We start from the raw sequence: 72,089 nt of genomic DNA on the forward strand, positions 1-72,089 counted from the left end.
ACCACCTCTGATAGTGACTGTAGAAAATTTTTTAGCTCTCTAATTGTGCTCTCTAATCTTTCTATGTCCTCCTCAACAGTTGTCCTGGGCTCATTTAATCCACTATGTCAGAGGGCTATAGCTGACCCTCCAACTGCTGTCCCTGCTGCTCCCAGTCTGATCCCAAGCATTATAGCTAGGGAAATTCCCGAATCTCTTTTTGTTCGTATTAATGGTTCCCCCACAGAGTCCCAGTATCAAAAGGGCTCTTCATACGGGTGGTAAGTGACACAGGGGATTACTTGGACCAGGACACAGTAGTCAGATGAATTAGATAGCACCGGAGTACTGACACAAGTAGTAATTCCTGTCACACAGGTCCACCATCCATTGGTTGGTAGTATGAGATACCCTGACAGGTCTGTAACATTATAGGTTTGGTGGCATAAAAACTGATAATGGGGGTGGAGGGATTCTACCTACACAGAGTCCTTGCCCTGAAACAGCAGACAGGGAAAGTCTAGCCTCCCCTTGTGTCCAACGACAGGCTCTTGCCTCTTGGGTATTATTTATCTCATCTGTAAAGGTAATTCCTTCATAATAGGGAGGATCAATCCCAAAACATAACCAACAAGACTCAGTAGCTTCCGGATTGGTGTTATTTAGGGCCTGGAAGGCTCCCTGTGCTAGGGAAGTAATGTACTGTCCAGGAGGCTTAGGGGAAAAATCTTCTATTTTTGAGTTAGGAGTCAGAGAGGGGAGCGTTGGAGGCGGGACTGTAGTCTGGGGTCCGATTTTCCTGGTGGGAACTAGACAAGGGCCAGGTTTATTTGGTCCCACTTCAGCAGATGGAGTTGTTATTTTTAGTTTGATGGTGAAGAACAACCCATCATCATATTTTTCCTTACACATTCGCAGGCCCCAAGTGAACCCCTTCAACCAATTGGTTGAAATTTGTTTCCCCACATCTGTGAACCAGATTAGCAGGGGGTGACAGCAAGTGTTACATATTGGCTGATAAGTCCACCTATTGTTCGGTCCCCGGTCTGGGGGCTCGGCATGACTATAATTAGCTCTAACAATGATGTAATCTCATCTGGAAGTAAGCTTCCAGAAAGAATCGCCAGTGGTCTCATAACCCCAACTTTTGCAGTAGATGTCATTTCTTCCTCCACATTTGTTTACTAATTTAGGTTGCTGATGGGGTCCTGGACATACATAAAAGGTTAGGACTCACAGCATACTGAGGTGGTTGCTGGTCCCACAGCCCCCCACCACCAGGGATCTAAGCCCCTCTCGCTGTAAGGCCCATGTTTGGAGTGCTCAGGAACCACGTCGGGGTCTAGGTGGCTTTGCAAATCCCATTTTGCAAGTGCCCCTAAAGCCATTTTACAAATGTCAGGGTACAAGTCCAGCCACCATGTGAAGGGTGGGGCTACCTTTGAGACCAAATTATAATATGTCTCTGATTAGTTACTTCCCAAGTCAAAAGTTTGGGCTGGTGAGGACTGGAGCCCAAGCAAGTATTTAGCAGAACCAAAAGCACCAGCAGTTTGTGGATATTACTCACAGTCAACATTTTTAACAAGCTTAAGTTTTAAGGGATTGTCACTGGGCTGGATTTTCCAGTCAGAAGTGGAGTCCTCTGGAGTGGGTTTGACATGCGATGTGTGGATCCAAGCAGCAATGCCTTCTACCTTCACAGCTGTTGTGGTGGTGAGCAGGACACAGTAAGGATCTTTCCACAGGGGTTCCAAATTCTGTCTACGGTGTCGTCGTACATAAAGCAAGTCTCCAACTTGGAATTGATGGGGCACCTCTAAGGATCCTGGCATATATGCATTGCCAACCTTGCTCCAGATTTCTTTTTAAATAAGCTGCAGTCCTTTTAACCCAGACAAGTCAGAGTTATTACTGGTTATGTCAAGGGGGGCCCCAAGGAGAGTTAAGGGAGTGAGAACTCCATACAATAGTTCAAAAGGTGTAAGGTTTAGCAAAGTAGGAGTATTTCTGACCCTAAAGAGGGCCAGCGGGAGGAGTACTACCCAGTCACCGCCAGTCTCCATGGTCAATTTGGTAAGGGTCTCTTTTACAGTTCTATTCATTCTTTCTACCTGTCCTGAACTTTGGGGTCTATAAGCACAATGTAATTTCCAATTAATCCCCCAAAATCTGGCCACCTCCTGACTTACCTGAGCAACAAAGGCCGGCCCATTGTCTGACCCGATTACCTTTGGAATACCAAACTGGGGAAAAATGTCCTCTAAAATTTTCTTGACTACAACCAAAGCAGTCTCTTTCTTGGTGGGAAAAGCTTTCACCCATCCTGAGAAGGTATCCACAAAGACCAAGAGATATTCATTTCCATACCTGGCTGGCTTAATTTTGGTAACGTCTACTTCCCAATGCATTCCAGGTCTAGTTCCTCTCAGCTGCTTTCCTGAGCTCTGGAAATTCTTTCCTACGTTGACTTTCTGACAAGGTGTATATGCCTGAGCCACTTTCTCAGTCAAAGCAGTGAGGTTTAGTATTCGGTATGGAGATTGATGAACAATTTCAGTCAATTTTCTTGCCCCTAAATGAGTCTACTGATGCATTTGTGCTATTAGTCTCTTAGCATCTTCCTGTGGTAAAATGATCTTACCTTTGGAGTCAATTCATGCTCCCACATTAGCATCGAATGTCCCCTGTTCCTTCTGTATTTGCTACAGGTCATTCTCTGAGTATTTTAGTCATTCCTTCCTTGGCAACTCAGCAGTTAATATCATTGGAGCAGGACTTCCTCTAGCAGCTGCATTAGCCTCCTGATCAGCCATGTTATTCCCCTTTGCCTCTTTCGAATTTCCCTATTGATGTCCTAGACAGTGAATTATGCTTACCTTGGTGGACAGTAGTAGGGCATTGAGCAAGGCCAAGATTTCATTTTATTTTTAATTTCTTTACTGGTTGATGTCAACAGGCCTCTCTGCTGGTAGATGGCCCCGTGCACATGGGCCATAGCAAAGGCATACCCGCTGTCAGTGTAGATGTTTGTCTTTTTATCTTTCCCCAAAGTTAATGCTTGAGTTAAGGCAATTAGTTCTGCCAGTGGTGCAGAGGTGCCTTCTGCCAGTGCTTGGGCCCATATTATCGTGTGTCCATCCACCACCACTGCTCTGGCTTTTCTTTTTCCATTTTCCAGAAAGCTACTCCCATCTGTATGATATGTCACCTCTGCATCCAGCAAAGGCTGGTCTTTTAAGTCCTTTTGCCATCCCTGTTCTTCTGCTAACACCTGCAAGCAATCATGCTCTGGGGGCTGAATTTCTGGATCTGGTAACGTGGTAGCGGGGTTTAGCCTCGTCGCTGGGGCAAAAGTAATCCTGTCGTTATTTAAAAGCAAGATCTGGTAATGAGTCATGTGGGCATTTGTGAGCCAGCGATCAGGTGGCTAAGGACAATCTCAAGGGCATGAGGGGCATAGACAGTAAGATCTTGTCCCAAGGTCAGCTTGTCAGTGTCCTTTACCAATGCAGCGACTGCTGCTATTATTCGGAGGCAGGTCGGCCATCCTGCTGCTACTGGATCAAGCTTTTTAGATAGATAAGCTACTGATCTCTTCCAGGGACCTATCTTTTGAGTCAGTACTCCTTTAGCCATTCCCTGATTTTCAGCCAAATAGAATTAAAAGGTTTAGTTACTTAAGGAAGTCCCAAGGCTGGACTTAAAGCCCGTTTAATATTATCAAATGCAGCTTGTTCATCTTTTACCCAGGTAAAAGAGTCATTGCCCTTTGTAAGGGCATACAGAGGGGCTGCCATTTCAGCAAACCCAGGAATCCATAATCGGCAGAACCCTGCTGTACCAAGAAATTCCCTCAATTGTTTAGTAATTTGTTGAGGGGGAATGTAAAACACAGTCTTTTTTCTAGCCTCTGATAACCATTTTTTTCTTCTTTTAATATATATCCCAGGTAACTGACCTGTTTCTGACATATCTGGGCCTTTTTTGCCAACACTTTATAGCCAAATTCGCCCAATTCTTGTAACAGTCGGCCAGTGGCCTCGAGACAGGTTTTCTGACAGTCTGCTGCTAGTAAGATGTCATCCACATACTGGAGAAGAGTTACTTGGGTATTTGTGGCCCAGAAGTGTGACAGGTATCAGTGCAGGGCTTCATCAAATATGGTAGGAGAATTTTTAAACCCTTGGAGAAGTCGAGTCCATGTTAGTTGCTCCGAGACCCCAGAGTCGGGATCCTTCCATTCAAAAGCAAAAATGTCTTGGCTGGCAGGGCTAAGTTGAAGACAAAAGAATGCGTCTTTTTTTTTTTTTTTCATGTCATTCTTTTTTTTTTATTTTTTATTTTTATTTTTTATTTATTTATTTTTTTTATCAGTTACATTTTATTAACTCTGTATCCCAGTCGTGTCCCGATCCCTCATTCCCTCCCAGTCCTTCCCTCCCTCCCTCCCTCATCTCCACTGTGCCCCTTTCCAAGTCCACTGATGGGCGGGACCTCCTCCCCATTCATCTGATCCTGTTTTATCAGGTATCTTCAGGACTGGCTGCAAAGCCCTCCTCTGTGGCCTAACAGGACTGCTCCTCCCTTCGGGGGTGGGGAGACCAAAGACCCAGCTATACCACTGCTAGGTATATACCCAAAGTTTGTTCAAGTACACAAAAAGGACACTTGCTCAACCATGTTTATAGCAGCTCTATTTGTAATAGCCAGAACCTGGAAACAACCCAGATGTCCATCAACGGTGGAATGGGTACAGAAATTGTGGTATTTTTATACAATGGAATACTATTCAGCAATCAAAAAGGAGGAAATCATGAAATTTGCAGGCAAATGGTGGGATCTAGAAAAGATCATTCTGAGTGAAATATCCCAGAAGGAGAAAGACAAACATGGGATATACTCACTTATATAGACCTATAAGATATGATTAACATAATGAAATCTATACACCTAAAAAAGATAATCAATTGAGCGGACATGGGGTAAGATGATCAATCCTCATTTAGAAAGACAGATGGGATGTGCATTGAACGTATGACAGGAGTCTACTGAGCGCATCTGAAAGACTCTAACTAGCAGTGTTTTCAAAGCAAAGACTCATGACCAAACCTTTGGCAGAGTACAGGGAATCATAAGAAAGAAGGGGAGTTAGTCTGATGGGGAAAGGATAGGAGCTCCACAAGGACCAAATATATCTGGGCACAGGGTCTTTTCTGAGACTGACATTCAACCAAGGACCATGTATGGATATAACCTAGAACCTCCACTCAGAAGAATGCGTCTTTAAGGTCTAGAACAGTATACCAGGCTCTGTCAGGGGGAAGGGAATTCAGCAGGTTATACGGGTTGGGGACCGTTGGATGTAAGTCCATGACCTGTTTATTAACTTCCCTCAGGTCCTGCACAGGTCGAAAATCATTGCTCCTAGGCTTTCAGACTGGCAGTAATGGAGTATTCCAAGCTTATTGACATCTTTTTAGAACCCCCAGGTCAAAGATTCGCTGTATATGAGGGCGAATCCAATGACCGGCTTCTTTAGACATTAGATACTGCCGCACTGCAACTGGGGCTGCCTGAGGTTTTAGCTCTATCTGGACTGGCGGTTGTTTTCTTGCCTTTCCCAAGCCTGCTGTCTCAGCCCAGGCCTCAGGGTACTTCTCCAACCACCAGTCAATGTCTTTTCCCCATCCTTTAAATTTTCAAACAGCCGATATTCATCTTCCAAGTGAATTGTGAGCACATGACTGGGATCCCCTTTGTTGTCTATAACCTGTGGGCCATCTGGTTTAAAATAGATGTGGGCCCTATTTTGGTCAGGATATCCCGACCCAGCAATGGGTATGGGCATTCAGTCACGACTAAGAATGAGTGGGATACCCAGCCCACTCCAAGGTCCACTGTTTTTCGGGTAATCCATGAGCATTGTTTACATCCAGTGGCCCCTTGAACCCATGATTTTTTCTCTTTCTTAGCCCCTGAATCTTGTAATAGAACTCAATGGTGAGTGCCAGTGTCCACTAGAAAATGGACTGGCTTCCCCTCCACCTTAAGGGTTACCCTGGGCTCGGAGAGGGAGACCGAACCCTCTCTTCCCTAATTGCCACAGACCAGCCCAGTTGGATTCCCTGCGTCCATGGGGAACAAGGCTCTGGACAGGAAGACACGGTTTCGGTGATGAATTAACAGACAGAGACACCTTGATGGTTTTGTCTCTGCTGCACTTTTCTGAAATCAAGCTAGTACTTTTATAATGATTTAACAAAAAGGCACCTTAAAGTTGGCAAACTTCCCAGAACATTCAGACTTTTACCAAGAATACAAAGTTTACATTTTAACATAGGGGAGTGCCCACAAGAAATCTTGGCCTGCAAACTTTTGATCAAAGCAGACAAAGGGAAAGAAACCTCAAATGCAGTTTCATTATTTCTAACCAATGAAGAGGAAAGTCAGGAGCTAAGTCAGATGCCTGCCAAAATCTTTTTCTGTATCAAAATCTAATTATACCTTTGATAACCATCCTCTCATATGTCCTGCTAAAGATTTACGATCTTCCCTAGGAACAAGGCACTGAAGGGAGGGGAAACTCCCACCAGCTGTACTTCTCATGCTATTTCTTCTTAAGAAGGAGCCTATTATTTTTCACTATTCTTATAATGCTCTTAATACTAAATCTAATCCATTACTTCTTTTAAAACTACTTTCTTCCGCCCTATTCTTGTTAAAGCTTTTGGTAATCTATCAAGAATATATTTCCTTGAATAGTTAATTGTGCTGTTTCAGGAATCATGGAGAAATATAAAAAAACTCATTAATCCAGCCCCACAACCACAACCGAAAAAGCGTAGAGACCCTAGACTGCATCTTTTTTACTTAGGTGGTCAGAAAGACCTGCCAGTGGCCTCCAGGGAGTGAATTTCTGAAGAAAGCGTGTCTCTCGCCCTGTAGCACAATCTATTGATATGCTACATTGGCGATGCAGGAGTGGGTGTGGCACCTAATCACTGTCATCGTTCAAGGTTAGGACTCAGGAACCTTCTTCTGTCTCTCGACTATGGAAAACTTTCTCTGCCCCTTGCATTAAATCCTTCAACAACTTATCTGGCAGACCTTCTAATTTTTAAAGTTTTTTACGAATATCTCTAGCTGACTGATCTATAAAAGATACAGCCACTGTTGCCTTGTGCTCATCTGAAGTAGGGTCATAGGGAGTAAACCAGAGGTATGCTTCCATCAGCCATTCTAAGTAGGCTGCAGGAGATTCCTCTAGCCCCTGGATCACATTTCTTACCTTATTCAAATTAGTGGGTCTTCGAGCAGCCCCACAGAGACCTGCCATCAGAGTCTGGTGACAGACCTTCAAGCACTGCCTACCTTCTGGTGTATTGTAATCCCAGTTAGGACATGAGAGGGGAAACCCATCATGAATCTTGTCAGGGAGAACTGTAGGCCTCCCAACCTCCCCTGGGGCATTCTTTTTTGCTTCTAGAAGGACCCATCCCCGCTCCTCAGTAGTCAGGCTGTAAAAGCTGTTGGCAACCATCCCAAGTGGGCTGGTGAGAGAAGAGGACAGATCCAAATAAATGAGTTAAAGCTTGGGGATTCTCAGAAAAAGGGGGATTGTGGGCCTTACAGTTGTAGAGATCAGCTGAGGAAAAAAGGCCAGTATTGGAGGAGTTGATTCCCATGCTTATCAGGGAACCCATAAGCTCGTATTGGGAGGGCCACCAAGTCTGGCTGAGCTGTTCTTTGTGTGACAGCTGCTGGGCAATCTTCATTCTGAAGATCAGGCATTAGTTGCAGCAGGACTTCTGGCAGTGTCTGCGGCAGTGCTGAGGGACTAGCAGCTCCTGGTGAAGTTCCTATAAGAGGACTGGAAAAACTGCATGCATGCCCTGCCCTAGGCCCTGCAGGAGAACTGACAGCCTTCGAGAAGACTGACAGAGAAAACAGTTGGAGGTCTGGTGGGAAAAATAGCAGAAGAACTGGCAGGGGAGATGGCAGGTGGATAAGGGGGCAGAAGGTCAAAAAGGAGGAGATCTGCCTCTGGAGAAGTGAGCACTTTTCTTCCTTAATGGCACAAACAGTTGTCAAAGGAGTCCCTCTGGAAGGAACAAAGGGGCACAATCAAGGAGGAGGGTGGCGAACAATGTATTCCCAGGTTAGAATATAAGGTGCTTGAACAGGATGACCCCCTCGGGCTTGGAGGGTCTTAGCCTTAACAGCAAGGATCATATCAAGGTGAAAGGTGCTGTCCGGTGGACATCCAACCTGAAAGGTAGGCCACTCCGAGGAACAAAAAGTTGGCCACTTTCCTTTCCTAACTTCCACTGAGGTTATGTGCCCTATATCTCACTTCTGAGAAATGGTCAAGGGTGAGGGATAAGGGTGTAGTCACAGTCTGTCCCATAATGAAATCATCTGTCAAAAAAGTGAGAGAGGCAACAACAACAGAAACAAAAAGAATCAGGCAAGTAATCAAACAAGGACGCCCTTGTGGGTGGTACCACAATACCCTGATAGAATGGCTGCCTGGTGGCTGTCGTTCTCTACAAAAATCAAACTGGAGGAGGACTGTCTCAGAGCCAACCTCCCAAAGGGAATCTGGAGCGTCCTCCAGTTTCCCAGCCAAGCGATATTCTGAAGCATCCGTCTACCACAATGGCTTAAGCAAACAACAAAGAAGGTTGAGACAGGCACCTATGCAGAAACAGAGTAAAACAGAGATCTGACAAATAGAAAAGACTAACCTGTTTCAGGCCTAACCTACAAGCCCAGTCTGGTGAGAGTCAGGGAAGGGACACGTCGGTTTCCCAGCCAACACACCACATGTAAAACCTGCAGTCCCTATGCAGGAACTGCTCCCATCCCAAAGAGACTCAGAGACTGTGGTTCAATGCAAAAGCAAGAGGAATAAATTTATTCTGATTGCGATGGAGTCGCCCCTTCAAGGTGGGAGACAACCCTGAGAATACAAAGCACAGAGTTTTTATACCTAAAAACCAGACCACACATGTTTCTTTACATTGACTGGTCAGCCAAAAGATAACATAAAAAACAGTTTTGCAGCTGGCAGCTTGTGGTTTCTTCCAAGAGCAGTCCACCCTGCCCCAGGTTCCCTAGTTCTCAAAATAAGCTCATTCTGTCCTCTAGGGCGGGTCATCAGGTCTGATCTCTATTCAAGGTTCTGTAGCCCCAGTTGTTTTTCTTTCTAATCTGGACCTCATTCAAGATTTAATTGTTTTGCTTTCTAGTCTAGGATGGTCTCATTTCTCATGCCCAGTTCACTTGACCCCCAAAGACCACCAGGAATCAACTCCACTGTGAACACATTAGGGTTTAATACAAGCTCAAGCTCAGGTGCAAGATCTCTGTGGAAAAAGAGAGATATGTGGCTCTTAGGTCTGGAGGAACAGGGTTTTTAAAGGGCAATACAACAAGCCTGGAACTTTCAAGCCTTTGTTTATTTTAGGCACCAAGGCTATAATGGTCCTGGCCCATCTCTGTTCCTGTTAGGGAGGGGACATGATTAGCACACCTTGGTTGTTTTTTTTCCTAGTAGCAGGAATATGTGACCTTGATCACCAGCTAGGGGCTAGCTGTGTGGGAGACGGCTGGCCATCTGATATGGTTGCCAAGCAATGATGCCTTTCAAGGGCCTCAAGGCTGGGAACAAGGGTCTATCCTAACTTGTCTGCTTCTTTGTCTAAACTTGCACCCAGGACCACAAACATGTTACCCCAGAAATTAAATTTCACATTTTGGACCTCTCAACAGATGTGTCTTCTGCTCACACATTCTTCTGAGCTCATTATTCCCTCACTATACAATGTTTCTCACTACAAATCATCCATGACTTCTCTATAACTAACTGCTATAACCTAACAAATATGCTGAGTGTCATTTTCCTCTTTTTGTATTGAAAAGATATGTCGTACATCACTGCTATGTCAACACTGTCTGACAATGCAAGCTACTCTGAGTAACTGAACAGAAAAACGGTGTCCAGCAGAAACAAATGTTATCAAATAGCTGTTACAAGAGGAAAGGGTGGGCAAGAGACAGAATGTTTTGACTATAAATATACAAGGGAATTTCAAGAACTGATTAACATGAGCCAGTTGTAAATGTAGGGGTATAGGGGGAGAAGAGGGAGGGTTGAGTGAGCCTGGGAGGAGATAATGGAGGGGGCTACAGCTGGGATACAAAGTGAATACAGTGTAATGAATTGATTAATGTTAAAAAATTTATAAATTCAAAACACACAAGAGACAGTTGTAAAAACCTGAAGAGAATCAAAGAACAGAAAGCCACTAGAAATCTATGGTCAAAAGAGAAAGAGGGAGAGAGGACCATATGTAGGGAGGGAGAGAAGAAGGGAAGCAGTGAGGGAGAAAACCATCCTTTACCATCACTTGAAAACACTCCATCTACATCAAGGCTCCTCCAGGACTAGCCCTTCTGCAGCACATCCCACTTTGTCTCATACAGCTCCTCACACATGTCCTCTTGCTTCAGGCTACCTTTCCCAAGGACTCTCCAGCCTGCTGGAGAAAGTTAAATACAGGCTGAGGGGTTCACACTTCCTGATGACTATACTTGTTCACTAACTTATTGATCCTCCCACAAGTCTTTCTAGACTCTAGAAGAATACCTGAGAATCTTGTACCAAAAACCTGTGCTCATATCTAAATTGGGTCCAAAATGAGTTGCATGACTTGCAAAAGGCAAGAATGAAAGGAGACAATCTCTGTAAAGAAAGACTTTTGCCCTCCATGTCCAGTATGCTGCAACAGGGTTGGGCAATGCTATGCAGATGGCTTTGCTACGTGTAGCACACATGGTCTCCAGCTGATTCCACCTGTAAGTGTCCTCTACAGGTGTTTGATGTTTTGGCACCTTCGTTGTACTAAATAAAAAACTAAGTGTTGGGATATGTAATGTTTTCTATTATTATTAGTAGGCCATAATTTTTGTAGCAGTATTATTTAACTTTATTAACAGAAATAATACGATACCTGTTAGATTTCATAATTACCTTATTTACATTGGAGCAGGAAGATATTTCACCTACACAGTCTCAATAACCTCACCACTCACCTCCCAGCTCCCATTCAATGCCATTCTCCTTAATCATCCTCATCTGAAGTATCTTCTACCCGTAATCTTATAAATACTTGCATTTATTCTTCATCTGGGCCCTTTCATTCCTTTATTAGAGTCCTTCCTCCCAACCCATGTGGTTTCTTCTACATGCTAATCCATCACAGTGTCCTCCTTCCTCTTCTTTTCCTGTCCATTTGTTTCCCGTGAATCTCCTGTGCTCCAAAGCATGGGAACCTTAGCCATGCCTACAACCATTCTGTCATGCCGAGGTATAGGCTGTTTAAACAGCCAATCAGGTAGGTTTATACAACAAGGATAGGTGTACCCAGATCTTTAGGGCCAGTAACACACCTCAGACCAACCTGCAACAATTCCCCTTTTTCTGTCTAAATAAAAAGGCATCATTTTTACTAGAAAAAAAATTAGGAAACAATTTTAAAATAGGTAAGACTGTTATGTATAATATCTAAGTTAAATGCATTTGGCAACCTTGAGAAAAATATCTTATCTATGAGGGTCTAAGGTTTGTGCTTCAGTTATTTTTAGAGTTTGTGTCTATCAACCTAAAAACATCTATATAGACCTAAAACATCTTTTTAATTTGTAAGCAACTAAGCTAATTGTAAAACAAAGACCATCTGGTTCTCAACACAATCAGACACTTAAGAAGGAATAAAATTTATACCATAAATACACAGGATATACATGTTAGTAGCCTCTAAAAATAGAAATTGACAGAGACAGTTTGCTACCTGAACAACCACCCAAAACTCTCTATAATGGTGAAGCATCATCTTCAGCCTTCTGGCCCAGTATCTTTGACAAACATATATGTGAAGCAAAACCATTTAGGACTTGCTTACCCTGTCTTGGCAGAGTTCAGCAGTCAACTTGGCCTGTGGGGCAAACTTGGGTGATAACTCCTTAGCTGTGTGTAAGGTTTCTGGGATGTAGTTAAAGCTTCCAGCGTCTATTTCTGTAGAGGAATAGTGCAAAGGTTAACTTGTTTGCACAAATGCCACAGCTAGATTAAACACACTGGGGTGGAGATCGGGAAGACTAGCTGCAGCCGTTATGATCTTCACACCCGGTGGGTGGTGGTGTTTACCGGGGTCTCCTTCTGATCTAGCTCATAAGTTGCACCACCCCACGAGGTTGCTGTGCAATTATCTGTACATAAGGACGACTTAAATCTTACTGCAGCTATGGCTCCACCAAACCACTCACTACAGGCCCTCTCCTAGGACCTCAGGGTCCCAAGAGAGCTCATGGATGAGAGTCTTTCACTACAAGTCTGGATTTCTCCTCTTGTCACAGCCACATCCTTGAAACAGTCCGTCTAGAACAGTGGTTTTTACCCTGTGGGTCACGAGACCACTGAGCTTTAACTAACCTTTTAGAGGGACTTCATATCAGGTATCCTACCTACCAGATACTACAATACAATTCATAACAGTAGCAAAATTACAGTCATGAAGTAGCAACTGAAAATAATTTTTTTTTGTTGGGAGTCACCACAGGTCTAACATCAGTATCAAGGAAGAAAAAGGAAGAAGTGGGGTGATCAGATCATAATAATAGAATTCAACCCTCAGGCAGATAATAACTTCTGAGCAGCCCCAAATTTACATTTTTCTAATTCCAGGCCTTCTGGGAGTTGCATGGTGAGAGCAGGGGCTTCGATAGGGTATGCTGAGTACTGAATTAGGGGAAAGCCATTCTATTTTTGTCCCTTGGAGATGTTTCTTTAGCCTTAGATTTCTCCTGTCTTTCTCACTGTTTGGCTTCAGGGACAATTTCAGGTCACTTGAATGTCCTTAATCTCTCCCTGAAAAATTGATTCCAAGCAATGCCAGAGCATAGGCTAATGGCATAGGTGTAGGCAGAGGGCAAGCAAGGTGTCCTCAGTAGGTATAGGTATAACTGTGTCCTCAGGTTTCTTGGGCATCACTTTGCTCATCTATTAAGCAGGGCACACAGGACCAGTCTCTAGGAAGTGTGGGAAAGGAAGAAGCATAGTCTTGAAGCTGGGTTTCAATTATGAAGCACAGCAAGTGTAGAGTACTGGCAAAGACTGTATGTGGCAAACAGTTCATTTTGCGAATTAAGTGACAAAATATTAGGCAGTGTTATGTGCTGAGTCCAGAAGAACATGAACATGCTAGTGTATTTAGGGCCTTGGAATAGATGGTACAAGGAAGTCCTGAGAAAGCCCGTTAGAGCATTGACATCTGCTCTTGATAATGTCTCACAGGAGATATTCTGATATATCCAACTTGGGCCCATCCTAATCATATTGCCAGAGCTTCTGACCTCCCTGGGTACTGAAGCCAAGCCATTGGCTCTGAGTTAACTTTTCCTTTTTTGCCCAGCAGAGACCCAGAAAATACCAGGCTCTGGCAAGGGGAACACCCAAGATATATATTTGTGAGTCTTCCTTCTGCTGCCACTGCTAGAAATGTGTTCCTCATCAAAACCCTGGGACAGACATTCTGATTGCTAACCCACTTCCCCCACCTCTCTATTACTTCCTGAGTCACTTTGTGAATGGATGAACTTCCCAGCACCCTCTTGAACAAGTTCATGTCCCAGGCACATTTGACAGCTTCCTAAGCTGATTTGCTTTCCTGAAGAAAGAAACAATGCTTTCCCTTCTTTCCAGCCTTCCTCTCTAACGGGTTTCTACCTAGGACAATACACTTTTGAAAATTTCTTTATTCATTTTACACTGGGATCATAGCCCTCTCCCTCCTCTGCTCTCATTCTCAAGCTTCCTCATTATAAACCTATTCTCCCTATCCTGTTCCTCAAATAAGGGGAGCCATACATACCCACACACCCCAACTCATTAAGTCAAATCAAAACTGATGGATTCCTCTTCCCCCATGGACTGGTGAGGCAGCCCTGACAGGAAGCAGTGATCAGAGAGCAGGCAGGCAACAGAGTCCATGTCAGAGACAGCCTCTTCTCCCCTTACCAGGTAACCCACACAAACCCTGAGCTGCCCATCTGCTACACCTGTGTAGGGAGCCTAGGTCCAGTCTATACGTGATCCGTGGTTGGTGTTTCAGTCCCCGAAAGCCCCTCTGGGGCCTTAGTTTGCTCTGGTAGTCTTCTTGTGGAGCTGGCAATTAAAGGTCTTTTTATCCTCCTCCCAATTTTCCACTTTCCCTGCTCTTCACCCAGTATTTCCTGTGAGTCTCAGCATATGTTTTCATCTGATGCTGGGTGGAGCCTCTAAGAGGACAGCTATGGTAGGGTCTTGTCTTGTTCCGTCTCTTCAGACACTTCTCCACTCTATTCTATTTCACACTCTGAGTGAGATTTAAGCATCCTCCTTTGGTCCTCCTTGTAACTTATATTCTTGGGTCTGTAAATTGGATTTTGTCTATCTTGGACTATGTAACTGAAATGTGCTTATACAGATGCATACCATGTGTGTCTTCCTGGACAATTCTTGATGACATAAGTAGTCAACACCTGTGTACAGGGAACATCTTAGCCCAGAGAAAAACTTCTCAATGACCTGCCTTGTGTTCCACAGACCTCAAGACAAACACAAAGGTGTCAGTGCTGGAGGGAGACATTCTGGATGCCCAGTATCTGAAGAGAGCCTGCCAGGGCATCTCTGTGGTCATCCACACCGCTGCTGTCATTGATGTCTCCGGGGTCATTCCCAGACAGACCATGCTAGATGTCAATCTGAAAGGTAGAGTATCTGCAGAGGAGAAGGTGAGATTTTGGAGGTTGAAAATGTTAACACAGATTGGGAAGGAATGCTCTCACCATAGAATACCTGCCATTCTCTGAGTCTAATGCCTTAGCACACCATACCCTGCTGGAAGAGATCACTGCTATTTCATGGCTAAGGCCCAGCAGTTAGAAAGTAGGTAACCCTGGATGTAAGGCCACAGCCATGTCACTCCACCTTCAAGAAAAGCTCTTCTGTTGTCCTCCATGCAGAGGAGACTGAACTCCAACTCCAAGCAGTTGACAAGCACCCACCCATTTTCTGCCTAGACTTTGCAGGAACCTGCTCTGCAGGCTGTTCTGTCTTCAGGACCTCACAATGTCCTGCCTTTACAAGAATGCCCAGCAGGAGGCTCACAAGCCCTTTTAGTTTACTACTAAGAGCAACAGATATCAGTGCTGGGTTCCAGAATGAAACTAGAAGGAATATGTATCACCCCTACTTTATATAACCAGGTAAAATGAAGTCATAGATAGAACCAAAAGGTTTTAAAGATTGTGCATACAATCAGGAATACAGCTGTATCTCTACATCTCCCCAAACCCAATATCCATCTGTTCCCTGAGTCACACTTGTTGTCCTTGGCCCCTGAGTCACACTTGTTGTCCTTGGCCCATTTTGATTCTTATCAAATAACAACAACAAAAAGCTGTACATATGAAATGGTTACGTAACATGCATATCAACTGTACACACTATACTTGAGCCTGAATGATGTTAATTCTTCAATGATTCTTGGTGAAAAGAACTATTCTCGTTCACAATCTAAAAGAATATGATCCGATTCTATAATTTAAAAATCATGGATGAATTGATATGCATAAAATTATACTTATTTCATGGGCACTTTAGGAATAGATTAATGAGAAGCTTTAAAGCATTTTAAAGTAATAATAAAGAAAACTCCACTCAGTCACATACACTCACGCTTGCACATATCCACAAGGCAATGAACACAAAAGCCTAGAGATACGTGCTCTCTGGAGCCCACCTGTTGTCTTCTGGGAACAGCTTGGTAGCTGAGTCCAGGTAGGGAAGATGAACTGTAATCTGTAAACGTTGTATTGTTGGGCAAAAAGGTAAGAATAATCCTGAAGCTGTGCACACACTGGGCCCCTGGCTTATCTCTTGACACTGACAATGCATTGTCTATGATTAGGTACCAAGAACCTACTGGAAGCCTGTGACCAAGCTAGTGTGCCAGTCTTCATCTTCACCAGCTCAGTTGAGGTGGCAGGGCCCAACTCCTACAAGCAGATCATCTTGGATGGCCATGAAGAAGACAGTCTAGAAAGCCAGTTGGAGCCTTCCTCTGCCCCTGCTCTACTGGCTTGCCTTCCTGCTGGAAACTGTGAGATTCCTGCTGCGTCCAGTCTACAACTACAGGCCCCCCTTTAAGCACCGTTTGGTTATACTTTTAAACAGTATGTTCACCTTCTCCTACAAGAAAGCCCAGCATGATCTCGGCTATGAGCCCTGTGTCACCTGGGAGGAAGCCAAGCAGAAAACATCAGAGTGGATCGGGACACTAGTGGAACAGTACAAAGAGACTATGAACTCAAAGACTCGGTGATGTAAAGATGGCAGGGACATGGCCCTGGGTGTTATCAGAAATCATCCTCAGGTCCTCAGAAAGGATACAGTCACAACCCAGGTCCTATTGCCTCCCTTTGATATAGAAGCCACCTTAGTGTCTTCCTAAAGTACCCAGAATCCTTGCCAGGCACTGACCCAGCCACAAGCTTTCTTCCCCAAACACCTGCCCAGTGACACACAGGCCATTGTGCCTCAGCTCCTGGTTGCTAACTACTAAGCACTTCTTGTTGCTCAAGAGTTTTCTCCATGGGCGTCATCTCCCCATTAACAGCATTTCTCATCTTTGGAAAATTCTGCTTTGTTTTATGAAGTTGAGTGAAAGAAACAATAAACATGTGTTAATAGCTCATCTGCAGACATTTTTCTGTCAATAAACGTGGCCATGCTGAATCAGAAATGGATTGTGGATTTGAGGGACTGAGGAAAAGCCATGAACAGAGGGGATGTGAGACAAATCCCAGCACATTGTCCTTTTGCGGTGTAATACATGACTAGAATAGTTTACTGTATTTTGTGTAGGAAGAACCATGACGGAAGGAATGCCAAAGATTCACAGTTTCTGCAGGAGATCCCACACCAGCTGGGTCCTATTGAGGCTCCCTCTAAAAGAACATTCTCAGGTTTACATGTTTTCTCACAACAAAATGGACACCTGGCTGGAGGATTTTGTTGCAGTTCTCCTATAAAATTGTAACACTGGTATAGGAAAGGTAGGGAGAGGTAAGAAAGTTTCCCTCCATAGTCAAGACAGAACTATAAATAAACCCACTCCCCTTCACAAGATACTGATTTTCTGGTTTTTCTTTGTAAAGTACAGTGAGCTGGTCCTCAGATCCCAAACTTTGAAGGACCAGGTTTTGAAAAGACTGCCCAGTAGAGAGAGGTCTTGTCTTGTTGCTGCATGGTTCCAGCATTTTGGGTAGGGAGACCCCCACCACCACCATTCTGCTTTTCAGAGCTTGTTTGTATCAACTGCCTCTAAAGACATATTCATAAATAGATTTAGCATTAGGTTCCAGCCTGGCCATATTTGAAAGAAAGCTGTACTGTCAGGTTTTGTAACTGAAAAGTTCTCAGTAGATTGTCCTTAATAATTCTTAATTCTTCTTATTTACATTCTCCAGTTTCTGAAAACATGAAGCATGCTTTCTTCTCAGAACTCTTTGCTTTAAGAAAGGGTCCCCTGTTTGTTTGAACCCATGGTGTAAAGGGTTGGATAAGAAAAAGGAGCACTTAGGATTCTTGTCATGTAGGAACTTTTTCCTTACCTGAAACTACTACAAACTGATTCCTTGTGGACACTTCTCTTCTATGGTAACATTATACACCTGGGGTTGAACATATCTCTCTTTTTCTCTCTCCCTCCCTATGACTTTCTCTCTCTCTCTCTCTCTCTCTCTCTCTCTCTCTCTCTCTCTCTCTCTTCTCTCCTTCTCTTTCTTTCTCTCTGTCTCTCACTCCCTCCTTCTCTTTCTCCCTCCTTTCTTTTCTTACTCCCTCCCTCTCCCCCTTGACTGTGTAGGAAAACTGACTTGGCTTTGAGGTTTTCTCTTTTAGAAATTGAAACAGGGGGCCAAAAGGAGGAAGGTCCCAATGGACAGTAAAGGGCCAAAATGTGGAAGATTCAAGCTACCAGAGAGCTTAAGTACTTGGGCATAGCAGGCTCAGAAATCTCACTGGAGATCCTTAATACCTGTATCTTTTGTTCCACCAGCCAAGATTCATGAACAGAGAAACAGCATTCCTCCCCCAGTACAACACAAGTCCCTCCCTGCCCAGCTGTCAGCAGGTCAAGAGCTCTCCTGCTTTGTAAGACAACCCAACAAGGTAGGTTATCTGCTGCTGGAGGGACTGGAGGCTGTGCAGTGTGGAAGCCATGACCTGGTCAAGCGAGTCCTGGAAGTTGTCAGCCAGGAGCTGTGTCTGTAGTAGTGCTTTCCCAGAGGCCCCCTTTTCCCCTCCTGATGAGAGGACAGGCCTAATCCTACAAAGAGGAGCATGAAGATTTCTCTCTTTATCTGGTTCCCCCTTAAGTGTTCGGGCAATTTCTTAAATTCCTACATGTAGAATTATAGGGTAATCATAGTGGTGGTGCAACATCCCTGATTTCACACTATACTGCACAGGGATCACTTCTCTCTGGTAGTGCTGCCTTGCCTCTCCTCGGGGATGAGGATATGTTCAGTTCTGATGTGACTTGATGTTCTGGTGTGGGTTGATATGGGGTGAGGGAGGCTCCCCTTTCGTGGGAAGAAGGGAAGAGGGGAAGAGGGAAGAAGGTGAAGGGAACTGGAAGGAGAGGAGGGAGGGACACCTTTGGGATGTAAAGTAAATACACTGAAATACAATAAAAAAGAAAGTACATGGTCTGATCCATACTCACACAGCAAAGGAATGGGCAGGAACACAATGTTAGTCAATGGGTGACCAATGATGGCACTTTTCATACTTGTGCCTTAAGGCCCATGTACATTTATGAGAAGAGAAGAATGTTCCTTTCTGAGACAAGGATTAGGGCTCTCAAAATTACTGTATTCTGAATGTTAGTGTATTCGAATGCACTTACACTTTTATCCAGTGGAGCCTAAATGCAAAAAACCACATTGTCCTAGTGAGATTTCCTTTTCCAGATTAGTTAGCTCACTACTTTTGAGTTGAGCTTTAGTCAAATATTTTAGAGGATGAGTGAAACAATCTCTCTTTTTTTAACTCTTTATTAATTACACTTTATTCACTTTGTATTCCCCCCCCCCGTGGTTCTCTCCCTCCTCCCATTCCAATCCTTCCCTTTCTCCACCCTCTGCATGCATGCCCCTCCTCAAGTCCACTGATAAGGGAGGTCTTCTTTTCCTTCCTTCTGATCCTAATCAATTAGGTCTCATCAGGAGTAGCTGCATTGTCTTCTTCTGTGGCCTGGTAATGCTGCTTCCCCCTCAGGAGGAGGTAATTAAAGAGCCAGCCAATCAGTTCATATCAGAGCCAGTCCCTGTTCCTATTACACTGGAACCCACTTGGATATTGAACTGCCATTGGTTACATCTGTGCAGGGGTCTTAGATTATCTCCATGCATGGTCCTTGATTGGAGTATCAGTCTCAGGAAAGACTCCTGTGCTCAGATTTTTTGGTTCTCTTGCTCTCCTTGTAGAGTTCCTATCCTCACCTGGTCTTACATTTTTCCACTTCTTTCAAAGCATTCCCTGCACTCTGCCCAAAGAAAACACTTGTCCTAGGTTTTGTCAAGAGATTGCACTTACACTTTTTGACAAAGAGATTGTCAAAACCTAAGACAAGTGGTTTCTGGCCCAATAGTCTTCATTTACATTTGAAATAATACAGTTCACATGGAAATAGTGTTTACATATATATTGGCATTCTAGTCTTCTACTCTCTGACCAGTCATGCCTTATGCTATGTTTATGACTATCTAGGAATTCTCTAACCTGTTTACATCATGGTGTACCATGAGGTAGAGAGCAAAGGTAGAACTAGAGCTAGACTACTGCCTTCAAAGAAACCCTAATGCAGCTTCCAAATGCCATGGCTAGCATTCAGGAAAAAAGTAGACAGCAAGAAATACTTAAACTCAAGGCTGAAATATGTGAAATAAGCAAAAACATATGAAAATATCAGTAGAAAGAGCTGATTCTCTGAGAAAATCAATAATATTGTCAAACCCTTATAACCAATGAACAAAAAGCCAGAGAAAAACTAAATTAACAAGTATGAGCTCAAAAGGGAACATAACAGATATTGAAGAAATTGCAATTATAAAGACATAGTGTAAAAACATGTACTCCACCAAATTGAAAAATCAAAAACAAATGGATAATTTTCTCAATACCCATCACCTATCAAAGTTAAGTCAAGATAAGATAAGCAAATTTAAACAGACTTACACAACCTAGTGTAATAGAAACAGTCATTAAAATTCTCCCAGCAACACCACCAACAACAAAAGCCCAGGGCCAGAGGATTTTAAAAGAGAATTCTGCCAGATTTTCCAAGTAGTGTTATTGCCAATACTCCTCAATTTATTCCAAAAAAAAAAAAACAAGAAAGAAACAAAAGAAACAGTGACCAAATTGTTTTATGATGTCACAAGTACACTGATAGCCAAACCAAGTTAGAAACCAAGGAATAAAAAGTTACAGAACAATTTTTTTATGAACATAGATGCAAAAGTACTCAATAAAATACTTTCAAATTAATCTGAGAACACATCAAAAAGTTCATCCACCATGGTCAACTTGGACTAATCCCCGAGATGTAGGGACGGTTCAACAAGTGTATGTTGATAAACATAGGCCATATAAACCAACTGACAGCCAAAATCCTTAGGATCATCTCATTACAAGCAGAAAGGCCTTTGACAAAATCCAAAGTCCTTTCATCAGAAAAGTCCTGTAGAAATAAGGGATACAAGGGACATACTTCAACATAGTGAAGACAGTTTACATCAAACCTATAGCCAACATCAGCCTAACAGAGAGAAACTCAAATCATTTTCATTAGCATCAGGACCAAGACAATCTTGTTCAGTCTCTCCATGCCTATTCAATACAGTACTTGAAGTCTTGGCTAGAGCAATAAGACAACTGATGGAGAACAAAGGGATACATACTGAAAAGGAAGAAGTCAAAACATCTTTATTTGCAGACACTCTGATACTATACTTAAATGGTATGAAAAATTCCACAAGAAAACTCCTACAGCTGCTAAACACTTAGAGCAAAGTATCAGGACAGAAAATTAATTCACAAAACACAATAGCCTCCTATAAACAAATGACAAATAGACATAGAAATAAATCAGAGAAACAAAAGTCGCTACAATAGCGTAAAATAATATAAAATATCTTAGGATAACTTTAATCGAGCAAGTTAAAGATTGAATGATAAAAATTTTTAGACCTTGAAAAAGGTATTAGAAGATGGAAAGAATGTCTGTGCTCATAGGAAGGATTAACATAGTAACGATGGCCATCCTATCAAAGGCAAACATGCAGATTAGTGCAGTTCCTGCCAAAATTCCAAGACAATTCTTCAAAGATCTTCATATGGAAACACACACACACACACCCTGGCCTAGATGAATCATTCGTGAATTATAAAAGAACTTCTAGAGGTATCACTATGTCTGATTCTCATTTGTACAACAGTCCTATAATGTTAAAGACAGAGTGCTATTAGAACAAAACCAGATGCAATCAATGGAATCAAATGGAAGACTGAGACATAAATCCACAAACATATGGACACCTTAATTTTAAATAAAAATTTAAATGTACATTGGAAAAAAGACAGCATTTTTAACAAATGGTACTGGTCAAACTAGATGCCTGAATGTAGAAAAGCACACATAGATCCATACTTACCGCTCTGTAAAAACTCAACACCCAATAAATCAAAGACCTCGAACACTAAACCAAATATACTGACGTTGAAAGAAGAGGAAGTGGGACATAGCCTTGAACCCATAGGCACAGGAAAAGACATTCTGAACAGAACACTGTTAGCACAGGCCCTAAGATCAATAATTAACAAATAGGATCTAATGAAACTGAAAGGCTTCAGCTGGACAAGGGACACCAGAATTCAGACAAAGCAGCAGACTACAGAATGGGAAAAGTGTTTTACCAACTACACATTCAATATAGAGGACTAATATGCAAATTATATAAAGAGCTCAACAAACTAGATAACAAGAAAACAACCCAGTTAAAAGTGGTGTACAAGACTGAAAGAAAAAAAAACCTCAAATGGTTGAGAAAGACTTAAAGATGTTCAACATCCTTAGTCAATGGGGAAATGCAAATTAAAACAACTTTGAGATTTTACCTTACACCAGTCAGGGTAGATAAGGTCAATGAAATGAGTAATAGCTCATGCTGGTGAGGATGTAAAACAAAGGTAGCACTCATCCATTCTTGTTGGGAGTGCTAACTTGTACAAATAATATGGAAGTTATTGTGGGTGCCCCAGGAAGGTGAGAATTGATCTATCTCAAGACTCTTGGGCATATACCCAAAGGACATTTCATCCTGCCATAGAGATACTTCCTCAGCCAAGTGTATCGATGCTCTCTTGATAAGAGCCAGAAATTTAAAACAGCTTAGATGTCCATCAACAAATGAATGAATAGTGAAAATGTGGGAAAACCGTTGAGAGGAACAGTAACAGCATGAGTGAGATAACTCTGACCCAGAAAGATAAATATGGTATGTTTTTGCTTATGTGTGGATATTTATCTATTGAGTCAGTGATAAGAAGCTACAATTAGTAAAACAACCAAATTTAGGCATACAATAAATGATTTGGGGGCAAACAGATCTCCCTAGGGAAAGGAAATAGAATAAATATCTATGAGTGGATGAAGAGAAGTGACAGGAATGAGAGAATTCAATCAATGAGGAAAGAAGGAGCAGATGAAGGTAATACTGGGAGACAGCTAAAGTTAAAGGCCATTTGATGGGTAACATGGACACCTGATATAGTAGAAACTTCCTAAAATATATGCATAAATGAAGGTGGTCTAAATAAAATGAACAAATACTGGGTGAGACAGAGCCCAAACAGAGTATCTCCTGTCAACAAATGAAGCTTCAGGTACCAGGACTGGGTCACATCTGTACTAGAAGTTTGGGTTTCTTTGTGTTTTGTAAATACGTTTTTGTTTTTGTTTTTATGCCAAGTGCAGGATTTTAGTTTGGGCTTTAGTTTGTACACAGCTGGTAATTGCCTCCTTAAAGACATGGTCCTTGCCAGCTGATAACAGCCCGCCTCATGCAGCATACAGATGGGACATGGTCTAGAACTCTGAGAGATATAAATATGAGAGCCCAGAAAGGGCTCAGGAAACCCCATGGTTGAGGAGGCAAAAATAGCAAGAGCCAGAGGGCCTGGAGAACACCAAAAACACAATGCCTTTTTATTCCCTATGATCACTACACATGTGAATTCACGGAGACTGAGGCAGCACGTCAAGGCCTGTGCAGGTCTGCATCGACTGGAGTCCTGGAGATGAAGGAAGACGTGAACAAATGCTCCCATTCCTAGCTAAGAAGCAATCTCCAGTTCATACCACTTGCAAGTGAAAATTTAGTTTCTTCTAAGGAAGTCTCACTGGGGAAACAAACTACTTACTCATAAGAGTAGAATGCATGTCAGGCACTAGTTGGCCAACAGAAGACTAACACAATGGCATCATTGGAGGTGTTTTTTGTTTCATAAGATCATGTCAGACCTCTCTTATTTTTATCTAATTGTTATTATGTTACTTTATTTAGTTTATATATTTTCTCTTTTTATCATTCAGATACCTTGTGTATATGTCTTTCAGTTGATTGTTTTTATAGGATTCCTGGATGTGCAAACCCATGAGTCTGTTTCTGGTGCCTTCTCTGGAATCTTCTGATTCTTTACCTACATAACCTAAGCACGTCTCTTCCCATGTTTATACCACTTTCAGGTATTATGCTAGGTGTGAACCAGCACAACATATGAGCTCTCGTGTACAAAGTAAAGGCTGCTGTGATTGTAGAGAAAGGTTCTGCACAGTAGTCCCATATGGGACCTACACTGGGCTCCATGTGAACCTCAAACACCAAAAGGCAGTGAGCCCCTTCCATGCACCTAGACTTGGTCACCTCCAAAGCTCATGGTCAGAAACCTCATAATAAAGTCACTAAATGGCATGAACTGTTCATCATGTTCTAAGTAAAATCTCAACTTCATGTTGGGCTGCATTCAGAGTGATGCTTGGCTACATGGGCCTTTGGGCTGTAGATTGCATAAGCCTTAGTGTGTTTCTCCCATAAGGCCATTCATTTACTCAGCTACTGTTGTCAATCTGAACAAACAAACACCAAAAGAAGCTTATTCAAGTAAACAGTGTTATTTCTTTCAGATGAGCACATGCATGACTACAGTTGACTGTGAGATGCTCAAAGAGGTTGAGGCCAAGAGAAGATTTTATAAACAATAACAAAAAGCATTACATGTAAGCCCCAAAAAGACTACCCTTTGGCCAGGTATTGAGTAGCCTTGGTTGTAAACTTGATATAACCTAGAGTCATGAGGAAGAGAAAACCTCTATTGGAAAATTGCCTAGATCACATTGACCTATGGGACATTGACCTTATTGTTAACTGATACAGGAAAGCCCAGTCTCCTGATCTGTGGAGAAGTGAAGAGTTAGGCATTCTTGGAATGCTTACTTGTTTGCCCCCCTCCAAAAAAAACAGGTGGATCAATAAATGACCTCAGTAGAAATAATCGTGGTTTGCACAGCACAAAAGATACTGCAAAGTTGGACAAAGTGGTTCTGGCCTGACCCAGAACTAGAAGATGGTGGAAACAGATGGGATCACCTTGGGTTTGCAGGTGATCTCTTTAGACATTGCGGATGAGGGTTCTCTGTTTCTAAATGTTCTTTAATGTCCTAAAGGATCTGAACTTGGAAATATTGTGCAATATTATGCCATACTAAAAAGGTTATTAACTCAGAGACCTTAGCAGTGGCCAATGCCTCTTTTGAATGTTCTCAATCTGCCTATAAACATAGGTATATGTTTATTATGTTTATTAATGACTAGAAAGAGTGTTCAGATCATAGCAGGCAGTGATTATAATGTAAAGGTAAACTTATGAAGGCTGTAGGGAAGGGGAGTGAGGATGGGGCAGCAGGGAGATTGGAAAGTACAGAAACATAGTGAGGGGCACAGGACTACACATATGTCATCAGGAATCCCCCAAAGTCTTTCCCATCATTCCTGCTCTCTGTCTTTCATCCTCAGAGAAAGTGACAACACTTTGCTGGAGAGGTACTTTATTGTTTGTTTCTATTCTCTCTACCTCACCCCAAGGTCAAGTGTAAGCACTGTATACAAGTGTAGTTTCCCAGATTCTACATTCTTACATCCTTCTGTGGAGGTGGCTTGAAGGTCCTCTGCTACTGCTGTGAGGCCATCATAAATGCCATCTCTTCCTTCATATTCCCCAGAGTTCATTTACAATGAGTTTCTTGGATTCCACTCACCCATCCCTGGCTTTATCACATTTAGTCTGGATCAAATCACTTCTCAGAAATCCTAGAGTTTGATTTTGATTGTCCCCACTTCCCAAGGTGAACCTATCCCTGGAGCTGGTCTGATTTGGTCCTATGAAGAAGGAAGGTGACTGCAGCCTCAACCTTAACCCTAACCCTAACCCATCTTAGTTAGCTTTCTGTTGCTTTGATAAGACACCATGACCAAGGCAACTTATAGAAGGAACAGATTAGGGAGTTACAGTTTCAGATGATGTGAACCTATGACCATCATGGCAGAGTGCATGGCAGCATGCAGACAGGCATGGCACTATTGCAGTTGCTGAGAGCTCATATCTTGATCAACAAGCACAAAGCAGAGAACTAACTGGGAATGCTGCAAGTCTTCAGAAGCCTCAAAGGCCACCTCCACTGACACACCTCCTCCAACAAGGCCACACCCCCTCATGTTTCCACCCACCGGGACCAGGTATACAAATACACAAATCACCTGGAACCTGGAACCATTCTCATTCTACCCACCACAAGTCAGTATGTAAACACTCTAAGACACATTTGAGGATTAGAAAGACTGGTTCTCTGGCCACACTTATCTGGACTCCACAGTCAAGTTTAATCTTATCTATTATTGAAGAACGATTAACATCTCAAGGTTCTGAGCCAGTATTCTTCTTTTAAAAGTAATAATCCTCAGAGTTTTGGGAACTGACAGTTGCAAAATTTTAAAAGGAAAATACACACACAAACACAAAGCAAAATACCTACAAAAACAATGCAAATTCTATTCCTATAGTAGTTTTGAGCCAAAAAACACATTTTTGATGTAATTTCATTTTTGCCCTAAGAAAAATAGAAAAAATTGATTTGGTGATTTTTGAAGCATTTAGATATATTATTCTAGAATGACAGTTCATAAAATATATTTAAACATATCAGATTTCTAGAGTGCTTATATAAACTTGGGACATGTGCAAAGGCGTATTTGTAAATACGGATCTCTATATACATATACTTTGGATATGCAGGGCTTTCTGAAATCCCAGAGGCAGTAGTAAAACATAGGATTTCGAGGCTGATTTACAGAGTAGTGGGGATTGAACACAAAGGATTTTTTTTTACTGGGAAAATTCTCCAATGGAAAATGGAGAACCAAACTTTCATTTTTTTCATAGAATTGGTGATTGAATCCAAAGCCTGTTTGTTTGTTTGTTTGTTTGTTTGTTTGTTTGTTTCTTTCTTTCTTTCTTTGTTGAGAAAACTCTCCAATTTGGACATGGAGAATCAAAGGCTACAAGACCAATGTTTCCTATTTCCTGATATTGAAGAGTTTAACTTAGCTTGAATATAGCTCCAGTTTGAAATAAAGATCTTGATTGGGAACTGAATTCAGGTACGAAGAAATATCACAGAATATACAGCTGGCAGAAAACAAAGTTAACTCTCCTAGCAAGAGCCTCCAGTAAATACAGCAGAATAAATGCTTCATAGAAAATAGAGACAAACTCCCTGGCAATAATCAATGGGAATCAGCTGAGAATTGGGTGGGAAAATTCTCCCCAATGTTTCAGATATGGTTTAGAAAAATAGCCATTGTGATTATATGCCTTAGCCATTGTGATTGTGTGCTGTGTCTACATAGAGCAGGTGTTCCTGGGTTATCTGAGTAAGCGAGCTGAGCAGCCCATGGAAGCAAGGTAGTAGGTAGGAGCATCCATGGTTGCTGCCTGTGTTCCTGCGGTGACTTTCCTCAGAAATGAGCTGTGATCTGGACGTGTATGAATCCCTCTCTCCTCTTGTTGTTAGAACAACAAAGGACAGTGGCTCAGTGGGAGGGGCATGTGTAACCTGTGGAAGAGCCTAGGGTTGTTCCCTAGGACTGAAAACAAACAAAACAAATGAAAAAACAAGCACATACAAACTCATACACTCACGGGGGGCGGGTGTAATACATAAACTTAGAAACCTGGAAATCTCTGTTTTCCAGAATGTAAATGTCACCTCTTTACATTTTGGGTCGTTCTGAGGTCACAGGATGTTAGATTGGATTCATGATCAGATAAGAAAGCATTTATATCTGGGGTAACCCTTCCACCGGAGTTGGGATGGAGTTGGCTCTGACTCCATTGCCACAGTGGGCCCTTTGGCTGATTTCCCAACAGTGATGGTGAGCTTCCTGTGAGCAGGTACTCAGCTCCTGTTGGATGCTTGTGTGGCAGTCAGTGTGGCAGTCTTCATCTGTAGCAGCTTAGTAGCTGGACCAAAATACAAGGAACCTGTCCTAAATGGCTGTGAGGAAGACCATCTGGAAAGTTCATGGCCTGATCCTTACCCATACAGCAAAGAAATGGCTGAGAATGTGGGGCTAGAAGCCAGTGAGTGCACACTGAGAAATGATGGCATATTGCACACTTTTGCCTTCTGGCTCATGTACATTTAAGAAGAAAGAAATTCCATTATTTTAAATAAAGATTACTTAACGATTATTCAGGTCCTTGAAAATATGGGTGTTCTGGATGTTACTGGCAAATTCTCCAGAGCCAATCCAGTATATGTTGATAATCTGACCTGGGCAAACATGGCAGCCAGGGGCCTACAAGACCTCAAATATCCAATGACACCCCTCACCAAAGCTATGATGATTTAAATTGCACTCTGAGCAACACTTCTGAGGAACTTTTTAAACAATCATTATTAACACACCTTGTGACTCCTGTGGTGGGTCGTCCTGTGACTCCTAATTACTTAGTAACCCTGCTAAAGGCAATTACATTCCTTTTGCCCTGCCTATATAAAGGATATACTAAAAGTAATAAACGGAGACCTTGATCAGACAGCCTGCTTTGGTCTTCATTCTTTGTGTCTCTTGTCCCACCCAATTCTCAGCCCCTCTCTTTTTTTTTTCTTTTTTTTATTATTATTTATTATTATTAGTTTCATTTTATTAACCCTGTATCCCAGCTGTATCCCACTCCCTTATTCCCTCCCAATCCCACCCTCCCTCCCTCAGCTTCTCCCTGCCCCTTTCCAAGTCCTCAGATTGAAAAGGACTTTCTCCCCTTTCATCTTAAGGTCTTGTTGGAAATGACCTGTGGACCGGGTCATCCCTTTCTCCGCCACTTGATCACACAGTCAAACAGCATGTTTTCCTTCTCCTATAAGAAAGCTCAGAGATATCTGGACTATGAACTGCATGTCAGCTGAGAGGAAGCCGAGCAAAAAACCTCAGCATGGATTTGGACACTAGTGAAGCAGGAGATAATTGAACTCAAGAGATACTGAACTCAATGGATATACTGTTTAGGAGATACTGAACTCAAAGACTCAGTGATGTGAAAATGGCAAAGACACGGCCCTGGGTGTTGTCATAAATCATTGTCATGTCCTCAAAAGAGACAGAAGCATAACCCTGGTCCTCTTGCCACCCTTTGACACAGAGGCCACCTTAGTGTCTTCCTCAAGTTTCCAGAAGCCTTGCCAGGCACTGACCCAGCCACAAGCTTTAGTCCCCAAGCAACTGCCCAGGGACACACAGGCCACTGGGCCTCAGCTCCTGGTTCTTATCTCTCAGCATTTCTTGTTGTTCAGAGCTCTCTCCATTGGTTTCATCTCCCCATTAACATTATTTCTCATTTGGTAATGCATTAGGTAAAGAGATTGCATGATCCGTTCCAGCCTGACCTTGCTTGCAAGGAAGCTGTGCTGTTGGCTTTCATGACTGGAACATTCTCAGGAAACTGTTCTTGATTGTTCTTCATTCCTCTCATTTACTTTCTCCAGTTTCTAAAAATTTAAAGAATGCTTGTCCCTCAGAATTCTTTGCCTAAGAAAGTGGCTCCCGTTTCTTTGAACCCAATTTGTATGGGTTTTTGATAAGAAACATGTGCACTTAGGGTTCCTGTCATGTGGGGACATCTCTCCACACATGAAACTGCAATGCAAACTGATTCCTTGTGGACACTCTCTTCTACTGGGGGTGGTGGTGGTAATATTCCACTCCTTTCGATGTACACAGCATTTTCTCTCTGTCTCCCTCTCTTTCTCTCTCTCTCTCTCTCTCTCTCTCTCTCTCTCTCTCTCTCTCTCTTCCCCTCTCCCTCTTTCTCTCTCTTGCTAGCTCCCTCTCCTGTGCAGGGGAACTGATTTTGGCTCTTTAACATTTATGATTGATATATTTGTTATAAATTCCCTGAGAATGCCTGAGACAAACAGAAACCAGTGGCTTTTGTGGTTGTCTAATAGGAGCTCTGGAGAAAGCTTTGTCTGCTCCTAGAGCTGATGGGAAATAACAACCTGTGTCACTTTTTTAAAAAAGCATATCTTTCTGAACCTAAGGTGGTATTCTAAGTTCACATAATTGTTCTTCTCAGTGTCCTCTGTTCTTTGTTTTTGTCCTAATTGGTGAAGAGTGACACAATGAAGGGAAGAATAATGGAGCTATGACAAAAGTTCTGTTAGAGAGGGAACAAATGTTTTTCTCCAGCCCCTTCTGGTAGTGAGGGGAAGAGAGTGTTACAGCACTGTCAGGCCACATCTGGCAGGGATTTAGGTTAGTGAATCGCACTCTCCTGCCTGTCCTCCATTAGGACCTCTGCACTCTCAGCCTCTTCAATTGATTTCACTGGAGATTCCACCTTTGAAGGCTTCATTCAATCCTGTCTCTCCAGATCATTCTTTGCCTTAGTGCAAGCTACTTGCAGAGGCCCTCTTCACACCACACCTCAACACTCTTGGGAACCCATCTCTTGATGTGCACAGGAGCCCCTAACCTCATTCCTGGAGTCTGCTCAGCTTTTTAAAACTAGCTCAGCTCTTCTCTTTGCCACCAACCAACCTGTAGAAGCATTCTGTCCCAGGAAACCCACAGGCACCACACTTTTCTAAGATCCAGAGAGGGCAACAGAAACCAATGAACAGAAAACCCACCCAACACAGACCGGATATCAACACCTGGAATCTCTTCAGGGCCCCTTAACTAAATGCCTTGACACCAACATGAAAACACAAGGACTTGAAAACAGCAATTATGACTATGTTCAAGGACCTTGAAGAGGATATGAAAAAATCCCATAATGATGTCTATGAAAATATAAAGGAACACTGAGTAAAAGGAACAAAATGGTTCAAGACATAAAAGTAGAAATAGAATTGCTAAGGAACACCCAAACTGAGATAAAACTGGAAATGAAAAGTTTAGGGAATCAAACAAAAACCACACAGTCCAAGACATGGAAAAAAAGATTCTTGGGTGCTGAAGACAAGGTGGAAGAGATGGGATACCTCAGTCAAAGAAAACATTAAATCTCTCCACAGATCAGCATTCACTGCTCAGACACTGTTGATGGTCCTCTTGACACTTTTAGGGCCCTCATTAGATTAAGAGGAGCTCCAACATCATAACATCTATCTCAGTGTACAATTGCCTTTGTACAACTGGGAGTGGTACTGTAGCATCTGGATTCTAAACTGTCCTTGAATGTGCTGCATGAACTGTTTCAATTTAAAAATTGTTTCTTCATAATGAAATGACAAATTATCATTTTAAATCTGTGTTGACAAAGCATACACTACAAAGATTTTCATCTTTTCTAAAATCAAAGTACTTAATAAGAATGAGAGAGAAAGAGAAAGAGAAGCTGAGGGCTAGAAACCTTGGCTACCTGACACCACAGTCATTCCATTTTTTTTAAATTGCTCATGTCCTCAAACTATCCCCATGCTATCCATGGTCCCCTTTAACCAAGAACAGTGAAGAATGCACCAGGAAGCCAGGGTTAGGTAGAAATGAGTAGGAAGCATGGGGACTCCTGATTTATTTTCTAACACCAACAGTGTATGTGACTAGGTGCCCAAATGTGTTGAAGGTCGGTGTCCAAACTGTGTTGAAGGATGTGCCAGCCTTCATCCTCACCAGTTCCGTTGATGATGCAAGGCCCACTCCTATAAGAATTTTCACCTGAATGGCCATGAGGAAGAGCAACATGAAAATGCATGGTCTGATCCACACCAGATTCAGCAAAATGATGGCCAAGAAGGCAGTGCTGGCAGCCTGAAAAAATGTTCATTCCCGGAAAGGTAAGACTGTTCCTTTCTGACAATATGATTGGGGTCTTCAATATAAAGGTACTTGAGGTATCCCTGGCAAATTCCTGATACCCAACCCAGTGTTTGTGGGCAAGCAAATAACAGGAGTCAATTCCTTGTTTTCTCATTGCTCCTGTGACAAATGCATAGTTGTGTTGGTTCAGGAAATGTGAAGATTGCACAAAGGAGCTGGGATTAACAATAGAAATGAACAGAAATCATGTGGACTTCTTGGTTTATTACCAGACACTAGCAAGATGTTGTGTATGATTAGGTACCTAGAACCTGTTAGAGGCCTAAGTTGAAGTTGATGTGCCATCCCTCATCTACTAGCTCAGTTGATATAGCAGGACCCAACTCATAAAAGAAATGGTCCTGAATTACCATGAGGAAGAACATCATGAGAGTACAGAGTCTGAGCCATACTCATACATCAAAAAGATGGGCAAGAAGGCAGTGCTAGCAGCTAATGGTTGACCCTGAAAGAGACTTGCATTTTGGATACTTGTGCTTTAAAACTCATGTACATTTACGAGAAGAAAAGAACATACGTTTTCAACACATTGATCAAGGCTCTCAAAATTCACTGCTGTTGGGCCTGATAAGGCCTGCTGCATCTACCTGAGCCTGGCTTAAATTTGGAGACCTGTCTTTAGCTTCTGATTTAAGAGGTGCCACTTCTGGGCAAAAGTGATTCAGCATATCTACCTTAAAATCAACACTGCCAGGTAAATGGTGGGACCTGGAAAGGATCATCCTGAGTGAGTTGTCCCAGAAGCAAAAAGACACACACGGTATATACTCACTCATATAGACATACAACATAGGACAAACCCACTAAAATCTGTGCATCTAAAGAAACTAAGCAAGAGAGAGGACCCTAACTAAAACGGTCAATCACCATCCTGAAAGACAAAGAGGATGGACATCAGAAGAAGAAGAAAACAGGAAACAACCTAGGAACCTGCTACAGAGGGCTACTGAAAGCCAGAAGAAGAAAACAGGAAACAAACTAGGAACCTACATACAGGGCCTCTGAAAGCCTCTGCCTTATAGATTATCAAAGCAGATGCTGAGCCTGATGGGCAACTGTTGGGCAGAGTGAATGGAATTTTATGTAAGAAGTGGGAAATAGTAAGAGCTGGAGAGGACAGGGTCTCCACAAAGAGAGCAACAAAACAAGAAAATTTGAACACAGGGAACTTCCCAGAGACTCATACTCCAACCAAGGACTATTCATGGAGGTAACCTAGAACCCCTGCACAGATGTAGCCCATGGCAGTTCAGTGTCCAAGTGGGTTACATAGTAATGGGAAGAGGGACTGCCTCTGACATAATCTCACTGGCCTGCTCTTTGATCACCTCCCCCTGAGGGGGGTAGCAGCCTTACCAGGCCACAGTAGAGGACAATGCAGCCACTTTTGATGTGAACTGATAGACTAAGACCAGAAAGGAGAGGAGAACCTCCCCTATCATTGGACTTGGGGAGTGGCATGCATGCAGAAAGAGGAGGGAGGCTGGGATCGGGAGGGGAGGAAGAAGGGGCCAATGGGGGGATACAAAATGAACAAAGTGTAATTAAGAAAAAAATAAAATAATAATAATAATAATAAATAAAATATGCAAATGAAAACACACACACACACACACACACACACAAAAATCAACTCTGCCAGGTAACTGTTATATGGAGGTTTCTCACTGGCCCACCTCCCCTTGTATTACCTAACCTCACCCTCTATGTCATCTTACCTCACTTCCTTAAACCTGCCCCTTGACTCAAACCTATAAGAGGGGCTGCTTAATTTAATAAACTGAGTTCCTGCTTTGACAGATCTCCCAGCTCCATGGTGTTTTATTCCCTGGGGCATCCAGGGAGGTCCAGGCTGTTGACACTCACCAACCTGCTCAGCCACAGAGGGTGTCCAGCCAGACTGGCCATCCTCCTATTTGCTCCACCTGCCTGATATCAAACCAGCACACTGCCTTCTGAATGTTACTGGCACATTATCCAGAGTCAAACAAATGTGTGTCAACAATGTGGCTTGGGCAAATTTTCTGGCAGCCAGGGACCTCAGTCCAGAAGTCACCAAGTACCAAAGGACAGTTCTACTACATCACAGATGAAACACCTCACCGAAATTATGGTGATTTAAAATGCACCCTAAGCAAGGTCTGGGTCCTCTGCCTTAATTCCAACTGGACCAGTCCTCTGTTCCTGATGAACTGACTCTTTTTCTCATCTTGCTTTCCTCTAAAAGGAGAAAACACAGTTCACCAGATGAAGGCTTTTGGTTTGAAAGCCTTCATCTTCCCACAGGCTCCTATGACTGTACTGCTTTGTCAGAGGAACATTAGAGCCCTGAATACGGGCTGGTGATCCCTGATAGAGCCCTGGATCTCTTAGCTTCCCTCCAGCACAGCCCTGAACATGATCCTCAATGGATCAGCAAAAGCCTGTAGGGGGACTTAGAATTCCTATGGGTCTTAATACATGGTCCTAGTCAGAAAAGAAGAAGTAGAAATGTTTTTAGCTTACACTTCTGTTGAACAAGACTATCTAGCCAGCCAAACAACTGCTGTCTTAAAAGTCCAGCTGTCCCTAAATGCAGAAAATCATCCTAGCTGGACTGTCAATCCTTGCCATCACCCTGTAGAAAAAGGAGACAGGGAGGATCAAGGAACCCTCACCTGGGTATCCAGCCACTCCATAGCATGTTATATATGATTCTACTCTAATTACATGTGGCCTGATGGAGAGGCTAGGGTGTACAGGTGGGAAAGACTAGGGTAAAGAGAGCACTGTCTATTCAACTATGAGAAAGTCAGAACCCGGCTAGGAAAAGACTTTCTAGGGCATCCTTTTACACGGAGCACCCATACTCATGGAAGTAACCTCTCACCTATGCACTGAAAGTAAGCACAGTCAACCCATTAGTATTAAGGAAGAAAGTCGGTACCATTGCCTTAGTGTGTCAGTTGAACAGTAGAGAAGTAGAAAGATATAGTTTACTTCTCCTCAAGGGAAAGAATTTTACCAACAATGTCCACTCTCAGTAAAAGAGAGAGTTCTAGAACACAGCTGGGTATATGGTTATTCCCACATTTCAGTTTTCATTCACACCCAGGAGACAAATTATGAGTCCCAGGAAAATGAAGACAAAATATTTAGTTTCTCCCCAAAGGTATCTCCCACTGAATGCGAGCTCTGAGGCACTATCCTTGCATTTATATTTAACTTTTTCTCCTTTATCCTCCATATCCACATCTCTTCCTATGTACAGTTGCATCCTCGTTGACCCTTAGTCCACTTCCTTTCTTGTCATCTCCCTATTTTCCTGAAAAGAAAGAACAAATCAAGACACATTTGAGGCAGGGCAAGAATCAGAGATTAAAGGCACATGCCATCAAGCTGGAGCACCTGATTTCAATCCCTAGGACCTACCTAGTGGAATAAGAGAACTGATTCTAGACATACTTGCCAAGACATGCAAGTTCATGCATGCACAGAGACATACATGCATATGTACACATATACAATAGATAAATGCATACATACATAAATGTATAAATAAATGTGAGAGAAAACAATAAGTTTGAATAGCTTATAAAATGGTTCTTAGCTATACAAGGAAATGAAACCTAAAATCCCTGTCATGTCCACAGAGACAGTGACAATTCAAATGATGTATGAGGCTGGCAGTCTTGCAGGGATAAATGTGGACACCTTCGAAACTTGGATATTGTCTCTTCTGACTTTAGGTACCATAGAAATCACAAGAGTCTCACCTGGAAGCAAGATTTCAACTTCCTCCAGTTCGATAACACATTTCCACAGACAGAAAACCCATAAGGACAAAATTGGGAACCATAGTAGGTAAGCAAATGGTCTGTAGGGTAAACAAAAAACAATAAATACGATTTGTTCATTTTGTGTTGGCCAACTATGCTCGTCACGAGGCCTGACATTCAGTGTGGTTTACATACTCAGTGAGAATTGGTTGGAAAAACAACTCCTTTCCCTCTGAATGCCATTATCAAATGGAGATGGATTCTTGTTAGGAAAGAGAGGTTGTGTCTATTTCCACTCTCAGCACTGGAACCCCATCTGGTTTAGTCCTGTGAGGCCTTGTGTATACTACCACAGTTTCTATGAATTCACTTTTGTTTAAGACTTGTTGTGTCTATAGGGCCATGTTTCCATGGTGCCCTCCATCCCTACTGGCTCTTACATGACTTCTGCCTCTTTTTTTGAAGAGTTCTCTGAGGAATATAGGGTTTTGATGAAGACAATGCATTTGAGATTGAGTATTTCAAGTCTCTCATGCTCTGCATAGTGTCTAGCTGTGGGTCTCTGTATTTGTTGTCATCTGCTGCAGGAGTTTCTCTGATGACAAATGAGCAATGTGCTGATCTATGAGCATAGAAGATGTCATTAGGAGTCATTCTATTGCTACATACTTTTAGAAGATCTATAGTGTTTGGTTTCTCCTAGGTCCCTGGCCTGTCTAGCCTCATGTTCTTGGCCACTGGAGCAGTGTCAGGCATGGGTTCTATCTCAAAGTGTAGGCCTTAATTACAATAAGAGAGTGGTTGCTCACACGACGTTTGTGCCACTACCACATCAGGATATCTTTGTAGGTAGAACACCATGTTGACTGCAGGTTTTACAGCCAGGTTTATGTTTATCTTTACCCTCCAGAAGTCCGCAGAGTGTTTTCTGGTACCATGAACACTAGTATTCAGCAGGCATGAAAGCTCTAGGTAAGCACCAGCTCAACATCTCTATGTTCACTGAGTTAAGTAGGTATTGTTGTCACCTCTAAAGCCTTGCCATCAGTTTGTATTCAGCAGACATTAGCCTTGACAATAGCCTGCGTTATTTGGGGGATTTCCATGGTACCCCTGGGGTCAACAACTGAGTTAAATGTAATCCATTCTCAGTGCTGGTGGTTTAATTTGATGGTAAGAGATGTCCAGTTAGGGCTTTGTCTCCCTTGTTATTAATGTTTCCAATTTACACTTATTTTATATCATATATATGTTTTATTTTCAGAAGCTTCTACTGTATTAAATTTCCATATAACCCCTCAAATGACACTTAGTTTTAGCTGTTCCATTCTGTATTCCCTTTCTTGTCCCTTCTTTCCTCCCCTGACCTTTAGAATCTCCCTTTCCTGTCCCTCCCTATTCATCCATAACTATTCTTTTTCCCTTTCCCCAAAGAGTTTCTTCCCTCTTCACTAGCTCCATATCTATACCTAACCTCTGTGGTTATAAGGATAGTAGCTTGCTTATCAAAGACTGAACAGTGAACAAATACTGAATGAATACTTTCTTTTCTTTTGGGGTCTAGGTTATATCACTCAGAATGATTTTTTTTCTAATTTTATCTACTTACCTACAAACTCTTTTTGTTTAAGTTGAATGGTAGGTGAAACTGAGAATATTTAAGATGGGAGAGATGCAGGGGAATGTGATCAAAATATATTATATGAAATATTCAAAGAATTAATAAAATATTTTTAAAAGAGTTAAATCCAAATTGCATGTATGACCTAGTTTACCTAATCACGATTATCTTCCCATACTGTTAAACTGTAAGAATTATATCTATAACTTTTTATGGGGAAAGGTCATTTTTGCTTGGATTTCATTAAATGTTTTTGACACATCGATTTCTTTCGCAAAACCCTGAGGTTTACAAGTCACACCAAGTCAGGGCCAGCTAAGATAAGGGAACTGAAAAATAAACCTGAACATTGAGCCTTATTTGTTAAATGTTTACTGCCTCCTTCCAGATCTAGAAGGGAGCTCTCAGCTGGGCCTGCCTTCAGCTTCTCCAACACTGAGTAAGTCCGCTTCAATGCCTTCTCTTATAGGTTGCTTTGGATGTGGCATTTTGTAACAGCAACAGAAAGCAGTGATTACACTGTTTGTTAGGGAGGTTTCCACTTTCTTGGGTGAGCTCCCTGTTCGTTATGCCCACACTAGGTATATTTATACCATGGGCAGGAAATAGTAACCTCTGTTGACAATGGTAGTTCTAGCTGTTCTCAAGGGTACAGTGCCTGGAGTACCCTTAAATATGTTCTGTTCTCCTTGCTCTATAGCACAAGGTTTAAGGAGTAGGAATCTTTCTGAGCACAGATCTTAAAGGACATTTGAGAGAAACATGTTTGAGTCTGGAATTGAGGGAATGGTCTGGCTCTCGGATTTCACTCTCAGTATGTCAGTACATGTAAGTTTACCAACAAAAGCAGTAACCAATGTTATGCCCAGTTCTCGAGACCCCCAAAGACCACCAGGAATTGACTCCACTGCAAACATATTAGACTTTAATACAAGCCCAAGCTCAGGTGCAAGATCTCTGTGGAAAAAGAGAGGTATGTGTCTCTGAGTTCTGGAGGAACAGGGTTTTTAAAGGGAAAAACAACAAACAGGTAACTTTCAAGCATTTGTTTATTTTAGGCACCAAGGCCATAATGGTCCTGGCCCATGCATCTGGAGGGTTTCTGCTCCTGTTAGGGAGGGGGAATGATTAGCACATCTTGTGTTTGTTCGTTTGTTTGTTTGTTTGTTTGTTTGTTTTTCTTAGTAGCAGGACTATATGACCTTGGTCACCAGCTAGGGTCTAGCTGTATGGGAGACTGCCCGCCATCTGTTCTGGCTGCCAAGCAATGATACCTTTCAAGGGCCTCAAGGCTGGGCACAAGGGTCTGTCCTAACTTGTCTGCTTCTTTGTCTAAACTTGTACTCAGGACCACAATCATGTTACCCCAGCAATTAAATTTTGCATTTTGGACCTCTCACCAGATGTGTCTTCTGCTAACACAGTCTTCTGAACTCCTTAATCCCTCACTATACAATGTTTCTTACTACAATTCCTCCATGTGTTCTCTATAACTAAGTGCTATAACCGATAAATATGATGAGTGTCATTTACCTCTTTCTGTATTGAGGGGATATGTCTTACATCACTGCTATGTCAACAGTGTCTGACAAGGTAAGCAAATCTGAGTTACTGAACAGAAAAACGATGTCCAGCAGAAACAAATGTTATCAAATAGCTGTTACAAGAAGGAAGGGTGGACAAGAGACAGAATGCTTTGACTATAAATATACAAGGTAATTTCAAGTACTGATTAACTTGAGCCAGTTGTAAAAGTGGGGTATGGGGGAGAAGAGGGAGGGTTGGCTGAGACTGGGAGGAGATAATGGAGGGGCCTAGAGCTGGGACACAAAGTGAATACAGTGTAATGAATTGATTAATTTTAAAAAATTTATAAACTCAAAACACACAAGAGACAGTTGTAAAAACCTGAAGAGAATCAAAGAACAGAAAGCCACTAGAAGTCTATGGTCAAAAGAGAAAGAGGGAGAGAGGACCATATGTAGGGAGGGAGAGAAGAAGGGAAGCAGTGAGGGAGAAAACCATCCTTTACCATCACTTGAAAACACTCCATCTACATCAAGGCTCCTCCAGGACTAGCCCTTCTGCAGCACACCTCACTTTGTCTCATACAGCTCCTCACACATGTCCTCTTGCTTCAGGCTACCTTTCCCAAGGACTCTCCAGCCTGCTGGAGAAAGTTAAATACAGGCTGAGGGGCTCACACTTCCTGATGACTGTACTTGTTCACTAACTTATTGATCCCCCCACAATTCTGTCTCCACTCTAGAAGAATACCTGAGAACCTTGTACCAAAAACCTGTGCTCATATCTAAATCGGGTCCAAAATGAGTTGCATGAACTTGAAAAAGGCAAGAATGAAAGGAGACAATACATGGAAAGAAAGACTTTTGCCCTCCATGTCTAGTATGTTGCAACAGGGTTGGGCAATGCTATGCAGATGGCTTTGCTATTGTAGCACACATGGTCTCCAGCTGATTCCACCATTAAGTGTCCTCTACAGGTGCTCAATGTTTTGGCACCTCCGTTGTACTAAATAAAAAACTAAATGTTGGTATATGTAATGTTTTCAATTATTAGTAGTAGCCCCATAATTTTTGTGGTAGTATTATTTAACCGTCTTGACACAAATAATAGGAGACCTGTTAGTTTTCATAATTGCCTTATTTACATTGGGGCAGGAAGATATTTCACCTACACAGTCTCAATAACCTCACCATCCACTTCCCAGCCCGCATCCAATGCCATTCTCCTTAACCATCTTAATCTGAAGTTTCTTCTATCCGTAATCTTTTTTTTTTTTTCAATGCAGTTTATTCAGGAACAATGAACAATCCTCGGACCCCGGGGAAAGCCAGCCCACAGCTTAAATAGCCTCTGGGTAGCCAACCCAGGTATGCCACGGGGGCAATGCAGATAGGTCCACATACATGGAAGCAAGCCAGATCCTCGGCCTTAGCCAAATGTGGAGTTGTTCGTGACAGAGAGCACTCACCATCGGGAAGGTCTAAGGCGGAAACCAGCTCCATCTTTAAGGCATAGCATTCCGCAGCTCTCTATAGTTCCCCCTTTTTGTTTTAGACGCATCAGGCAAGAGTAGAGGTCTGATCTCTGATATTAGAAATAAATTGGGACTTTGTACAGATGTTCATTTAGGTGTCATCCACCCAAAGAGCATCAGACCCGTCCGATACTTTTTCTCAGAGGCGGGACCTGGGGCATCAACCTGCATGCAATCAAAGGTGCTCTTCTCTGGGTCCAAAGCGGCCTACCCTGAGTGCAGTGCTTAGCCTCGCATCCTGAGCGTATCATTTTAGCTTTTTATGGTATCCAACCATGCTTGGGGAGAATGTCCTGCTTCAATGGCTGTAAAGGCCTGAATAATCATGGCTGCATCACACTGTTGTGAGACTCTAATCTTGCATATATACTATCCGTAATCTTATAAATACTTGCATTTATTCTTCATCTGGGCACTTTCATGCCATTATTGGAGTCCTTCCTCCCAACCCATGTGGTTCCTTCTCCAGGATAACCCATCACAGCGTCCTACTTCCTCCTCTTTTCTTGTCCATTTGTTTCCCGTGATCCTCCTGTGCTACAAAGCCTGGGAACCTTAGCCATGCCTACCCCATTCTGTCATGCCAAGGTATAGGCTGTTTAAGCAGTCAATCAGGGAGGTTTATACAACAAGGATAAGTGTACCCAGATCTTGAGGGCCAGTAACACACCTCAGACCAACCTCCAACAATTCCCCTTTTTCTGTCTAAATAAAAAGGCCACATTTTTACTATAAAAAAATTAGGAAACATTTTTAAAATAGGTAAGACTATTATGAATAATATCTAACTTAAATTCACTTGGCAACCTTGAGAAAAATATCTTATATATGAGGGTCTAAGGTTTGTGCTTCAGTTATTTTTAGAGTTTGTGTCTATCAACCTAAAAACATCTATCTAGACCTAAAACATCTTTTTAATTTGTAAGCAACTAAGCTAATTGTAAAACAAAGACCATCTGGTTCTCAACACTATCAGAGACTTAAGAAGGAATAAAATTTATACCCTAAATAAACAGGATATGCATGTTAGTAGCTTCTAAAAATAGAAATTGACAGAGACAGTTTGCTACCTGAACAACCACCCAAAACTCTCTATAATGGTGGAGCATCATCTTCAGCCTTCTGGCTCAGTATCTTGACCAACATATATATATGAAGCAAAAACCATTTAGGACTTGCTTACCCTGTCTTGGCAGAGTTCAGCAGTCAGTTTGGCCTGCATTTGAGTTTGCTGATTTTGGGCAGAATTCTCTTTGTTGTGAAGTGAGGGCATTTTCTTTGCCTAGGGGGCTGGTCTGCCATATTTGAAACCATCTCCATATGGAGCTTCTTCGATGCTCATCATCTTCTTTGAGGTAGTCAGGGTGCTGTCAGGAGATGATCTTTCCAATTGTCAAAGAATCTTTAAAATAATAAAAGCAGTTTATATACAATATTCTGTAGGTCTCTTGGGTTTTTAAAGACTTATCTATTTATTTTTATATAATCTATCTATAGAATATATTTGTTAAACCTAGGATGCATATTCCTGTGATAAATTAAACTAGGGTCTGACATGACCATGAGTAGATTATCTTACATTAGGTAACTTGCATTACCTAATATCCTAAACAGTTTGTAATAGCAGTTTCAAAGTATTGTAAGTAATTTTGAAATTGTATCAATACACTAACATTGATATCAATGTGTCAAAAATACATTTATTTTTGCACCACTATTCAAAATCCTATAGCAATCAGTTAAAAAAAACCTTATTTGAAAATAACAAACAAAGCGTTAAGTTGAGGAGTCGATTTAATAACCTACTGTTTGTCTTATTCCTATTTGATATCCCTATATTCCTCTTCTTTCTTTTCAACTCAATTCTCCTTAACTAAAAAAGACAAGGAAAAGAAAAGAGAGACATCCCTGAGCTTAACTTCATTTTCTCTCAAATAAGACCATTAATAGCGTATACCAACTCCCAAGGACAATAGCATTCATAGCCCAAGAATACAACCAAAAACCTACTCAACCCTCCTTAAGGGAAATGGGGGATCATTATCAGGGATTTCTTCTAGCTCACTTTTGGGATGAAGCAATCCTATTTGGCCCAAAGGAAATTCATAAAAAATGGTTAACCAAGCTAGCAATATCATTTGTGAGAAATTTCAGGCTAAATAGAAGTCTTGTTTGGAACAGTCTGAAATGCTGGAACAATTAAGAGTGGTGGCTTTCTTCAAAGCTCTCTTGGGAGCAGGCTTTGATGATTAACAGCAACTGAAGACGATGAGGCTAGAACAAGCAGAATACTGGAACATGCAGGATGCTGGAACAGATGTATCAGCATCTCAGCATGCTGAAAGGATGAGTCCTGTCAGGTTTGATCCAATGCCATTGGTGTCTGGTTTATTTGTTCTGAAAATACCTAATTTCTCACAAGCATTATAAAGTACCAAAAATAAATTGTATAAGATGTGCAGGATGCACAGGTAGATCAATTAAGGATGACTCTCTACTTCGTATGAGAAAAAAAAGGTATCTGGAAGTCTTTATTCATGTCATATGAAAGGATAGAATGTGGATTCTGTAGCCAACAAGAATTACTGGCTATGCATGGACATCCATGTCTCAGTCAGGTTTACAACTATTTCCATTTAGCGGGATCAGCAATATAAGTTACCATTATTATTGACCATATAAAAATTATCATGTTGAAATCAAAACATGGTTGTATACCTCTAAATATCCTCCCTGGGCTTGTGAGTGCCTGTTGCATTAGGCCAAGCCACAACCTGTCTCCTGAAAGAAGGCCTCCCAGTAAAGAGACAAGCCAGTTGTACTCATCAATAGAAAAGGCATGTGTTTAAAATAAAACATGCCTTTTTTTATATTTCTTGTGGCTATTTTATATTTGTTTTTATATTTGTTGTGGCTATTTTTGTCCTATTTCTTTTTTTATATGGAATGGGTGGTAATGTCTTGATAGCCAAACTTTATATAAACTCTTTTCTATCTTGAAAGAGTTTCAGTATATCCTAGGCATCTTGTGTCTGCGTTTTTACATTTGTTCTGGCTATCTTTGGCTTGTTTTCTGTTTTCATATCAAATGGACAGTTTCATTTCTTTAAATACAAGAGTGGTAATTTTTGAGTGTTTAGGACCTAACTAGGCTGACCTGTATTTTGCCATCTGTAAGTCTCCAGTTAATTTTTTGCATTAGGCATGACTAACATTTGTCCTCCGTGAAAATGTCTCATGTCCAAAAGGATAAGCTGGCTTCCAGAGCAGTGTGACTTCTTAATTTACTTAGTATTTAAAACCATTTTCACGTGGGAGGCATGCAGTTTGCATGTTTATCTCCCAGCCTAATTTTGGGTCCTCACATTGACCAATAGAACATATGTCTTCAGCCCAAATGCCTTTGACATCAGGTATTCTGTCGAAGTCCCATCTTCTGAGGAGATTGGTTAGCCTGTTTAAGCAGTGTGACATCTCTCTTCATAGAAACCTAAAAGTGATGTGAATCCAACCACCTGTGGATCAATAAGGACATAGCATTCATTATTAAGAAAAGAGAATATACACGGAAATCTTAAGAAAAAGTTTGTCATTTTGAATCCTAAACTGATTTTGCAAGTGGCTAATCACTAGGAGTTCCTGTTCTGACTTGAGTAAGTTGGGCTGATCCAGAAGTTTTAGGCCAAATGTACAAATTTAAGCTGTAACAAGTAAAGCCCAGTTTATTATTTTTTGGAATTTAGTTGTTCATAAAGGGTATGAGTGGCCCTTCCCAGATAGAGATGACAAGCATCTTGTAGCCAGAGAGCTTTGAGTTTTAGCCATTATTAACCTAGTTTATATCAGGAAGGATGTCTTTTTTATTGTCCATAACTTAATATTCCATCTTTTGGCTTTCGCCCCATTTTCTCCTTGAATATTTTTTGGAGAAGGCATGGAAATGAGCCACCGCCATTAAACACATTGTAAACATATCCATGACTATGGAAACCAAAACAAAGCCAAAAGAAATTCAAGCATCCTTAGCCATGGAATTTTTTATTTTAGATGCAGTTCCAGACCTAGCTTTGCCTCACAGTTTTACCTCTCCAACTTGCCATGTCTTCATAACCATGGCTGTTGTTGCTCTATGAGAGCTGAGCCAGCAGCAACAGCAGGAAGCAATGTTTGTGCATCCCCAGAGGAAACTGACCTTAAGTCTGCTCTGTTCGCTTCCCAGTTTGGGTCTTTCTGCAGTAGGATGCCATTTGCTTGTGTGTCTGTTTAAGACAGTCTCTTAAAGAGACATTATTTCACCCTGGAGTTTTTAGGTTTTAAGTTTGCATTGTATAGGTAGAAGCTTATTCCCCTCCTCCCAATAAATTATGGTAAAGTTTGATTTAAAGAGTGTGGATACATAAAATTAGTTCAGAGCCATTTGCTGTAGTAAATAAAAAATTAAATGTTGGGCTGTATAATGTTATTTATCATTTTTCTTAACTCTATAATCATTGCAGTGGTATTATTTACCCTGCTAACACAAGTACTAAGACAGAGACACCTGTTAGATTTTATAATTGCCTTATTTACCTTGGGCGGGATAAATATTTCACCTAAGCTGACTCAATAACCTCATCATTTACCTCCCAGGCCCCATCCAGTGCCATCCTCCTTAACCATCCTCATCTGAACTACCTTCTATCCATAATGTTATAAATACTTGTTTTATTCTTCACCTGGGTCTCTGCATGACATTTATTGGAGTCCTTCCTCCCAGACCACTTGCTTCCTCCTATATGCTAACCCATCCTGGCCTGTTTCTTCCCTCTTTCTCCTGCCCTCAAAAGTCAGAAAACCTCAGCCACAACTAACCACTTTCTGCCCTATCCAGGACAATCAGTCAATCAGGTAGGTTTACAAAACAATGATAGCTATACCCAGATCTTGAGGGCCAATAACACACATCAGACCAACCTCCAACACATCTCTAAAATCATCAGGTCTACATTGCAGCTATGCATTACCATTGTAGCCCCATGCATCAGTCTCTAGTGGGCTTCCTACAGGGAATCTATCTTTCCTATACCTTGCTCTGAGTTCAGAGGCTTTCTTTAAAATGCAGAATTCTCAAATTTGTGTTGAGCTGCACAACATCAAGGAAGGAATACTGAGGAATTTCCAAAGATAGGGATTACTGAGCCACCCAGGGAGTCAGACAGCACTTGGCTAAACTCTGTGTCCCATCACATTTCAACAAAAGAGCACAAGGTTCAAGCATGCCCATAAGTGAAGTGTCCAAAACAGAGCCCAAGTCCCAAGTTCCCTGTCTTCCCAGATCACTGAAACTGTAGTGCTTTCTGGAGGGCAGTATATTCCCCAAGAGCATAGAAACTCCTGATCCCTCCCTTCATGCTTCACTCTGTGACTCTCCTCATCCCAACATTTTATGGCCATAAAGTTAAGTAAACACTTCTCTAAGTTCCACAAACAGCTTATATAACTTGGCCATGCTTGGTAAGGTTTTATTCAATCCCAGGTTGTGACCATTTGTTATGAAGCAAAGGTGCAATGACATGGGCTAGCAACAGGTATCTAGGAACAGGAGAAATCTCACAACATAGCCACACACTGTGAGTCTGACAGTCTCTTGACATACATTGACATGCAATGCTTAGTGCAGCGGAGAAATAGCCCCATGTCTTGTGATCTGTGTTATGAATGGGTGGTGGGAAAACTGGGCATGGGTAAATCACCGTGTCTCTCTTTCTTGCCATCTCCAGGGTCACCCTATATTACCCCACCTCCCACTATAATCTGCTTCCTGTGTTGGCCATGCCTGGGTGGAGCTGCCTGGTGACTGGAGCAGGAGGGTTTCTGGGCCAGAGAATCGTCCACATGTTGGTGCAGGAGAAAGACCTGGAGGAGATCAGGGTCCTGGGCAAGGCCTTCAGACCAGAAACCAGGAAAGATTTCTTCAGTAAGTAAACCTGAGGATTCGTCCTGTGACTGCATAACAAACACTGAGTAGATGCAGGGAGGACTCCTCCCTTGTCTAGTACATAGACATTTGTAGTCATAACACCATTCCATGTCCACACTCATCAGGAGGAAACACCACCACTGAGCAAAAATGACATTGTACAGTCTTGAAGAGACTGGGTTTGTACTGACAAGTTCTCTCTCCATTTCCTGTAGCTCTTTAATGTGGACTTGTCATTACTAAGCTGGAGGGCTCAGCACTAGCTCCCTGTCTCTCCTAATTGCTACTGATCTAATTCTTTTGTTCTGGTTTGCTTTGTGGTGGTCTTCATTTAGCATCTTGGGCAGAAGTAAAATAAAATGAGTAAAAAAAAATATCAAATTAAAAGATGTATAAGAAGACAGAGGTAGGGATAGGAACATGGACAGCCAGACAGAAAGAGATAGAGACTGAAGAAGAGAATTTCTGAGTAAATGCATGTGGTCAAACCAAGGGACAGAAACAAAGCCAGCATGAGCAGGACTGTCCATACCTTGCTGGATTGTTCTGAAGGATTTCTTACCATTCCTCACTGCAGTTTATCATCACTAAGTGTAAGACTGCAGAATTCACTAGTGCAGGCTGTTATTAGTATGCTAATTTGTTTAACTGGGTACAACTGGAACAACTGATTTTGTAGTATAGTTTACCATCTATTCAGCCTGCACCCTGGGTCATTAAAATAATTTCAGGGAAAGTGGGAAAGCAGGCTCACTCACCTGGTCAGTAAGGGCTTTGAGTTGGAAAAAGAAAAATGACTATAGCAGTATCACCTGATTAATGAGGAACACAGACGAAGACAGAGGTTCCTCACTATCCTCCAATGTTTTGACCAATGGTCAGCTCTTGGGCCCAGAGTCTTCAGTGTTTCCTGGTGCTCCTATGTGACTCAAGCTGGATCTTTGCCCCTCTGCAGAGTCAAGTGTAAATCTGTTCTACCTAGGGATCTGCCCTGCACTCAGGACCCTCCACAGTCCTCTGAAACAGCACTCACCCTCTATTCTACTTCTTGTCTCTGATCTCCTCCGATGTCAATTTCCTCCTGTCAGCTTCAGTGTTCCTTCCAGAAGTGAAATATTAACACATAGTCAACAATTCTATTAATTAGGATACTGTTCCTCAGCATTATTTGCAAACAGCCAAGGTTCAGATGGAGAAATAGCTCCACTGTGGGTATGGACACAGAAGGCTCTGCATAAAGATAAGAATGAGGAATCTCCTAAAAGTGCCCTTTCTGGGCCAGGCACCATGGGGCAAACTGTGGAGATAACTCATTAGCTGTGTGTACCATTCCTGGGGTGTAGTTAATGCTTCTCCCGTCTATTTCTGTAGAGGAAGAGTGCAAAGGTTAACTCGTTTGCACAAATACCACAGTTAGAATAAACACACTGGGGTGGAGCCCAGGAAGACTAGCTGCAGCCGTTATGTTCTTCACATCCGATGGGTGAAGGCATTTACCTGGGTCTCCTTCTGATCCAGCTCATAAGTTGTACCATCCCATGTGGTTGCTGTGCAATTATCAGTACATGAGGAAGACTTAGATCATGCTGCAGCCCTGGCTCCACGAAAACACTCTCTACAGGCCCTCTCCTAGGACCTCAGGGTCCCCAGAAAGCTCATGGATGTGAGTCTTTCGCTACAGGTCAGGAGTTCTCCTCTTGTCACAGCCACATCCCTGAACCAGTCTGTCTAGAACAGTGGTTTTTATTCTGTGTGTAACAAGTCCACTGAGCTTTCACTAACCTTTTAGAGGGACTTCATATCAGGTATCCTACCTACCAGATACTACAATACAATTCATAAAAGTAGCAACATTACACTCATGAAGAAGCAACTTAAAATAATTTTTTGGTGGGAGTCACCACAGGTCTAACATCAGTATCAAGGAAGAAAAAGGAAGAAGTGGGGAGATCAGATCATAATAATAGAATTCAACCCTCAGGCAGGTAATACCTTCTGAGCAGCCCCAAATTCGAATCTTTCTAATTCCGGGCCTTCTGGGAGTTGCATGGTGAGAGGAGGGGCTTGGATAAGGTATGCTGAATACTGAATTAGGGGAAAGCCATTCTATTTTTGTCCCTTGGAGATGTTTCTTTAGCCTTGGATTTCTCCTGTCTTTCTCACTGTTTGGCTTCATGGAAAATTTCAGGTCACTTGAATGTCCTTAATCTGTCCCTGAAAAATTGATTCCAAGCAATGCCAGAGCACAGGCTAATGGCACAGGTGTAGGCAAAGGGCAAGCAAGGTGTCCTCAGTAGGTATAGGTATAACTGTGTCCTCAGGCTTCTTGGGCATCACTTTGCTCATCTATTAAGCAGGGCACACAGGACCAGTCTCTAGGAAGTGTGGGAAGGAAGGAAGCATAGTCTTGAAGCTGGGTTTCAATTATGAAGCACAGCAAGTATACGGTACTGGCACAGACTGTGTGTGGCAAACAGTTCATTTTGGGAATTAAGTGACAAAATAATAGGCAGTGTCGCCCACCAAGTCCAGAAGTATGAAGATACAGGTGTATTTAGGGCCTTGGAATAGATGGTACAAGGAAGTCCTGGGAAAGCCAGGTAGATCATTGACATCTGCTCCTGATACTGTTTCAGAGGAGATATTCCACTGTATCCAACTTGGGCCATCCTAATCTTGTTGCCAGTGTTTCTGACCTCCCTGGGTCACTGAAGCCAAGCCATTGGCTCTGAGTTAACTTTTCCTTTTTTGCCCAGCAGAGACCCAGAAAATACCAGGCTCTGGCAAGGGGAACACCCAAGATATATATTTGTGAGTCTTCCTTCTGCTGCCACTGCTAGAAATGTGTTCCTCATGAAAACCCTGGGACAGACAATCTGATTGCTAACCCACTTCTCCCCACCTCTCTATTACCTGCTGAGTCACTTTGTGGATGGATGAACTTCCCAGCACTCTCTTGAACAAGTTCATGTCTGAGGCACATTTGACAGCTTCCTAAGCTGATTTGCTTTCCTGAAGAAAGAAACAATGCTTTCCCTTCTTTCCAGCCTTCCTCTCTAACCGGTTTCCCTCTAGAACAATTCTCTTTTAAAAATTTATTTATTCAATTTACACTTGGATCATAGCCCTCTCCCTCCTCTGCTCTCATTCTCAAGCTTCCTCATTATAAACCTATTCTCCCTCTCCTGTTCCTCAGATAAGGGGAGCCATACATACCCACACACCCCAACTCATTAAGTCAAATCAGAACTGATGGAATCCTCTTTCCCCATGGACTGGTGAGGCAGCCCTGACAGGAAGCAGTGATCAGAGAGCAGGCAGGCAACAGAGTCCATGTCAGAGACAGACTCTTCTCCCCTTACCAGGTAACCCACACAAACCCTGAGCTGCCCATCTACTACACCTGTGTAGGGAGCCTAGGTCCAGTCTATACATGATCCTTGGTTGGTGTTTCAGTATCCGAAAGCCACTCTGGGCCCTGGTTAGTTTGCTCTGGTAGTCTTCTTGTGGAGCTTCTGGCACTTTCAGGTCTTTTTATCCTTCCTGCCACTTTTTCACATTCCCTGCTCTTCACCAAATATTTGCCTGTGAGTCTCAGCATCTGTTTTCATCTGATGTTGGGTGGAGCCTCTAAGAGAACAGCTATGGTAGGGTCTTGTCTTGTTCCCTCTCTTCAGACACTTCTGCCTATTCTAATTCCCACTCTGAGTGAGATTTAAGCAACCCCCTTGGATCCTCCTTGTACCTAATCTTCTTTGGGTCTGTAAATTGTATTATGTCTATCTTGGACTATGTAGCTAAAATGTGCTTATACAGACACATACCATGTATGTCTTTCTGGACAATTCTTGATGGCATAGGTAGTCAACACCTGTGTACAGGGAACATCTTAGCCCAGAGAAGAGCTTCTCAATGACCTGCCTTGTGTTCCACAGACCTCAAGACAAACACAAAGGTGTCAGTGCTGGAGGGAAACATTCTAGATGCCCAGTACCTGAGGAGAGCCTGCCAGGGCATCTCTGTGGTCATCCACACCGCTGCTGTCATTGATGTCTCCGGGGTCATTCCCAGACAGACCATCCTAGATGTCAATCTGAAAGGTAGAGTATCTGGAGAGGAGAAGGTGAGATTTGGGAGGTTGAAAATGTTAACACATATCGGGAAGGAACGCTCTCACCATAGAATCCCTGCCATTCTCTGAGACTAATGCCTCTGCTCACCATACCCTGCTGGAAGAGCTCAGTGCTATTCCATGGTTAAGTCCCAGCAGGTAGAAAGTAGGTAACCCTGGATGTAAGGCCTCAGCCCTGTCACTCCACCTTCAAGAAAAGCTCTTCTGTTGTCCTCCATGCAGAGGAGACTGAACTCCAACTCCATGCAGTAAACAACCACCCACCCATTTTCTGCCTAGACTTTGCAGGAACCTGCTCTGCAGGCTGTTCTATCATCAGGACCTCACAAGTTCCTACCATTACAGGAATGCCCAGCAGGAGGCTCACAAGCACTTTTAGTTTCCTACTAAGAGCAACAGATACCAGTGCTGGGTGCCAGAATGAAACTAGAAGGAATATGTATCACCCCTACTTTATATAACCAGGTAAAATAAAGTCATAGCTAGAACCAAAAGTGTTTTAAACATTGTGCGTACAATCAGGAATACAGGCGTATCTCTACATTTCTCCAAACCCAATAACCATTTGTTCTCTGGGTCATACTTGACTCATTTTGGTACTCGGCCCATTTTGATTCTTATCAAATAACAATAGCAAAAAGTTGTACCTATGAAATGACTACATAACATGCATATCAACAGTACACACTATACTTGAGCCTGAATGATGTTAATTCTTCAATGATTCTTGGTGAAAAAGAACTATTCTCATTCACAATCTAAGAATATGATCTGGCTCTATAATTTAAAAATCATGGATGAATTGATATGCAAAAAATTATACTTATTTCATGGGCACATTAGGAATGGATTAATGAGAAGCTTTAAAGCATTTTAAAGTAATAATAATAAAAAAAACCACTCAGTCACATACACTCACACTTACACATAGCCACGAGGCAATGAACACAAAAGCCTAGAGATACGTGCTCTCTGGAACCCACCTGTTGTCTTCTGGGAACAGCTTGGTAGCTGAGTCCAGGTAGGGAAGATGAACTGTAATCTGTAAATGTTGTATTGTTGGGCAAAAAGACAAGAATAATCCTGAAGCTGTGCACACACTGGGCCCCTGGCTTATCTCTTGACACTGACAATGCATTGTCTATGATTAGGTACCAAGAACCTACTGGAAGCCTGTGTCCAAGCTAGTGTGCCAGTCTTCATCTTCACCAGCTCAGTTGAGGTGGCAGGGCCCAACTCCTACAAGCAGATCATCTTGGATGGCCATGAAGAAGACAATCTAGAAAGTACATGGTCTGATCCATACCCATACAGCAAAAAGATGGCTGAGAAGGCAGTGCTGGCAGCCAATGGGTGTACCCTGAGAAATGGTGGCACTTTACATACTTGTGCCTTAAGGCCCATGTACATTTATGGGGAAAAAAGCTCATTCCTTTATAATATAGTAATTGGGGCTCTAAAAAATAAGGGTGTTTTGGATACTACTGGCAAATACTCTAGAGCCAACCCAGTGTATGTGGACAACGTTGCCTGGGCACACATTCTGGCTGCCAGGGGCCTACGAGACCCCAAGAAGTCCCCCAGCATCAAAGGTCAGTTCTACTACATCTCAGATGACACCCCTCACCAAAGCTATGATGATTTAAATTATGCCCTGAGCAAGGAATGGGGCCTCCGCCCTGATTCCAGTTGGAGCCTTCCTCTGCCCCTGCTCTACTGGCTTGCCTTCCTGCTGGAAACTGTGAGCTTCCTGCTGCGTCCAGTCTACAACTACCGGCCCCCCTTTACCTGCCACTTGGTTACGCTGTCCAACAGCACATTTGCCTTCTCCTACAAGAAAGCCCAGCATGATCTCGGCTATGAGCCCTGTGTCACCTGGGAGGAAGCCAAGCAGAAAACATCAGAGTGGATAGGGACACTAGTGGATCAGCACAAGGAAACAGTGAACTCAAAGACTCGGTGAATTGAAGATAGCAGGGACATGGCCCTGGCTGTTATCAGAAATCATCCTCAGGTCCTCAGAAAGGATACAGGCACAACCTAGGTCCTACTGCCTCCCTTTGATATAGAAGCCACCTTACTGTCTTCCAAATGTACCCAGAATCCTTGCCAGGCACTGACCCAGCCACAAGCTTTCTTCCCCAAACACCTGCCCAGTGACACACAGGCCATTGTGCCTCAGCTCCTGGTTCGTAACTACTAAGCACTTCTTGTTGCTCAAGAGTTCTCTCCATGGGCGTCATCTCCCCATTAACAGCATTTCTCATCTTTGGAAAATTCTGCTTTGGTTTACGAAGTTGAGTGAAAGAAACAATAAACATGTGTTAAGAGCTCATCCGCAGACATTTTTACATCAATAAACGTGGCCATGCTGGATCAGAAATGGATTGTGGATTGAGGGACTGAGGAAAAGCCATGAACTGATGGGGATGTGAGACTAATCCCAGCACATTGTCTTTTGCGGTGTAAAACATGACTACAACACATTACTCTATTTTATGTAGTAATGACCATGAGAGAAGGAATGCTAAAGATCCACAGTTTCTGCAGAAGATCCCATCCATGCTGGGTCCCGGTGAGGCTCCCTCTAAAAGAACATTCTCAGATTTACACGTTTTCTCACAACAAAATGGACACCTGGCTGGAGGATTTTGCTCCAGTTCTTCTATAAAATTGTAACACTGGTATAGGAAAGGGAGGGAGAGGTAAGAAAGTTTCCCTCCATAGTCAAGACAGAACTATAAATAAACCCACTCCCCTTCACAAGATACTGATTTTCTGGTTTTTCTTTGTAAAGCACAAAGAGATGGTCCTCAGATCCCAGACTCTAGGAACAGGTTTTGACAAGGCTCCCCAGTAGAGAGTGTCTTGTCTTGTTGCTGCATGGTTCCAGCATTTTGGGTAGGGAGACCCCCACCACCACCACTCTGCTTTACAGAGCTTGTTTGTATCAACTGCCTCTTAAGGCATATTCATAAATAGATTTAGCATTAGGTTCCAGCCTGGCCTTATTTGAAAGAAAGCTGTACTGTTGGGTTTTGTAACTGAAAAGTTCTCAGTAAATTGTCCTTAATAATTCTTAATTCTTCTTATTTCCATTCTCCAGTTTCTGAAAACATGAAGAATGCTTTCTTCTCAGAACTCTTTGCTTTAAGAAAGGGTCCCCTGTTTGTTTGAACCCACTGTGTAAAGGGTTGGATAAGAAAAAGGTGCACTTAGGATTCCTGTCATGTAGGAACTTCTCTCCATACCTGAAACTATTGCAAAGTGATTCCTTGTGGACAATTCTCTTCTATGGTAATATTCCACACCTGGGGCTGAAAACATCTTTCTCTTTTCCTTCCTCCCTCCCTATGCCTTTCTCTCTCTCTCTCTCTCTCTCTCTCCCTCCCTCCCTCTCTCTCTCTCTCTCCTCTTTCTTTCTCTCTCTCTCTCTCTCTCTCTCTCTCTCTCACTCCCCCCTTCTCTTTCTCCCTCCTTTCTTTTCTCCCTCCCTCCCTCTCCCCCATGACTGTGTAGGAAAACTGACTTGGCTTTGAGATTTTCTCTTTTAGAAATTGAAACAGGGGGCCAAGAGGAGGAAGGTCCCAATGGACAGTAAAGGGCCAAAATGGGGAAGATCCAAGCTGCCAGAGAGCTTGAGTACTTGGGCATAACAGGCTCAGAGATCTCACTGGAGATCCTTAATACCTGTATCTTTTGTTCCACCAGCCAAGATTCATGAACAGAGAAACAACATTCCTCCCCCAGTACAACACAAGTCCCTCCCTGCCCAGCTGTCAGCAGGTCAAGAGCTCTCCTGCTTTGTAAGACAACCCAACAAGGGAGGTTATCTGCTGCTGGAGGGACTGGAGGCTGTGCAGTGTGGAAGCCATGACCTGGTCAAGCGAGTCCTGGAAGTTGTCAGCCAGGAGCTGTGTCTGTACTAGTGCTTTCCCAGAGGCCCCCGTTTCCCCTCCTGATGAGAGGACAGGCCTAATCCTACAAAGAGGAGCATGAAGATTTCTCTCTTTATCTGGTTCCCCCTTAAGTGTTCGGGCAATTTCTTAAATTCCTACAGGTAGAACTATAGGGTAATCATAGTGGTGGTGCAACATCCCTGATTTCACACTATATTGCACAGGGATCAATTCCCTCTGGTAGTGCTGCCTTGCCTCTCCTCGGGGATGAGGATATGTTCAGTTCTGATGTGACTTGATGTTCTGGTGAGGGTTGATATGGGGTGAGGGAGGCTCCCCTTTCGTGGGAAGAAGGGAAGAGGGGAAGAGGGAAGAAGGTGAAGGGGGAACTGGAAGGAGAGGAGGGAGGGATACCTTTGGGATGTAAAGTAAATACACTGAAATACAATAAAAAAGAAAGTACATGGTCTGATCCATACTCACACAGCAAAGGAATGGGCAGGAACACAATGTTAGTCAATGGGTGACCAATGATGGCACTTTTCATACTTGTGCCTTAAGGCCCATGTACATTTATGAGAAGAGAAGAATGTTCCTTTCTGAGACAAGGATTAGGGCTCTCAAATTTACTGTATTCTGAATGCTAGTGTATTCAATGCACTTACACTTTTATCCAGTGGAGTCTAAATGCAAAAGACCACAGTGTCCTAGTGAGATTTCCTTTTCCAGATTAGTTAGCCCACTACTTTGGAGTTGAGCTTTAGTCAAATATTTTAGAGGATGAGTGAAACAAACACAATCTCTCTTTTTTTAACTCTTTATTAATTACACTTTATTCACTTTGTATTTCCCCCCCCTCCATGGTTCTCTCCCTCCTCCATTCCCAATCCTTCCCTTCCTCCACCCTCTGCATGCATGCCCCTCCTAAAGTCCACTGATAAGGGAGGTCCTCTTTTCTTTCCTTCTGATCCTAATCAATTAGGTCTCATCAGGAGTGGCTGCACTGTCTTCTTCTGTGGCCTGGTAATGCTGCTTCCCCCTCAGGGGGAGGTAATTAAAGAGCCAGCCAATCAGTTCATATCAGAGCCAGTCCCTGTTCCTATTACAGGGGAACCCACTTGAATACTGAACTGCCATTGGTTACATCTGTGCAGGGGTCTTAGGTTATCTCCATGCATAGTCCTTGATTGGAGTATCAGTCTCAGGAAAGACTCCTGTGCTCAGATTTTTTGGTTCTCTTGCTCTCCTTGTAGAGTTCCTGTCCTCACCTGATCTTATATTTTTCCACTTCTTTCAAAGAATTCCCTGCACTCTGCCCAAAGAAAACACTTGTCCTAGGTTTTGTCAAGAGATTGCACTTACACTTTTTGACAAAGAGATTGTCAAAACCTAAGACAAGTGGTTTCTGGCCCAATAAAGTCTTCATTTACATTTGAAATAATATAGTTCATATGGAAATAGTGTTTACATATATATTGACATTCTAGTCTTCTACTCTCTGACCAGTCATGCCTTACGATATGTTTATGACTATCTAGGAATTCTCTAACCTGTTTACATCATGGTGTACCATGAGGTAGAGAGCAAAGGTAGAACCAGAGCTAGACTACTGCCTTCAAAGAAACCCTAATGCAGCTTCCCAATGCCATGGCTAGCATTCAGGAAAAAAGTAGACAGCAAGAAATAATTAAACTCAAGGCTGAAATATGTGAAATAAGCAAAAACATATGAAAATATCAGTAGAAAGAGCTGATTCTCTGAGAAAATCAATAATATTGTCAAACCCTTATAACCAATGAACAAAAAGGCAGAGAAAATCTAAATTAACAAGTATGAGCTCAAAAGGGAACATAACAGATACTGAAGAAATTGCAATTATAAAGACATAGTGTAAAAACATGTACTCCACCAAATTGAAAAATCAAAAACAAATGGATAATTTTCTCAATGCCCATCACCTATCAAAGTTAAGTCAAGATCAGATAAGCCAATTTAAGCAGACTTACTCAACCTAGTGTAATAGAAACAGTCATTAAAATTCTCCCAGCAACACCACCAACAACAAAAGCCCAGGGCCAGAGGATTTTAAAAGAGAATTCTGCGAGATTTTCCAAATAGTGTTAATGCCAATACTCCTCAATTTATTCCAAAAAAACAAGAAAGAAACAAAAGAAATAGTGACCAATTGTTTTATGATGTCACAAATACCCTGATAGCCAAACCAAATTAGAAACCGAGGAATAGAAAGTTACAGAACAATTTTTTATGAACATAGATGCAAAAATACTCAACAAAATACTTTCAAATGAATCTGAGAACACATCAAAAAGATCATCCACCATGGTCAACTTGGCTTAATCCCGAGATGCAGTGATGGTTCAACAAGTGTATGTTGATAAACATAGGCCATATAAACCAACTGACAGCCAAAATCCTTAGGATCATCCTGCCATGGACAGGCCCAGTCGAGCTCCCATCGTCCTCGGGAGAACAAGGCTTTAGACAGGAAGACACGATTTTGGTGAAGAATTGACAGACAGAGACACCTTGATGGTTTTGACTCTGCTGCAACTTTACTGAAATCAAGCTAGTATTTTTATAATGATTTTACAAAAGGAACCTTAAAATTGGCATATTTTCCAGAACATTTAGCCTTTTACCAAGAATACAAAGTTTACATTTTAACTCAAAATGCAGTCAAACATAAAGCAGTACCCAGGAATAATCTTGGCCTAAAAACTTTTTGATCAGAGCAAACAAAGGAAAAGAAACCTCAAATATAGTTTCATTATTGCTAATCAATGAAGAGGAAAGTCAGGAGCTAAGTCAGATGCCTGCCAAAGTCCCTCTCTATATCAAAATCTAACTACACCTTTGTTATCCCTCCTCCCATATGTCCTGCTTAAGATTTATGATCTTCCTTAGGAACAAGATACTGAAGGGAGGGGGAAACTCCCGCCAGCTGTACCTCTCATGCTATTATTTCTTAAGAAGGAGCCTATTATTATTTCACTATTCTTAATGCCTATTAATACTAAATCTAATTCATTACTTTTCTTAAACTTATTTTTATTAAAGCCTTTAACAATCTACTAGTAATAAATTTCTTTATGAAGTTAGTTGTACTGTTTCAGGTGTCACAGAGAAAGATCAAAGAATTCATTATTCCAGCCCCAGAGCCACAACTGAAGAAGCGTAGAAATCTCAGAACAGGTCTCTTTTCCAAGTGGGATGAGTTTGCCAGGGACCTTTCAGGGGGCATATTTCCGGGGAAATCATATCCTCCGCCCTGTAGCTTATGCTACTATGGCGACACTGGCGTGGGTGTAGCATCTCCCCCTTTTTTGTTTTTAAGACACAATTTAAACAAATCTCGCTCCACAGTGCGGATGGAGTGGAGCAGTAATTTAAAAAGACAAGGAAACAGGAGCACAACCAATAAAAATAATAAAATCAGGGCCCCTATCATCACTAAATAATGAATCCAATTTAAAGAATTTAAATTTTTAATTCCTAACTCTAAATCAGAAGTTAAAAAACTCAAACTTGCTTCATCCAAATGAGCCTTGCTAATAGCTGCTATATTCTTTTGTAGACTTTCTAACTCATGAGTAATATCCATATCTTTCCAAACTCCTTGTAAATGATTTTTTACCTTTTTTCATTGGTCAGAAGCATTGTATGGTAAAGGTGTAACACAAATATATGAGAAGGCAGCATGGCATCGTGTTTTTATCCTCGTTCTAATATTAACCATATCTTGTCCCAAGGCTAAAACTGCTTCCTCCAGAGCATTTATCTTGGATTTTAAATTTTTATCTATAATAAATTGTTTTAAAAGGGCTAAAGAAATATTTTATTTATCTCATTAATAAAATCTGCTGTATGTATCTCTTGAACTAACACTGTAGTAGCAATAGCAAAGGTGGTCAAAATTGCAATTAATGCTGAAATTCCTAAAATAAGTGCTGCAACAAATCTCTTAGGCCTCATCAATTTACTTATTTTTTAAAGTCTTTAAAGCAGTATTTTCATGCCATTTTTTTTTCTATAAATCAACAGGAAGCATAACATAAGCAGGTCTTTTAACTAAAATCATAACAGCAATGGTTTTATCCAAACTAGAATCAATACAATTAGTAACCCTGCAAGCTACACAATGAATTTTATAAGAATTTTCAACATGAGTTATATTAATTTGAGAAGTATATCCCATAAGAAGAGCAAAAGGATAAGCAACACATGCCCTGGTTGCCAAAGGCACAGAATTTTTTCTTTTAGGCCTTTTTTGTAAAATCATATTGGCACTAGCTGCCAATCTAAACAACTCATGATGTGAAATTATAGCATTGGTCTTAGGATCTCTAGAGACCGAAATAGGTTCCATATAACCAGGTGAAAACCATCTTTGTACTTTTTGTCCCAATCCTGGAGGGATATATTTATTGAACTTATCTGAATTATTTTTTAAATATTTAGTATAATCATAATTACCTGAAACAATTGAAAAATCCCAAACCTCCATATGGGTCCCTACAGGCACATATTTAGCTGCAGCCTGAGGGAAGCCACATTTTAACCATTTAGGGGCACCTGTAAGGCTACTTTCCCAAAATTGATCTTTATCTCTAAATTTTTCTGCACAAAGAGGGAGAGGCATAAAAGGAGCCTTTTTAAAAGTTACATCATAATTAAGGTACCCCAAAGTAGAAATTTGAAGCTCCCACATTAATCTTTTATCATTTTTTCTTTTGCCTTTAACTGTCAAATTAGGAGCATCTGTAAGAAAAGTTTGATAATTTATAGGGAGACAACCATATGGTGGAGATCCTTTTAGGGCAATGTAAATGGGGAGCGAATCATTTCTGCCCTCAAAATTTAAATAAGCTGGGCTATTTATTTTTTCCTCATAATCCTGGAAACCCCCGAGAAGTTTAGTATCATTAGTTAGTACTTTTACATAATCTGGATCCATCTAACCCACAGGGTGTATAAGGGGTGGTTTTGGTACATAAGCCCAATAACTTTTACTATGCACAACAGCATTCTGACATATAAGTAATGACAATATAGCCAGAAATATAAATTTAGGGGTTTTAGGCTTTTGTTGAGCCTTCACCAATTTCTCTGCTTTTTTTATCAGGTATTTTAGTTGTGTCCATGTTGTTATTTTCTTGGGCATCAACGAGAGCTTCTGCAGCTTCACTTACATTTTTTTTCCTTTTTTGCTTTCGTCTTTGTTGTTGCCGTCTTGATATTAGCGGGCTGGATGAGTCAATCTGGGATCCAGATGGGGGAGTCGGCATCCTGTGGAAACACACATGCATATCCCCTTCCAGAGGAAATTAGAGCATCCGGTCCCTTCCAGGATCCGGATAACAAATCCTTCCAATATACTTGTGGAAGCTGTTCATTTTTAAGCCCAGACCAATGTTTCATAGCAGGAGTATTGCCCTGCTCATCAGTATTTAAATGGTTTAATACAAAAAATGAATGGCTCAGCAAATGACCAGGCGAGAAATAAGTGTGAGCTTGTTTAAGTCTGATAATTTGATTTTTTAATATTTGATGTGTTTTTTAATAATTTCCTGTCCTCGGGGATTATATGATATACCTGTCACATGCTCTATGTCCCAGTTTATAAGAATATTGCAAGGGCTTTTGATGTATATGCTGGAGCATTATTAGTTTTTATTCTTTTTGGACATCCCATAGTTGTAAAGCATTGGATTAGATGTTGAATGATGTCCTTAACTGCCTCTCCTGTTCTTGCTGAGGCAAATATCATATGAGAATATGTGTCCACAGTAACGTGGACATATGCTAATTTTCCAAACTCTGGAACATGAGTAACATCCATCTGCCATTGTGATAGAGCTTTAAGTCCTCTAGGATTAACCCCCATCTTTAATGGATGGTACACCTGAGGACAATCACCACAATTTTTTACAATTTGTCTTGCCTGTTCTCTTGTAATATGAAATAGCCTTTTAAGGGCTAATGCATTTTGATGATGTAAAGCATGGCTTTTTTGAGCTTTTAATATATTTATTACTATTCCTCTTGTTAAGGCATCTGCCATATAGTTTCCTTGACTTAATGGACCAGGTAATTTTGAATGCCCTCTAATGTGGCCTATAAAAAATTTTTTGTCCTATTTTTAATTAAAATTTGTAAATCCTGAAGCAAATGAATAATTTGAGAATGCCCCGACAAAAGAGCAGTTTCTATTACGGGAAAAAGGCTAGCTACATATCTTGAATTTGTATAAAGATTAAATTTTTTTGAGAAGGTTTGAAAACCCAAAATAACCGCTTTAATCTCTGCCTTTTGAGCAGAAGTCTGTACATCTTGTCTTACTAGCGGTTCTCTGCCTGGGACATAAACTGCAAACCTTCCCTTAGAGGAACCATCTGTGAAAATGCAAAGAGCGCCATCTATAGGCTGTAAAGAACATTTTCTTGGAAAAATTACCTCTGTTTCTTTAAAAAAATTCTATTAAGGGATGTCGGGGGTAGTGATATTTAATTTGTCCTGAATAACTCTGTAACGCTATTTCCCAGTCTTCATCTTTTATTAATAATATATCTGTTTGTTTCTTATTATATGGAACAATTGTATTATGCATTTCTTTTCCAAATAATTCTTTTGATCTCATCCTTTCTTTGCTTTATAATTAAGGAACACATATATGGATAGGAAGCAAGCATTTTTGCTTGAGTATGGGGTAAATGCACCCATTCTAAAATTTTATTTTGCCATAAACATCCTGTAGGAGTATATGGTGTTTTGAAAATAATTAAATCCCATTCTTGATTATAAGTTATCTGTTTAACCTTTGCTTTATTTAATTGTTCTTCCACCAAAGCCAAAGCTTTAACAGCCTCAGGAGTCAAATTCCTGGGAGACTTTGGATTAGAGTCCCCCTGTAACAACTGAAACAAAGGACTCAGTTTTCCTGTGGTCAATTTTAAATAAGGCCTGACCCAATTAATATTGCCTAATAATTTTTGGAAGTCATTTAATGTTTGTAACTTATCCAGCCTGATAGATACCTTTTGAGAACTTATATAATCATCATAAATTAATTGACCTATTCTTTTGAACCTTATCTGGAGCTATAATTAAACCAAATTTAGTAAGTTGCTTAATAGTATAAGTGAGAAGCTCTTGTATAACTTCCCTGGAGAAATGGGCCAACAATATATCATCCATATAATGAATAATATATGCATCTTTATAATTTTTTTACTTCCTTTAAAGCTTTATCTACAAACGGAACACTAAAAGCAAATCTTTTACAATCTTTTGGATGTAACTTAATTGTGAAAAACAATCCTGCAAATCTATTACTATTATCTCCCATCCCTTTGGGACTGCTACAGGAGAGGGGAGCCCAGGTTGTAATGCCCCCATATCAATCATTGTAGCATTAACAGCTCTAAGGTCTTGTAAAAGTCTCCATTTTTTAATTTTTTTTTTAAATAACAAATACTGGAGTATTCCAAGGACTATTGCTCTCTTTTATATGTCCTTTATCTAGCTGTTCTTTTACCAATTGTTCTATAGCCTGTATTTTTTCTTCCGTTAGGGGCCACTGATTGAGACATACAGGCTCTTCTGACTTCCAATCAATTTTATCTGCATAAAGTGAGCTCTCAGTGGCCCCTATAAAAAATGCTGATCGCTTAAATTATCTGAGGTAACCAATTTTACATTTATCTTTTGCATCATATCTCTGCCCCATAATGAAAATGGCAAGGATGCTATAACATAGGGCTGAATCATTCCTGATTTTCCCTCTAGTTCCCACTTTAACATCTGAGAACTTTGGGCCACATTAGATGCCAACCCCAGCCCTAGTAAAGAGGAAGAAGTCCTTTCACAGGGCCAAGAGGAAGGCCAATCCTTCCCTGCTTTACAAGTTTTATCTGCCCCTGTATCCATAAAGCCTTGTAGATTTTTTCCATTTATTTTAACTGTCATAAATGGTCTTTTACAACCTATGTCTTGCACCCAAGCCACAACATCAGAGGAGCCAAACTGACCTTGCTGTCTTTCCTGTTTTAATATTAAATTTGGTAAATTTAAATATGGCAACAACAACAATTGAGCTATTCTTTGTCCCTCATGTAGCTGTATAGTTTCCTTTAACGGCTTTACCATTATTTTTATTTCTCCTTGAAAATCTGAATCTACTACCCCAGGCAAAACCTCAAAATTTTTCTTGTAATTTGAACTTTGGCCAATAATTAACCCAACTGTGCCTTGAGGTAAAGTCCCTAAAACAGAGGTGGAGATTAGAGATACTCCATCCCATGATGAGAGGATTGTGTCTTTATTTACTGAGAGATCCAAACCAGCACTTCCTGGAGTGGCCCTAGGCAAATCATGAATAGTAAATTCTGGAGCCTCAGGATTAAGTGAACCTTTTAATTCACAATTTTCTTTCTCTCTTTTTGCTTCGGGGCTGAGAGGTTGCCCCTCATTTAGTTGTTTGTCTCATTCTCTGACTTTTTCGCCTTTATTTCTGTCAGAGCAGTTCCATCCTTATGGAACTTGTATCTGCATTCGCTTTTTGAATGTCTCCCCTTCTCACATCAGGGACAGATACCAGGAGTAGGACCTTTCCTTGACCTCTCCTGTTTATCTTCTCCTCGACACATCTTTTGTATGTGCCCTGTCCTTCCACATTTAAAACATGTGGGTTTGGAGGAGTCTCTTTTCCCTCCTCTATATGTTTTCTTAACATAGGCACTATACGTCTGACCCTTCATAGCTGCAGCATACGCCATGCCTTGCACGACTGCTGGTGAGGCATCCACACAAGCTTTTACGTAATCTTGAATAGTCCCCATCCCTTTCAGAGGCCTAATCAGATCCTGGCATAGGGAATTTGCATTTTCCCATGCTAACTGCTTTAATAGCATTTCTGTTCCTTCAGATGGAGGTAGCATCCTATTGATTGCTTCCTCAAGTCAAGACACAAAATCTTGATATGATTCCTCATTTGCTTGCTTAATTCCTGATAAAGTAGTTCCCTTGGTTCCAGGAGGTGGCAACTTTTTCCATGCTTGGACAGCATTTAATGTAATTGCCTCCACGATCTCTTTTGGTATTTTTACTTGAGATTGAGGAGTAGTATATTTTCCCATACCCAGCAGCATATCCAGCCCAGATTTTGGCCCTTTTTTCTTTGTAAATTGGGTAACAGTAATTTTTGATCCATCCTCATAATCATTTCTCCAGAGAACATAGTCTCCAGGACTCAGGGTAGCCTTTGCAGTCTGATGCCAGTCATGTGGGGTTAACCAATTACTTGCAACCATCTCCAACACCTGTAAAGTATAAAGAGTGCAGGCCCCTAAAGTCTTCACCACAGTTTGTAACTCTTTTAAAATTTTTAACGAGAGAGGTTTCCAAATAGGATCCTCATCATCTATTCCTTCCACTACCGGGAAGGTGAATGTTAGATCTCCTTTTCTTTTAGCTTTTTCCACCGCTCCCTGAAAACCAACAGGTGCCAGAGGTTTTCTCCTCCTGCTAACTTTATCCCTTCTTTGCTTTTTAGAGGCCAGAGCCACCAGAGGAGGGTCTTGATCATGAAAATGGTCCCTTTCCTCAAAGGGCTCATATTTAGCTGCCTCATCCTCCAGATCATCACCATCAGAAGAATCATCATTTTCATTTTCACTAGACGAGGAGGAGGATTCATGTTTAATATAATCAAATTTTAAAGATGGCTTATTTTTTGTTCCATAAGATGTAGTGGGCTGATTAATAGGTTTCGCCTCATTCGTCTGATCTAGAGACAGAGACGAGGTTTCATGAACCAGACCTTCAAAATCTGTTTCATCGGTTAATAATTCTCTCATTTGTAGCCAAAGAGGATAAGCATGATTGGGGAGTACCCCTTCTCCATGTTCTTGAACATATTTTCTCATGTCTTTACCCACTCGTTTCCAATCAGCTAAGGTCAGGGAGCCTTCTGCCAGGAACCAAGAGCTGACCTTCTTAATAAAATCAAGAAAGTCCTTTAAGACTTTTTCTGAAACTCTAAAGCCTCGACTTGCTAACATATGCTTTGAAACCGAAAGGAACATTTATTCTTGCTTTGATTTGGACTGCCCCATGTTTGATTACTCGTCTATAACTGACCTCCTTGTCAGCGGACCTGCAGTATCCTGACTAGAGCCTTACCGTGCCTTGATAAAAGAAAAGAAAGAGAAGAGAAAGTTACCTGTCCCAGGTCCCTGTTCGGGTGCCACCTGCCACAGACTGGCCCAGTCGGGCTCCCGTCGTCCTCGGGAGAACAAGGCTTTAGACAGGAAGACACGATTTTGGCCAAGAATTGACAGACAGAAACACCTTGATGGTTTTGACTCTGCTGCAACATTACTGAAATCAAGCTAGTATTTTTATAATGATTTTACAAAAGGCACCTTAAAATTGGCATACTTCCCAGAACATTCACACTTTTACCAAGAATACAAAGTTTACATTTTAACTCAAAATGCAATCAAACATAAAGCAGTACCCAGGAATAATCTTGGCCTAAAAACTTTTTGATCAGAGCAAACAAAGGAAAAGAAACCTCAAATATAGTTTCAATATTGCTAACCAATGAAGAGGAAAGTCAGGAGCTAAGTCAGATGCCTGCCAAAGTCCCTCTCTATATCAAAATCTAACTATACCTTTGTTAACCCTCCTCCCATATGTCCTGCTTAAGATTTATGATTTTCCTTAGGAACAAGATACTGAAGGGAGGGAAAAACTCCCGCCAGCTACACCTCTCATGCTATTATTTCTTAAGAAGGAGACTATTATTATTTCACTATTCTTAATGCCTATTAATACTAAATCTAATTCATTACTTTTCTTAAACTTATTTTTATTAAAGCCTTTAAGAATCTACTAATAATAAACTTCTTTATAAAGATAGTTGTGCTGTTTCAGGTGTCACAGAGAAAGATCAAAAATTCATTATTCTAGCCCCAGAGCCACAAATGAAGAAGCGTAGAAATCTCAGAACAGGTCTCTTTTCCAAGTGGGATGAGTTTGCCAGGGACCTTCCAGGGGGCGTATTTCCAGGGAAATCATAACCCCCGCCCTGTAGCTTACGCTACTATGGGGACACTGGCATGGGTGTAGCATCATCCCATTAAGAGCAGAAAGGCCTTTGACAAAATCCAAAGACCTTTCATCAGAAAAGTACTGTAGAAATAAGGGATACAAGGGAGATACTTCAACATAGTGAAGACAGTTTACATCAAACCTATAGCCAATATCAGCCCAACAGAGAGAAACTCAAACATTTAATTAGCATCAGGACCAAGACAATCTTGTTCTGTCTCTCCATGCCTATTCAATACAGTACTTGAAGTATTAGCTAGAGCAATAAGACAACTGATGGAGAACAAAGGGATACATATTGAAAAGGAAGAAGTCAAAACATCTTTATTTGCAGACACTCTGATAGTATACTTAAATGGTATGAAAAATTCCACAAGAAAACTCCTACAGTTGATAAACACTTAGAGCAAAGTATCAGGACAGAAAATTAATTCACAAAACACAATAGCCTCCTATACACAAATGACAAATAGACATAGAAATAAATCAGAGAAACAAAAGTCGCTAAAATAGCCTAAAATAATATAAAATATCTTAGGATAACTTTAATCGAGCAAGTTAAAGATTGAATGATAAAAATTTTTAGACCTTGAAAAAGGTATTAGAAGATGGAAAGAATGTCTGTGCTCATAGGCAGGATTAACATAGTAACGATGGCCATCCTATCAAAGGCAAACATGCAGATTCAGTGCAGTCCCTGCCAAAATTCCAAGACAATTCTTCAAAGATCTTCATATGGAAACACACACACACACACCCTGGCCAAGATAAATCATTCCTGAATTAAAAAAACAACTTCTAGAGGTATCACTATGTCTGATTCTCATTTGTACAACAGTCCTATGGTGTTAAAGACAGCGTGCTATTAGAACAAAACCAAATACAATCAATCGAATCAAATGGAAGACTGAGACATAAATCCACAAATATATAGACACCTTAATTTTAAATAAAAATTTAAATGTACACTGGAAAAAACACAGCATTTTTGACAAATGGTACTGGTCAAACTAGATGCCTGAATGTAGAAAAACACACATAGATCCATACTTACCACTCTGTAAAAACTAAATACCAGATACACTGACGTTGAAAGAAGACGAAGTGGGACATAGCCTTGAACACATAGGCACAGGAAAAGACATTCTGAACAGAACACTGTTAGCACAGGCCCTAAGATCAATAATTAACAAATAGGACCTAATGAAACTGAAAGGCTTCAGCAGGACAAGGGACACCAGAATTCAGACAAAGCAGCAGACTACAGAATGGGAAAAGTGTTTTACCAACTACACATTCAATATAGAGGGCTAATATGCAAATTATATAAAGAGCTCAACAAGCTAGATAACAAGAAAACAACCCAGTTAAAAGTGGTGTATAAGTCTAAAAGAAAAAGAAAAAAAAAAAACCTCAAATGGTTGAGAAAGACTTAAAGATGTTCAACATCCTTAGTCAATGGGGAAATGCAAATGAAAACAACTTTGAGATTTTACCTTACACCAGTCAGGGTGGATAAGGTCAATGAAATGAGTAATGCTGGTGAGGATGTAAAACAAGGGTACCACTCATCCATTTTGTTGGGAGTGCAAACTTGTACAAATAATATGGAAGTTATTGTGGGTTCCCCAGGAAGGTGAGAATTGGTCTACCTCAAGACTTTTGGGCATATACCCAAAGGACATTTCATCCTGCCATAGAGATACTTCCTCATCCAAGTGTATTGATGCTCTCTTGATAAGAGCCAGAAGTTAGAAACAGCTTAGATGTCCATCAACAAATGAATGGATAGTGAAAATGTGGGAAAAACGTTCAGAGGAAAAGTAACAGCATGAGTGAGATAACTCTGACCCAGAAAGATAAATATGGTATGTGTTTGCTTATGTGTGGATATTTATCTATTGAGTCAGTGATAAGAAGCTACAATTAGTAAAACAACCAAGTTTAGGCATACAATAAATGATTTGGGGGCAAACAGATAGATCTCCCTAGGGAAAGGAAATAGAATAAATATCTATGAGTGGATAAAGAGAAGTGACTGGAAAGAGAGAATTAAGTTGATGAGGAAAGAAGGAGAAGATGAAGGTAATATTGGGAGACAACTAAAGTTAAAGGCCATTTGATGGGTAACATGGACACCTGATAAAGTAGAAACTTCCTAAATTATATACATAAATGAAGGTGGTCTAAATAAAATGAACAAATACTGGGTGAGACAGAGCCCAAACTGAGTATCTCCTGTCAGCAAATGAAGCTTCAGGTACCAGGACTGGGTCACATCTGTACTGGAAGGTTTGGTTTCTTTGTGTTTTGTAAATACGTTTTTGTTTTTATGCCAAGTGCAAGATTTTAGTTTGGGCTTTAGTTTGTCCACAGCTGGTAATTGCCTCCTTAAGGGCATGGTCCTTGCCAGCTGATAACAGCCTGCCTCATGCAGAATACAGATGGGACATGGTCTAGGACTCTGAGAGATATAAATATGAGAGCCCAGAAAGGGCTCAGGAAACCCATGGTTGAGGAGGCAAAAATAGCAAGAGCCAGAGGGCCTGGAGAACACCAAAAACACAATGCCTTTTTATTCCCTATGATCACTACACATGTGAACTCACGGAGACTGAGGCAGCACGTCAAGGCCTGTGCAGGTCTGCATCGACTGGAGTCCTGGAGATGAAGGAAGACGTGAACAAATGCTCCCATTCCTAGCTAAGAAGCAATCTCCAGTTCATACCACTTGCAAGTGAAAATTTAGTTTCTTCTAAGGAAGTCTCACTGGGGAAACAAACTACTTACTCATAAGGGTAGAATGCATGTCAGGCACTAGTTGGCCAACAGAAGACTAACGCAATGGCATCATTGGAGGTGTTTTTTGTTTCATAAGATCATGTCAGACCTCTCTTATGTTTATCTAATTGTTATTATGTTACTTTATTTAATTTATATATTTTCTCTTTTTATCATACAGATACCTTGTGTATATGTCTTTCAGTTGATTGTTTTTATAGGTTTCCTGGATGTGCAAACCCATGAGTCTGTTTCTGGTGTCTTCTCTGGAATCTTCTGATTTTTTACCTACATAGCTCAGTAAACTAAGCACGTCCCTTCCCATGTTTATACCGCTTTCAGGTATTATGCTAGGTGTGAACCAGCACAACATATGAGCTCTCCTGTACAAAGTAAAGGCTGCTGTGATTGTAGAGAAAGGTTCTGCACAGTAGTCCCATGTGGAACCTACACTGGGCTCCATGTGAACCACAAACACCAAAAGGCAGTGAGCCCCTTCCATGAACCTAGACTTGGTCACCTCCAAATCTCATGGTCAAAAACCTCATAATAAAGTCACTAAATGGCATGAACTGTTCATCATATTCTAAGTAAAATCTCAACTTCATGTTGGACTGCATTCAGAGCGATTCTTGGCCACATGGGCATTTGGGCTGTAGATTGCATAAGCCTTAGTGTGTTTCTCCCATAAGGCCATTCCTTTACTCAGCTACTGTTATCAATCTGAACAAACAACACCATAGGCAGCTTATTCCAGTAAACAGTGTTATGTCTTTCAGATGAGCACATGCATGACTACAGTTGACTGTGAGATGCTCAAAGAGGTTGAGGCCAAGAGAAGATTTTATAAACAATAACAAAAAGCATTACATGTAAGCCCCAGAAAGACTACCCTTTGGCCAGGTATTGAGTAGCCTTGGTTGTAAACTTGACATAACCTAGAGTCATGAGGAAGAGGAAACCTCTATTGAAAAATTGCCTAGATCACATTGGCCTATGGGACGTTGACCTTATTGTTAACTGATATAGGAAAGCCCAGTCTCCTGATTGGGGAGAAGTGAAGAGTTAGGCATTCTTGGAATGCTTACTTGTTTGCCCCCCCCAAAAAAAAAAACAGGTGGATCAATAAATGACCTCAGCAGAAATAATCGTGGTTTGCACAGCCAAAAGATACTGCAAAGTTGGACAAAGTGGTTCTGGCCTGACCCAGAACTAGAAGATGGTGGAAACAGATGGGATCACCTTGGGTTTGCAGGTGATCTCTTTAGACATTGCAGATGAGGGTTCTCTGTTTCTAAATGTTCTTTAATGTCCTAAAGGATCTGAACTTGGAAATATTGTGCAATATTGTGCCATACTAAAAAGGTTATTAACTCAGAGACCTTAGCAGTGGCCAATGCCTCTTTTGAATGTTCTCAATCTGCCTATATTTACTATGTTTACTAATGACTAGAAAGAGTGTTCAGATCATAGCAGGCAGTGATTATAATGTAAAGGTAAACTTATGAAGGCTGTATTGAAGGGGCGTGAGGATGGGGCAGCAGGGAGATTGGAAAGCATATGGACAGTACAGAAACATAATGAGGGGCACAGGACTTCACATGTGTCATGAGGAATCCCCCAAAGTCTTTCCCATCATTCCTCCTCTCTGTCTTTCATCCTCAGAGAAAGTGACAACACTTTGCTGGAGAGGTACTTTATTGTTTTTTTCTATTCTCTCTACCTCACCCCAACTACACTGGATAGAAGTGTAGTTTCCCAGATTCTACATTCTTACATCCTTCTGTGGAGGTGACTTGAAGGTCCTCTGCTACTGCTGTGAGGCCATCATAAATGCCATCTCTTCGTTCATATTCCCCAGAGTTCATTTACAACGAGTTTCTTGGATTCCACTCACCCATCCCTGGCTTTATCACATTGAGTCTGGATCAAATCACTTCTCAGAAATCCTAGAGTTTGATTTTGATTGTCCCCACTTCCCAAGGTGAACCTATCCCTGGAGCTGGTCTGATTTGGTCCTATGAAGAAGGAAGGTGACTGAAGCCTCAACCTTAACGCTTACCCTAACCCATCTTAGTTAGCTTTCTGTTGCTTTGATAAGACACCATGACCAAGGCAACTTATAGAAGGAACAGATTAGGGAGTTACAGTTTCAGATGATGAGAACCTATGACCATCATGGCAGGGTGCATGGCAGCATGCAGACAGGCATGGCACTATTGCAGTTGCTGAGAGCTCATATCTTGATCAACAAGCACAAAGCAGAGAACTAACTGGGAATGCTGCAAGTCTTCAGAAGCCTCAAAGGCCACCTCCACTGACACACCTCCTCCAACAAGGCCACACCCCCTCATGTTTCCACCCACCGGGACCAGGTATACAAATACACAAATCACCTGGAACCTGGAACCATTTTCATTCTACACACCACAAGTCAGTATGTAAACACTCTAAGACACATTTGAGTATTAGAAAGACTGGTTCTCTGGCCACACTTATCTGGACTCCACAGTCAAGTTTAATTTTATCTAGTTTTGAAGAACGATTAACATCTCAAGGTTCTGAGCCAGTATTCTTCTTTTAAAAGTAATAATCCTCAGAGTTTTGGGAACTGACAGTTGCAAAATTTTAAAAGGAAAATACACACACAAACACAAAACAAAAACCTAGAAAAACAAAGCAAATTCTATTCCTATAGTAGTTTTGAGCCAAAAAACACATTTTTGATGCAATTTCATTTTTGCCCTAAGAAAAATAGAAAAAAATGATTTGGTGATTTTTGAAGCATTTAGATATATTATTCTAGAATGACAGTTCATAAAATATATTTAAACATATCAGATTTCTAGAATAAATATGGATCTCTATATACATATACCTTGGTTATGCAGGGCTTTCTGAAATCCCAGAGGCAGTAGTAAAACATAGGATTTCAGGGCTGGAAAGATGGCTCGGTGGTTAAGATTCCTGGGTGCTTTTCCACAGGACAGGGGTTCAAATCCCAGCACCCACGTGGGAACTAACAACTGTGTATAGTGCCAGTTTCAAGGGACCTGCCACCCTTGCATAGGCACATGTGCAGGCTAAAGTCAGTGACTATAACACAAAAATAAGTAAGACAAATTTTTAAAAACCAAAATAATTTTAGTTTGAAAAAGATAGAAAAGGTTACAGTATTTGGTAAAGATTACAAAACAACACACACACAAATCACAAATTAAAAAAAAAAGCATAAGAAATATCTGAATCTGTATTTCCCACCTGTGCCAGAGAGTGAGCAGGAAGATGTGACAATCCTCTACTAAATCAGATGTAATTAACCTCTATATGGTTTGTTGGTTTACAGAGTAGTGGGGATTAAACAAAAAGGATTTTTGTTTATTGGGAAAATTCTCCAATGGAAAATAGAGAACCAAAGTTTCATTTTTTTCATAGAATTGGTGATTGAATCCAAACCCTGTTTGTTTGTTTCTTTCTTTCTTTCTTTCTTTGTTGAGAAAACTCTCCAATTTGGACATGGAGAATCAAAGGCTTGACTACAAGACCAATGTTTCCTATTTCCTGATGTTGAAGAGTTTAACTTAGCTTGAATATAGCTCCATTTTGAAATAAAGATCTTGATTGGGAACTGAATTCAGGTACCAGGAAATATCACAGAATATACAGCTGGCATAAAACAAAGTTAACTCTCCTAGCAACAACCTCCAGTAAATACAGCAGAATAAATGCTTCATAGAAAATAGAGGCAAAATCCCTGGCAATAATCAATGGGAATCAGCTGAGAATTGGGTGGGAAAATTTTCCCCAATGTTTCAGATATGGTTTAGAAAAATAGCCATTGTGATTATATGCCTTAGCCATTGTGATTGTGTGCCTCAGAAAAGGTCATCCCACCGTGCTAAACTTCACCCAATTCTGTAACTCCAAGACTTGTGCCCCTCTCCTTGCTGCCATGGAAATGCCCTGCTCACAGACTTTCCCTTTTAAAATCCTGTTCACTCAGAGCTCAGGGTCTCACTTCTCTACTGCTGTGTCATAGAGACGTGGGTAGAGTTTATCACTCTCGTAATAAAGCTCTTTTGCTATTGCATTGACTCACCTACTGATGGTCTCTAAGGGTCCCGTGAACCTGGCAATACAATATCTGTTCTT

General features: G+C 41.4%; 2 protein-coding genes and 2 long non-coding RNA genes across 4 annotated transcripts; 2 read left to right on the forward strand and 2 right to left on the reverse strand.

The window, feature by feature from the left end:
- Window positions 1-8,871: 8,871 nt before the first annotated feature.
- On the reverse strand, window positions 8,872-14,511 carry LOC132656963 (uncharacterized). The gene is made up of 2 exons (XR_009594803.1): window positions 11,949-14,511; window positions 8,872-10,526 (listed from the first exon to the last, which is right to left on the reverse strand). It is a non-coding gene; the product is annotated as an uncharacterized LOC132656963 (long non-coding RNA).
- On the forward strand, window positions 14,511-16,811 carry LOC132657116 (3 beta-hydroxysteroid dehydrogenase/Delta 5-->4-isomerase type 2-like). Its single transcript, XM_060393340.1, has 3 exons — window positions 14,511-14,523; window positions 14,630-14,794; window positions 15,996-16,811. Exons 1-3 carry the CDS (start codon window positions 14,511-14,513, stop codon window positions 16,232-16,234), a joined length of 417 nt encoding a protein of 138 aa, XP_060249323.1. The 3' UTR covers window positions 16,235-16,811.
- A 17,732-nt stretch (window positions 16,812-34,543) lies between these two features.
- Window positions 34,544-43,513, reverse strand: LOC132656968 (uncharacterized). Its single transcript, XR_009594807.1, has 4 exons — window positions 43,191-43,513; window positions 41,217-41,435; window positions 35,349-35,449; window positions 34,544-34,897 (listed from the first exon to the last, which is right to left on the reverse strand). It is a non-coding gene; the product is annotated as an uncharacterized LOC132656968 (long non-coding RNA).
- On the forward strand, window positions 37,260-52,892 carry LOC132656967 (3 beta-hydroxysteroid dehydrogenase/Delta 5-->4-isomerase type 1-like). The gene is made up of 4 exons (XM_060393011.1): window positions 37,260-37,411; window positions 45,793-45,989; window positions 49,928-50,092; window positions 51,276-52,892. Exons 2-4 carry the CDS (start codon window positions 45,845-45,847, stop codon window positions 52,085-52,087), a joined length of 1,122 nt encoding a protein of 373 aa, XP_060248994.1. The 5' UTR covers window positions 37,260-37,411; window positions 45,793-45,844; the 3' UTR covers window positions 52,088-52,892.
- Window positions 52,893-72,089: the final 19,197 nt, after the last annotated feature.

This window comes from Meriones unguiculatus, chromosome 10 (assembly GCF_030254825.1).
Source record: "Meriones unguiculatus strain TT.TT164.6M chromosome 10, Bangor_MerUng_6.1, whole genome shotgun sequence".
Taxonomy (NCBI): domain Eukaryota; kingdom Metazoa; phylum Chordata; class Mammalia; order Rodentia; family Muridae; genus Meriones; species Meriones unguiculatus.

Bases quoted from the DNA above. Each gene is read 5' to 3' on its own strand.
- LOC132657116 (XM_060393340.1), top strand. The intron at 14,795-15,995 runs GTAGAGTATCTG...GTCTATGATTAG, and splicing joins GCTAGATGTCAATCTGAAAG to GTACCAAGAACCTACTGGAA.
- LOC132656967 (XM_060393011.1), top strand. From the start codon at position 45,845: ATGCCTGGGTGGAGCTGCCTGGTGACTGGAGCAGGAGGGTTTCTGGGC. The intron at 45,990-49,927 runs GTAAGTAAACCT...TGTGTTCCACAG, and splicing joins AACCAGGAAAGATTTCTTCA to ACCTCAAGACAAACACAAAG. The intron at 50,093-51,275 runs GTAGAGTATCTG...GTCTATGATTAG, and splicing joins CCTAGATGTCAATCTGAAAG to GTACCAAGAACCTACTGGAA.